Raw genomic sequence first — 72,089 nt, 5'->3', positions numbered from 1 at the left:
GCCCTAGATTTGTAACCAACTTTACCCCTAAACCTAGCTCCAAAACTAATAACATTTCCAGTGTCCTTCACATGAAAATCTGGAAATGAGCAAAACCCTTCAGGGGCGTGGTTTGTGTGTACCATAAAATCCATAGTTTTGAACCTAATTGTATAGAACCAAAGCTCAACAATCAAAAAAGCATGCTCCGAAGAGAATATATGTAATGTAAACAGAAAGTACACACTTCCTAAGAATATAGTGTGAACTGTATTAAAACAGAGTAGTACAAGGTTATTCCAAATGGGTTTTGGAGAGAGAGAGAGGGAGAGCTTACTCAGAGAGTGACTTTCATTTTTTTGAGGTGGGAGTGCCCGCAGGTTGCTTGCTTATCCGGTTTGTGTTTTTTTCTGGTTTGCTGCAAAATATGAGCAGGTGGCGTATAGTGTGTATAGGGAAGGGGATGTGGGACTTTGTCACTTTGGACTTTGGACTTGGGTGTTGAGAGGCTAAGGCTAAAACAAAGTGGACCCATTTATGTATGGATGGGCAGACCCAAGGCTCACTTTTGGGAAGCCTACAAAGGAGGTCCTTGGCCCATGATTTGGATAATTGAAATATTGGCATGAGCCAGACTTGGCCCATTAACTCTAATGTGGTTGTGGATGTGGGTTGTCTATTTTATGAATCAAAGTTGGAGTAAAATCAAATGTAAACCAAGAGCAAACTACACTTTTGGCCAACAATGGAAAATTGAAATTTCTCCTTATACATTTTTTTTTTTTTTTGGATAATTCCATAAATAAGGAATGAAAGATTTAAATTCTATCTCCATTGAAAATAACATAAGATGTCAGCTAAGTTACAAAACTTTTGACATTTCTCCTTATACATTTCATTGCTAACATGCCTCAAAATATTAAGTGTGTCAATCTTGTCTCACATATTTCAAAATCAAGTCAAATTTGTCCTTAATTAAGTCATGTTTAGAGTAAAATTAACCTGATTTTATAACCAGAGAGATAGATTTGATTTAATTTTGACAAAATTAAGGGGGGGGGGGGATGACGAAATTGACATAGTTAAATTAATATGGATGAAACTTGAAATGTGACAAATATATAGGGACCAAAATTATAGTTTCGCCTTAATCAAATGTTACAAGAATACTTCATAATTTTGCAATGTGGAATAATTCCCTATGCCATAATTGTGCTATTTAATATTTAAGAAAAAAGGCATAGTCATTGTAATTAAGTTTAAGTAGCTTGTAATCCATGCATACGCGTGGATTTATTTAAAATAAAAATATTTTTTAAGATAAAAAAATAATTAATCAAATTATTAGAAAAATAAATAAATGTAATTTATTAGGTGCATGTTAAAATTTATGCATAAGTTTAATATTACTTATAATCAATTTATTATAATTTTTTAAAAGATGGAACATGTGGTGATAATTTTTTTTTTTTTAGTTAATTAATATTAGACTCTTAACATTTTGCACTCATTAACTCACTTAGCATAAAGATTTAAAAAATTAAGTGGACATATGGCACAAAATTAGCCCACAATTAAAATCTAATTTAGAATTTAATTAAATTTTCTATCAGCCTTGACTATATATATATATATATATATATATACATATATATATATCCACCTCCTTGCACTCCATCATCACCAAAGTATTCAACAAACAAGAACATGAAATTTTAGTATAGTAAAATAAGAGCCCAAATATGTCCAATGACACCCCCCCCCCCACAAAAAAAGTACGACATCAACACGTGCACTCAGTCTCTCCAAAAAAAAAAAAACACACGTGCACTCAGGCAAAATTAAAATTTGCTATAGTGCTTCTCTAAAAATATATAATAATGTAGCTTGTCCAAATGGATATTTTATTAATTCTTTCTCTTGTCTTGGTCATTTCTCAAAAAATTCTCTCCCTCTCTCTCTCTCTCTCAGCCTCCTAACACAGTGTTGTTTCCCTCCTCTGAATCTCACACCGATGTATCTTCTCCTCCACGACAATTGATTCCTCCTCCTCGTCTTTGTGTCTATACCATGCGATATTCACCCCATCATCTCTATCGTTTCCCTTTCTCTTCTCTCATAACACTCTTGTTTTACTATATTTAATTAAAATAGCTCATCTAAAAAAATTCCGACTCAAAATAACCACGTGTTTATCATATAGAAAGACTTTCCAAATTTCAAGTAGATGGCACCCACTACTTCAAAATCAATTTGAAGAGAAATTATTTCAATCCATATTTGATTATTAAAATGACCATACAAATGCACCTTTAATCTCACCGCATATATATTAATGTTATGTGGCCCGTTTAAATAATTAAATGGGCTATATGATTCAAAACACATGTACGGTTTTATAGGATAGATACACATGATCTTAGCCAAGTGTGTGTATAAACAATAATCCATAGAAGAAACCAGTAACCATCGTGTGCCAATGAGAAAGAAGGAAAAAGTTGGTTCCCTGTGAGGTGAGAAGTGCATCTATCCAAATCAAAAGTCCACATGGGAAAAAAAATACTAAAAAACAAGATCAAGTACACGTGGATACACTTAGAGAGAGGACTAAAGGTTTGTTTAGATATCGTTTATTATTGAAAATACTGTAACAAAATAATTTTTAAATGTGTGAATAGTACTGTGAGACCCAATTTAAATGAAAATTTTGCTCAATTAGACAACTTGTAGTAGGTATTGTGAACAGTGTACGGGATCCACTGACAGAGATGTAAAGACGCTGAAATAAAGGTGCTGAAATTTCATTTCAGCGCAATCCAAACTCTCTCTAAGTACCTGTTTGGATACAACTGATAAAGGCAGCGTCTGCGTTTTGGCTTTTTTTTTTTTTTTTTTTGAGAAGAGCGTTTCACATGGGATTATGCTTTTTCAATAGGTCTCGTGCACTATTCACGAGACTCACAAGTACTTTACTCAAAAAAAATACTTTAAAACTGGGTCATACAATACTATTCACGTATTTAAAAATTATTTTACTACAGTGTTTTTAATTTTCAGTTTTTAATTTTTAGCAAAATAAACAACATCCAAACATTCCTAAGTTGTATTACGACATATATTACGATACAGAGTGATTTTTTTTTAAATTTCTCCTGGCCAGGTGACATTCTTATGTTTCCATTACCTTGATTTTATTGGTAGAACTTGATAGCAGCAAAACCATCTTTTTTACCTCGTTTAAATTGACTTCTTTTTCACCTAACATAAACATATATAGAATAACTCTAAGCACGTATGGGTAACAAATCTCCTGTTAAAATAAAGTGTTCTAGTTTTCATTCACTCTAAAATGTCTTGGGTACAACGGTCACTGTTGAAAACAAATATCTTCGTCCTTTTTATTATTTTTTAGTAAGGAATCATCGAAGTACATGACGTGGTACAGTAGATGATTAGAATCAAAGTCCAAATTATTCAAGGAAAATAATGAACACGACCCAAAAAATGACACGTATCAATGGCTGGTTACTTTTTAATAATTTTGTGTGACTTTAATTTTGTTCTTTTAGTTTAGAACTTTCTTTGTGCGATGCCTCTAGAAACGAATGGAAATGAGGCTGGTCTCTCATTTGAGAATTAACAATATTAAAAATGCTAGGTCGGCGCATAGGCTACGTGTTCAATTTGAATTTGATCATCATTGTGCCACGTTATAAAAACCTAATTGTGTGTGTGTGTGTTTTTTTAGAGAGTTTAAATTTATAGCGTCCGCTCCTGATAATAACTCTTTATTATCAAACCAAGACATCAATTAGTTTTTGGCGTAGGCAGGGATGGAACCCCAGATCTTTTATACAACCATCAGAAACTTTACCAACTGAGCTAACTAGAACACACTAATTATATGTGTGTTTAGATACCAATAAAAAATTAAAATTATTTTACTATTCAACTTATTTTTACTATTATTTATGAGTTTATTGTATTTTTTAATACTATTCATGGGTTTTACTATACTATTTCAACTAACTTTTACTTTTATCTACTGTATTTTCAGTAATAAATTTTCAGTTTTAATAAAATAAGCGGTATCCAAGCAGATGTTATATCTTAAAAAAAAAATAAAAATAAAAAAAACCTAATTATTTTGAGTGGCTTAGGCTAGTTTACATGCTCCTTCGTATGATCGACACATACTCTAGCGGATTTGCCAAAATATTTCACGTTTTTCGCAGTTGGTTCGCCTACCGCGTCAGCCACCCGATTTCCACACGGCGCAGCTGAGCAGAGATACCCACGGCTCAACTTAAAGCTGCTTGGCCATTTGACATGCGCATGCTATATTGCTTTGTATATATGTGTGTATGTATATATATATATATTTGTACTAGTTTTTTATTTTTTAAATCAAATAATAACGTGTTGCAAAGGGGCAAGGGCAAGAGTCATCTCCCCAATTAAAAGCCTTTGCCTTTTATAAATTAAAGTTAAATACCTCTTCTAGTTGAAATTGTCCAATGTTAACAATTTGGCTAAGGATAAGGTTTAACTTCAAATATATTTTGAGTTATTGTTTCAAATTTATTATTGTGATAAATTATAAGATTACTCATATATATTATGAGTAATAAGTTAAACAAATTTTTTTTTAAATGTGACTAAAACGACGGATAGTTGATCCATTCAATTACCACATAGTTGGTCAACACAAGATAGCTCAAAAAATATTTGGTGTCAAACTTTTTCCTTCCACTAAAGAGATTTAACAACAACTTAATGCTAAAGTTAAACTTGGAGCTTTAGGGAAAAAAATCCACAATTCACCTATCATATTGTATAAATCCATAAATTTCATTTCAGCGCAATCCAAACTCTCTCTAAGTACCTGTTTGGATACAACTGATAAAGGTGGCGTCTGCATATTGGCTTTTTTTTAGAATAGCGTTTCACGTGGGATTATGCTTTTTCTATGGGTCTCGTGCATTATTTACGAGATCCACAAGTATTTTATTCAGAAAAAAATACTTTAAAACTGGGTTATACAATACTATTCACACATTTAAAAATTATTTTATTACAGTGTTTTTAATTTCAGTTTTTAATTTTCAATTTTTAACAAAATAAACAACATCCAAACATTCCTAAGTTGTATTACGACATATATTACGATACAGAGTGATTTTTTTAAAAATTTCTCCTGGCCAGGTGACATTCTTATGTATCCATTACCTTGATTTTATTGGTAGAACTTGATAGCGACAAAACCATCTTTTTGACCTCGTTTAAATTGACTTCTTTTTCACCTAACATAAACATATAGAATAACTCTAAGCACGCATGGGTAACAAATATCCTGTTAAAATAAAGTGTTCTAGTTTTCATTCACTCTAAAATGTCTTGGTTACAACGGTCACTGTTGAAAACAAATATCTTCGTCCTTTTTATTATTTTTTAGTATAGGAATCATCGAAGTACATGACGTGGTACAGTAGATGATTAGAATCAAAGTCCAAATTATTCAAGGAAAATAATGAACACAACCCAGAAAATCGACACGTATCAATGGCTGGTTACTTTTGGGTACTTTTTAATAATTTTGTGTGACTTTAATTTTGTTCTTTTAGTTTAGAACTTTCTTTGTGTGATGCCTCTAGAAACGAATGGAAATGAGGTTGGTCTCTCGTTTGAGAATTAACAATATTAAAAATGCTAGGTCGGCGCATAGGCTACGTTTTCAATTTGAATTTGATCATCATTTTTTTTTGGTTAAAATTTTTGATCATCATTGTGCCACGTTATAAAAACCTAATTATGTGTATTTGGATGTCAATAAAAAATTAAAATTATTAAATAGTGTATTTAAATACCAATAAAAAATTAAAATTATTTTACTATTTAATTTATTTTTGCTACTATTTATAAGTTTATTGTACTTTTTAATACTATTCATGGGTCTTGTTATACTATTTTAACTAACTTTTATTTTTATCTACCGTATTTTCAGTAATAAATTTTCAATTTCAGCAAAATAAGCAGTATTCGAACAAATCTTATATCTTAAAAAAAAAAAACAGAAAAAAACCTAATTATTTTGAGTGGCTTAGGCTAGTTTACGTGCTCCTTCGTATGATCGACACGTTCTCTAGCGGATTTGCCAAAATATTTCACGTTTTTCGCAGTTGGTTCGCCTACCGTGTCAGCCTCACGGTTTCCACACGGCGCAGCTGAGCAAAGATACCCACGGCTCAACATAAAGCCGCTTGGCCATTTGACATCCGCGTGCTATATTGCTTTGTATTATATATTTGTAAAAGTTTTTTATTTTTTAAATCAAACAATAACGTGTTGCAAAGGGGCAAGGGCAAGACTCATCTCCCCAATTAAAAGCCTTCGCCTTTTATAAATTAAAGTTAAATACCTCTTCTAGTTGAAATTGTCCATCGTTAACAATTTGGCTAAGGATAAAGTTTAACTTCAAATATATTTTGAGCTATTGTTTCAAATTTATTATTGTGGTGAATTATAAGATTACTCATATATATTATTTAATAAGTGTAAGGACGCGATTCGTGGCGGACCGTAACAGTGTCGGGTTCGCACGTGAAAAGACCCCTAACAACATCATTTGTAGAGCGTGGGTTTGGAAGGCTAGGCCTTGATCGATAGGCGGTGGGTTTTTCGCGGTGTTCGTACCAGTTTAAGTTTTCCTACACCCCTGGAGTCTTTCTCCTGGAGGTGGGCTGGGAGGCTCTGGTTTTTTGCCATTTTTCCCAACCCCTTCTTTAGGTTACTTATTTTTTCTTTTATACTCGCCTGCGTCCACTGTCCTTCGCCCACGTATGGGGTCAACCTTTCCAAAATTTATACTTGTCCCATCAGCCCATATTCAAAGTCGTTGGGGGTGGTTGTAAAAGCCTAAGACTGCGGATCTGTCAGGTTCAGAGCATTGAATGGCAGTGAGAGCAGCTTTCCCTGGATATTTTAGATCTTTCGCCCTGATTTCGGTCCTATACCGTTTTTACCCTTCCTTCAGGGGGGGGACTTTGGGTCTGCCGAGGACTGAGCCGTCCTCGGCGATATCCACAGGCTATTTTGTCGAGCTTGGGCCATAACCCTCCTCGGCTTGGGCCTTCGGATTTTCCCCAGGTAGATGGGCCTGGCCCGTAAATCATTTGGGCCCCACAATAAGTTATATGGATTTTTTTTTTAAATGTGACTAAAACGACGGATAGTTGATCCATTCAATTACCACATAGTTGGTCAGCGCAAGATAGCTTAAAAATATTTGGTGCCAAACTTTTTCCTTCCATTAAAGAGCTTTAGCAACAACTTAATGGTAAAGCTAAACTTGGAGCTTTAGGGGAAAAAATCCACAATTCACCTATCATATTGTATAAACCCATAACTTTAAAGTACTGTTATTTATCGTAATTTGCTAAACATTTAAAACATTAAACATATTTTTACTTAGGTTCGTCTTGTTTGATTTAGTTTTATGTTTTAACTTTTCATGTTTTATTCAATTTTTTGTTTCACCCTTTGTGAAAATAACAAATTTTGAAACATAAAGAGTCAATATGAAAATTGAATCAAACATGAATGGTCAAAACAAACATTTTGAAATATAAAAAAGGCCAAAATAAAAACTATGGGGGGTAAAAGACTAATAGGCCCTTTCAATATCTATACTGGGCCAGGGGTCCAGCCCATGGAAAAACCCCTTCTCGGTCATGGAAAAATCCTCCTCGGATGGATATAGCCGAGGGTAAAAGAGGTAACAGACCACCGGTGGCGAAACTCCAGATTGTTCCACGGGGCAGGGAAAGCACGAAAGTAGAGAAAGACAACAGATAGAACGAAAGCATCTAAGGGAAGGCTACCTTTATTGCATTCAGTGCCTTATGCCTGACACAGCCATACTTCTCTGTCCTTACAACCACTCCCAACAACTGGAGGTAGGGGCTGATGGGACAAGTACCTACCCTAGGGACCCCAGTCAGGAGGAGGAAAACGACTATAAAAAGGGGAGTAAAGAGAAACAAAGGGGGGGAGGGGTGCGGAACCCCTAACGCACCAAAAGCACCAAGAAAAACTCCTCGGATTCTGCCGAGGACTAATTCTCTTTGTTAAACTTGGCCCATGGAGAATACCTTGATGGTCGTCATTCACATACCAAAACCTAGCTCTTTGGCCCACTCTCTACAAATTCATTGTATTAGGCTCACCGGTCTAAGGTTCCATGCATCTTGGACCTGGCCTGAAAAAACGTGACCCTACAAAAACAACTCTTAACTTTAAGAGTCAAAAGTGTAATTTAGCATTTATTAGTCATTAATTCCCTTTAATTAAAGATAATATTTTTAAGTGTCTAGGATTGAAAGATGTTAGTAAGAGATAATTTGTGATTTATGTGTTTTTAGTCAATACAAAATTGGACCACTCTCAAATTATGTAATAACTTTGGAGTGTGTGTGTAAAAGAAACATAATGATAGTACACGTGTAAAACTTCGAAAATTAATCTATTTCTAAAAACTTAAAACTTGCTTTTTTGAGAAACAAAAACTTTGAATAATACCTCAAACATTAATACTTATCCAGATACTTGAAAATATTACAAGAACAATATTTTATACTTACAAAAAACGATTTTGGGATATAAATTAGAGGTTTAGGGACTGAGATAGGTTGTATTTTGTGTAGCTATGTGTAAGGTTTACCTAATACAACTTATACAATTTTTTCATATAAGTTGACAAAAGTGAAATGAACAGCATGAACATTAAAAAGTGAAAAGTATTGGATAATAATGAATAATACAAAACCGTGATAGATGAACAATACCGAACAAAGGCTGTTGACAGTAATATTCTGATATGTCTAAAATACTTTTGATAAATTATAACTTGAATGTCTTCAATAATTAATGATACTGCCAAGATAGATCTTCAATAATTTTATTCCCCACTAATATATGTATTACTCTTACCTGCAAAGTTAAATATAAAATAAAATAAATACATTTTTTTTGTAGAAAAAAATAAAATACATTTGAAGTTAGAAACATTGTCTAAATCTTTTTTTTCCTGACAATGAAATGTAACGTTATTACATTAATAAAAACTAGCCTCTGAGCACGCTGTTCAGAGGCTTTTCTATTTATTGGATAAAAATTAATAATTTGTATTTATTATAATTTAAGATTTATACTTATTCGAATCACAAAAATAAAATAAAATAAATTCGTGGGGTGAGTTTTGTAGATTTGAGGAGTTTTAAAACTAACAAAAGAGTTATTTTATTTTGTAGGGAGTTAGAGAGTAGAAGTAGGAATTTAAATTAATGTAAAAGTAGAAGTTTATTAAAAGTAGGAAAGCATTTCAAACTTAAAAGTAGGAATTTATTATTTTTGTTAATTTACTATTTTAATCCCATTTTTAAGTTTTAGGTAGTGGTATTTTTGACAGAAAAAAAGTAATAACTAACTTTCTTTTGCCAATTTACTATTTTAACCCCATTTTTAAGTTTTAGATAGAGGTATTTTGTACTGTAAAAAGAGCAATAACTAAGGACACGTTTGGTAGACTGTAATAGACACTATAATATAATAGATATTCTTATGACATAATTATTCGGCTGTTTAGTTATTGTGGGGCCCAACAATTCGTGGACCAGGCCCATTTATCCTTAGAGTGTCCGAAGGCCCAATCCGAGGAGAGCTGTGGCCCAAGCTCTACAACGCAGAGCACAAAACAATTTTTGGGAAGCAGCCGAGGACAGTTTAGTCCTCGGCAGATCCATAATCCCACCAGAATAAAGGGGCAAAACTGGTATAGGGACGAATTAGTAAGGAAATCCAGAATATCTTGGGGAAGTTATCCATACTACCCTTCTAGATAAGGCCCGACGCCTGACAGAGCCGTACTCTGCAGCTTTATCAAACCATCCCCAACAATTCCGGGATTGAACTGATGGGACAAATGTCAGTGTTCGTAAAGATTGACCCTACACGTGGACGAAGGGTAATGAATGCAAGCTAGTATAAAATAAGGAAGTAAGTAGATCTGAGTGAGGCCCCCTTTTTCCACCTCCGAAAAAAGAGAGACGACATGGGAAAACATCTCAGGAACACCGAACTTCATGGAAGAAAGTCCGTCGTTGGGCAACCGAGAGAAGACCTCAACAGGTCCTCGGATCAACTCCGAGGAGCTCCATCCCACGGGGTACGACACCTCAGGGCTTAAATGTTCATACCCAATCCCCTTTTTCTACGTAGATTCCTCTAAAGCCATGACCGGACAACGCCACTCGGCCAACGGCTAGTTTTTCAAGTCCACTCTCTACAAATCATATTGTGAGGGATCTTTCGTACGCGAGCCCAACATCCTTATTGGGCCGCCAGAGAATTGTGTCCTTACAATTGGCGCCGTCTGTGGGAAAGCTTGGCGTTGGCGCAGGTGGCGGTGGAGTCAGCTCTCTAGCAAGCAGAAATTTCCGGAATTTCCCCCGTCTCCGGCGGCATATAGTTGTTGCTCCGACGTAAGCCTCTGCTAGGGGCTACGCCTCACAGTGCTAAGGGCGCGGGCGTCTCTAGGGGCTTCCGGCCTCAGGCCAACTATCCCCGCCTTGGTGAAGGGGCTGGTGGTTGAAAAATAAAACAAATAAAAGAAATCTTATAAGTTTTGGACAGAACCAAGGCCTTGCATGGTCCTCGGACTCAAGCCTATGGGGAAACCAAGTACATAAAAGAAATCTTACAAGTTTTGGACAGAACCAAGGCCTTGCATGGTCCACGGACTCAAGCCTATGGGGAAACCAAGTACATAAAAGAAATCTTACAAGTTTTGGACAGAACCAAGGCCTTGCATGGTCCTCGGACTCAAGCCTATGGGGAAACCAAGTACATAAAAGAAATCTTACAAGTTTTGGACAGAACCAAGGCCTTGCATGGTCCTCGGACTCAAGCCTATGGGGAAACCAAGTACATAAAAGAAATCTTACAAGTTTTGGACAGAACCAAGGCCTTGCATGGTCCTCGGACTCAAGCCTATGGGGAAACCAAGTACATAAAAGAAATCTTACAAGTTTTGGACAGAACCAAGGCCTTGCATGGTCCACGGACTCAAGCCTATGGGGAAACCAAGTACATAAAAGAAATCTTACAAGTTTTGGACAGAACCAAGGCCTTGCATGGTCCACGGACTCAAGCCTATGGGGAAACCAAGTACATAAAAGAAATCTTACAAGTTTTGGACAGAACCAAGGCCTTGCATGGTCCACGGACTCAAGCCTATGGGGAAACCAAGTACATAAAAGAAATCTTACAAGTTTTGGACAGAACCAAGGCCTTGCAGTTCAAGCCTATGGACAAGGCATGGTCCTCGGACTCAAGCCTATGGGGAAACCAAGTACACAAAATAAAAACTGTTACTAGAGCATTAAAATCCATCCGAAGAGGACTTCTCGTTAACAGTTGGGTCAGTCTTTAATTGCACGGGTTCCCCGGTCTACCCGCAGATCCCCAGTGCCAAAGGGGCTAATACGATACGGCACAGTATGTTGTCCCAAGGGCACGATCCAAGTCCATCGCTGCTCGGCTGCTCTCTCGGATATTCGTCTAGCGTGCATCACGCAGCGCTCAGCAGCTATCTCGGTTAGTTCCATAAATTCAATCTATTGAGGATTATCATTGTTATACTTGATAATATTTGCGAGTTTAAACTAATAAGGGTTTGTATTAAAGTGTTCTTCCGTCCAGAATATTGTTAAAGGCATGTTTAGACTTAATATTCAGACCCAAAGTGGTTGTTGCAAAAAAAATAACATATGCATAAAGAAATAAACACATCTTTTATTAAGACAAAAGAACAGTACAGTGTACAATAAAAGCTGAAACTAGCTTACATTAAAGTTAACTGCGTAAGCAAAAGAAAAGCACAAAAGAGTAAAGATGATGCCGAGGAGATATCTCAGAGGAGAGGTTGGCTACTGTTCCAAGATGTCGTCTAAGGAAACTATTCCTCGACGCTTCTACATGCCCATAACTCAGGCAGCCAAAGAACCTGACCTCAGGCTAACACCATCTACAGCAAAGATGCAGGGAGCCGGCAGTTGGGAAGCCCCCGTAGAAGTTTGCCTGCTACAAGGCAGACGGCACTGATGGCGGAAATTCCTTCTTCGGGCATGCCAAAAATCTGGCATGACCAGAACCTGCTTCGGATTTTGACTAAAAGAAGGAGAAACATCCTTTCCCCTCTCTCGAATTGAGATATTCTCTTGAGTCTACGCCTCCTTGGCCTGTACCTCACTATCTGGAGTCTCAGGAAGACACAGCGCTTTTGTGGCGGAGAGAGCTCCTTTGCCCCAATCCTCGCCTCAAACATGATGTACTAAGAGAGGAGACTGAAGAATTCGTGTGAAAGTAAAGCAACCTTCTCTCCTATTTATTTAAAAGAAGAGGTGATGGCATTTAATTCACGCAGCGTCCCAAGGAACGCTACAGACAAAATGTCTCCGGCTCGATTTCCAATGCCGTCTGCAACCCTGAGATTAAAAGGAGCCTCGTAAAGGCGCACCTCGAATACTGGGACGCCAAAAAGTACCGCGTGACCAAAGGCTACGGAAATGCCTCTAAAACTGTGGGCCTAATAAATTTGCGGCCCAGGCCCGTTCTGCATGGAAGCCTACGGACTATGGCCCAAACCAAGGAATAACCATTACCGAGGACAACTTCCTGCTCGGCAACCTATGAGACACCTGAGGAAAGACAGGTGCAAAAAGAAAAGGGGAGGGAATAAAGTTTTGGACAGAATCAAGACCTTGTATGGTCCTCGGACTCAAGCCTATGGGGAAACCAAGTACAAAACATTATTATTATTAAAGTTTTGGACAGAACCAAGGCCTTGTATGGTCCTCGGACTCAAGCCTATGGGGAAACCAAGTACAAAAAATTATTATTATTAAAGTTTTGGAAAGGACCAAGGCCTTGTATGGTCCTCGGACTCAAGCCTATGGGGAAACCAAGTACAAAACATTATTATTATTAAAGTTTTGGACAGTACCAAGGCCTTGTATGGTCCTCGGACTCAAGCCTATGGGGAAACCAAGTACAAAACATTATTATTATTAAAGTTTTGGACAGAACCAAGGCCTTGCATGGTCCTCGGACCCAAGCCAGGGGGGTAAGTATTACTTTTTATTGGTCTGCCTTATCATGCCAGGCACTTCCATTAAAGTTATGGCAACATCTTTTTATTATTAAGTATTTTGGTCTTAGTCGTCATTGATTTAGATGCTATATGATTGTGCCGAGCGGCGCTTACAAATTTATAAAAAACAAAGAGACCGAACATGCAAAGTGAAATAGAAACAAGTTTTATTAATATGAAAAATTATTACAATATACAAAGAGAGGCTTCAACCAGCCTATACAAAAGAGGGGCTGCCGAAGCAGTACTAACATCCACAGTACAGATAAGCAAACGGTCAAGCGCCTTTTTAAACTTGTCTTCAAGGTCCCTCCGATCTCTGCCTCATAGCTGCTCATACTAAGAGAAGAACTCACTTTAAAAAAAAAAACGAAGAAGAAGGAAATAGTAAGGAAGAAATCAATGAAGAAGATGGAGGAGATGGATGAAGAAGATGGAGGACATGAGTAAGGAAGGAGGAGAAGAAGAGAGAAGAGATAAAAAGAAAGAAAAGGAGCAAAAGAGGGAGAAGCAGAAGCACTTAGCCCCTGCCTCAGCCCTGACTCCTAACACGCTGGTGCCATATTAGGTACGCTCGTGAGGAGCCGGGTGGTGCTGGTCTTGGTTGTTCTCGACTCAGTCACGCCGAGAATTCGACATGACGAGCCCCTGCTTCGGATTTTGGCTAAAAGAGAGGCGGGACAGATCTTAAGTCTGCGCCACCCTTGCCCTGACCGAGCCATTTCAAGTTTTGTCAGGATATGGTGTTTTGAGGAGGAGTGTGTTTCCTTCATCATTCGTTATGGAGGACGTGTACGGATATGATGTATAACAAACAGGCTAAGCAGACGCTAAAAGAGGCTACGGGTTTCAGATCTCAGAAGGAAGGGGAGGAGTCTGTACGAAAGTGATTGCCTCCTGCTTGCCTTCTTATAGGAAGAACCAAACAGAGGGAATTAAACGCATTCAAAGTTTCCAAAAGAATCTGAAGAAAAAGAGGCGTCCATTCTGCTTCCCCACCTTATCAGATGAGCCGCCGGACATAAATGAGCCTCGTAAAGGGGATTTACTAAAGGCGTGTCTGGGATAGTCAATCGGCAGGAGCAGATCACGAGCAGATTAAACGGACTCCCTTGAAAAACGGCTAACTTCGTGGACAGGCGGAAAACCGCTCACATAAATGCGGGGTCAAATTAAATGGGCCATATTGAGGGCCCGGGTTTGCCAAAACCCTCCTTTCCAACCCGGAAGTCGGACAGAAGGGTTTTGAGGGGCTATTGTGGGGCCCAACAATTCGTGGACCAGGCCCATTTATCCTTAGAGCGTCCGAAGGCCCAATCCGAGGAGAGCTGTGGCCCAAGCTCTACAACGCAGAGCACAAAACAATTTTTGGGAAGCAGCCGAGGACAGTTTAGTCCTCGGCAGATCCATAATCCCACCAGAATAAAGGGGCAAAACTGGTATAGGGACGAATTAGTAAGGAAATCCAGAATATCTTGGGGAAGTTATCCATACTACCCTTCTAGATAAGGCCCGACGCCTGACAGAGCCGTACTCTGCAGCTTTATCAAACCATCCCCAACAATTCCGGGATTGGACTGATGGGACAAATGTCAGTGTTCGTAAAGATTGACCCTACACGTGGACGAAGGGCAATGAATGCAAGTTAGTATAAAATAAGGAAGTAAGTAGATCTGAGTGAGGCCCCCTTTTTCCACCTCCGAAAAAAGAGAGACGACATGGGAAAACATCTCAGGAACACCGAACTTCATGGAAGAAAGTCCGTCGTTGGGCAACCGAGAGAAGACCTCAACAGGTCCTCGGATCAACTCCGAGGAGCTCCATCCCACGGGGTACGACGCCTCAGGGCTTAAATGTTCATACCCAATCCCCTTTTTCTACGTAGATTCCTCTAAAGCCATGACCGGACAACGCCACTTGGCCAACGGCTAGCTTTTCAAGTCCACTCTCTACAAATCATATTGTGAGGGATCTTTCGTATGCGAGCCCAACATCCTTATTGGGCCGCCAGAGAATTGTGTCCTTACAGTTATATTTTTATTACAATGAATAGTTATTTATTATGAATAGCTATTCTTCAAAATAAGGAATAATGATTCTTTATCAAAAGTATTGAATATCTATTCATTCATCTTATATAATAATTTTTTTTTAAAATTTCCTAAAAAGCCATTAGTTGCCACATCTTCAAAAAGAAAGAAAATAAATTTTCCTTGTTGTTAATTATTAGCTCTGTTTTAAACACCCTAAAATAAGTGTATTTTATGAAACTTGACTTAAAAATGATTTAATTACACATTCTTTTTATATTCTACTAAATTATGGATGTATATTCAAGATTCTATTCCTAAATGGCCGCCAAACTAATGAATAGTAATACTTATTACATTCCTACTTAATGTATTCCTTGTAATACTTATTCCTATTCCCATGTAATAATCATTACAGTGTACCAAACGTGCTATAACTTTCTTTTGCCAATTTATTATTTTAACCCCATTTTTAAATTATTGTTTAATTAATTTAGAGGTATTTTTGACCCAAAAAAAAGTAATAACTAAATTCTGAATCTTTTAATATTTACAGGTAATAAAAAAAAAAAAAACCGTCTGATAATTTATTAGAACAAATCCAATATGAGAGCAACCATTCATAAGTCGAGGCTCAAGAGTGAAGCCGACTAACAAGATCAAATTGAATTGCTACTGCCACTCAAGTACTTATACCTATTTCGTTTTGTTGGAAAACGATCAAAATTTACTTGTTTGCTACGATGAAGCAGCATCGACCTGTCCCTACTTCCCAAACACAAATAGCATAACCGAATAAAACCAAAAGCAATCGAAAATTAAAAAAACCAAAAAAAAAACAAGAAAAGGACCCCCACGATTACGTATTAGATCTAGTGGGGGCATCCCCAGTTATTAGTCTCTGTATCTCTCTTCCCCACATTTCTTATTTAAATCCCTCTCTCTCCCAGATATTTTTTTCTCTCTCTTCACTTTCATCACATTCTCTCTATCTCTCTTTCTTTCTCTCTCAACTTTTCTCAGCTTTCTCACAGGTACGATTCGCTCTATAGCATATTCCTTTTCTAGGTTTCTCTTCGTCCACAGACTACTACTCCATTTCTCTGCCTCAATTTTCGATTTTTCTTCACCTAGTTTAGGGTTTCCGTTCCTGCTTTTTTGCCATGTCGTTCGCTTCAGCTGTTGGTTCACTTTGATTTGGTTTTTACATAATCTCAATTTTGCTATTGTTTTCTATTTTTGTACGTTGAGAACTAAAATGACTTCGTGACAGTTTCTCTTTTAGGATCCGTTTGGCTGCCGAGAAACCGTCGGAAAATGACAGCGTATAAAACACGTTGCTGGCCCTAGCTTATAGCGGTTTCGTAAGATTCCTTAATGTTTCAGCTAAACTCAGCAACACATATATTCCCCTGGAGTACTACATTTACATATGAATTTCGTTTTGGAACTTTTTTGTTTAGATACTGATTGGAAGAGAAGCGGAGTGTGTTGGAAAGGAAAGCAGATAAGTATATATCTTCAGCAACCAGGTTAGAACTACGAGTCTTTTTTTCTCTCTCTCGTGTTGGAGAGGTATCTTTATACATATTTTTTTGCTGGTTTCTATATGGTTGAACAGTACTTGTTGTCCATTGTTTTTATGGCTTTTTAAGTCTTTAACTTGAAAACTTTACCCTATTGGATGCACTCACTTTTTTGTTTTCCCTTTTCACCGAGATGTGAAATTTTATTTTACGGGATAAACGTTTTGCTCCTAGTTACTAAGGATAAATAGACTATAGTATTCTGTTGTAATTGTACGAATGCTATATTTTATGGTGTTAGGGAATCTTTTATAATCGTACGAATGATTCATGGTTAGTTCACTTAACTTTATAAAGTAAAACTGCATAAAATATTGTGAATACTGTATATATTTTTTTTACCCACCTTCTGGTTGTTTCAGTTAAACACACAAATGCTTGGTTACCATGTTGATTAGTTGCATTGTTTGGTAACTTTTTAAGTTATTAGATTTACTTGATTAATTTTGAACATAAAAAATGGCACAGTTGCACACTGTCCATCTTAGTAGTTGGTAATTATATATAGAATGTTTTTTTCCCATATTATCACGATTGTAGTGGTACCATATTTTTAGGAAAAAAGTAGTACTAGTACTACCATCATCAGTTTGTCTCTTTGTATTTAGGTGAGCTATGGGGTGTAAAATTTTTCATTTTGGTGTCTGTTTTTGGAAAGGGGGAGGGATTACAAAGTACAAACATTTATGAATAAAATAATACCATAACATTTGTAGAAATATAATAGCAAAACAAAGCGTAATGATAGTTATACACTGTGTGTATGAAACATAGCTGAAATCGTGTTTTAAAAACATGATTTCACCATTTCATAATTATAATTGAAATTGTGATTTCAATGCAATAACAAGAATATTTCTAATGGAATGTCTTTCACAATCCTTGGAGAGATGGTTCACTAATAGATTGAGGGATAAATAATTTGACTCATTAACATCTAAATCATGAATGTTTGGACTTTGGAATCCATATTATGCAAGGAGACATTGTTTTTGCTAATTCGAATAAGGGTGATATAAAATCGGTCAATTTCCGACATCATATCCATAGTTAGCGCATTTGTCAGAGTTAGAAGCTCCAGCTCCATATCAAGATCATGGTTGATATCGTTACTATCATCAATAAGAAAGCCTTCTGGCTTGTTATATAGGAACTTGTTCAAAAATACTGTAATGAAAGGAACATAGGAGTTTTCCGCTAGGTATTTGACCAAATAGGATTGTCTAGTAATGACAATGTCTAACTCAACTTGTTTAACAATAATTAGCGCAAAATAAAAATATTAAAGAAGAAATCAAATTTGTTTATTCTGGGTATGTGATCTAGTAAAATAGTTTGTCGTTTCAAAAAGAAAAATGTTTTATTTAAGATCGTATCTTTATTTTATTTTATTCTTTTGACATGTGTCTCTCCCAATCTCCCTTAACTTTTCGTTTACCCCCACCTCTCTCTCTCTCTCTCTCTCCAAATGTGTTTATATGAAGTCGTCACATACTTTCTAGCCGTTGTTCTTGAATCCAATCGATTTCAAGTCTATCGTATTTTACCTTGGTTCATCTCATTTGTGCTAGAATCAAAGTGCGTTGGTGGTTCATTTACAACTAGACTTTTGGTGGAACTTCCAGTGTATTCATCACTCACTGGCACCTAATGAAATCAACTTGCCTAACCATTAATCCAAAACCTCGCCGCCCATCGATTATCCAATGCATATCGATCGGCTGTTTTGAACCCAATCATGCTTGAGTCAAGTGATGGGTTTACCCTCAACGTGAACCATACCAACCTGTGAGCACCCTAAAGCCCTATATTGAGCATTTACTAGGTTGATATGAATATATAAGCGGACATGAAAAGTTATAGTTGTGACTGCTCATTTTAAGGTATTATGCAGATATAACTAACAAAAAACTAGTTCTCAACTATAACACCAAAAAATAATGTCATGTCTCATTCTTTAAATTGTTAAAACCATAAAACATACCATAGTTATTGGACTCCTTAACCCCATTGGAATAATGTTCTAGAACACACAACCCCAATTGTGGTAGATTAACATTCTCATTCTCCAAATTTAGTGACTTCGAATGCAAAGAATAAACAATTGAGTTGATTTTAACAAAAGAAAAAAGAAAGAAATATTTGATCCGTTTTCTATATTTTTTACAAAATTTTTTTAATAAAAAAATAGCAAGATATGAACCTATAATGTTTGCTCCATGATGATTGTGTTTTACCATTAGGCCAAGACACCTATTGGTTTTTGGTTTAGGTGAAATGCAGACCCATGTACCTTATTCAATGAGTAAGGCTAAAAGCGAGTAAGGCTAAAAGGATCGGTTGGGTAAAGTTATTTGGTTCGCATTGCTCACTATTCTCTATCCTAGATAAGAATAGTCGTAGTCGTTAAATCTTCTGTTTGTTTGCGGTTGTTTGGGTGTTGGGTTGGTCTTCCCAATTACTTGTGGGCATGCTTTATGTTTGTTTGTGGTTGTTTGGGTGTTGGGTTGGTCTTCCCAATTACTTGTGGGCCTGCTTTATTTGTTGATTGTCTTGCCCATATTAAGCTTGTTTGGTTGGTTCAAGTGGTTTTTTTTTTGGCCAAAATAGACCTTATTTAGGCCATTTTAGTGTTAGCCCCTTATTGCCGTGGAGGAAAAATAGGACTATTTGGGGGAGTTGGAGTGGGTAAAACAGTACTCATTATGGAATTGATCAACAACATTGCCAAAGCTCATGGGGGTGTATCTGTATTACATTCCGTACCTTCTAAAAACCGATCCTTGTTTACCAACCACACATTGTCTAACCAAATCCAATTCTCTCTCGATGTTTTCCTCAAAAAATCCGATTCCTGCGGATTCTTCCCCCGACATTCTTTGTTGTTTTTAGCTGGTTCAACTATTATTCATCTCATTCAAAGACTTTTAAGGCCATTTCTTAATCCTTTTTTACTTTCTTGCTTGCATTTTTGAATTTTCTACTTGTTTATTTGCACTATGACTACTAGACTTGAGCTTAACCGCTAAGAGTTCCCTTATGAGATCTATTAAGTTCGATGGAAAGAACTTCAACTATTAGGTCTGATCAGTAGAGATATTCTTGAAGAGGAAAGGGATTATTTGATCATCTATTATATGACAATCCATCATCTTTTAAGATTTGTGAGTGATGCTACTATTTTAGACGGCTTGAATATCTTTCTCACCTCCACTGCCCCATCAAGCATTTGAAATCAAGAGGACAATCTTATCATGTTTCTCATGCTATTTAGCATATAACCCAATAGTGGGGCAATTTGTTGCATCTTTGATCTTCAAAGGTCATTTAGGAGTGTTTGCAACACATCTATTATGTAACTGAGAATATCATTCATTTGTATGATGTCTTTAAGTAGTACTTCAATCTTGAGCAAGGCAATTAGTGATTTAGGGCAAGAAATGGGATTTAATTTTTTATCTTTGGTTAATTTTTGAATTTTTATGTGATTTTCGTTATTTTAGCATTTAGGATTTTATTTCCTTAATTGTAGTTGTTTTTAAGGTTTTTCTAGTCAAATTAGGGCCCTATTATGGTAGGTATCAAATAGAATCTCTTTTAGAAATTTTTACTTGGAAATCTGGAGCCTTTAAATAGGCGTGCAATATGTAGACCGAAAATTGAACTTCAAAAAATTTCATATAGAAAATTTCTAAGAAGTTTCTCTTTTTTTGGTGGATTCTAGGTTTTCCTTATGGATTCAAGTAATCCCTTACGGATATAAGGGTTTCGTTAAGCTATAATGATATCTAGCCCTATCACACCTTTCGTTTTGTGTCAATTGGTATCAAAGCTCATTAGTATCTTGATATGGCAAAAGGTGACGACCAAAATAACCACCTTAATTCATAGTGATCATGGGGTGAAAGCTCTCATGGTGGCTATTCAAGTTCATGATGAGAGGATGACTCGTGGATTCTGTGAGATTCTCAACATGCTCATTGATCTTGGTTTTGAAGGCAAAAGAGATCATGATGATGGTAGAGGAATACGCATCAAAGACCTTGCTTATAATCAATCTATCAACCGACATGTTTGCAATTTTAATGATGTTCCATACTTTTTTTTTTTTTGATAAATAACGTAAGAATATTATTAATAATAGAAAAATTGCCAAACCGAGTACATTGTGGATGTACTATGGGGGCACTAATTAGGAAACAAAACAACAACGATCAAGAAAAATAGAAAAGGAAGAACAAGAAAAGTGAGAAAAGACCACACTCCATTCAAAGAGAGCGTGTAAGAAAAAAGACTTAATCTCCAGCAAAGAATGTTCACAACCCTCAAAGCTCCTAGCATTCTTTTCACGCCAAATGCACCAAATCAAGCAATGAGGCACTAATTTCCAAACATCAATGTGACGATGTTGCACAAACTTTCCTTGCCAAGCCTTAAACAACTCAAGAACAGTATGAGGCATAACCCATTGAATACCAAACAAGTAGAATACCAAAGACCACAACTCCCAAGCTATGGAGCAATGAAGTAGAAGATGATCCACCGACTCCCCACACCTCTTACACATATAGCACTATTCAAGCACTATCACTCGTCTTTTATGAAAGTTGTCTGTTGTTAAGATCTTACCTAAGGAAACAGACCAAGAAAAGAAAGCCACCCTTGGTGGAACCTTTGATTGCCATATCATTCTCTATGGAAAGGAAACAAAAGTAGGAGGGTAGAAGGAGCTATTATAACCTCTAACCTCAAAACCTCTATTCCTTGTAGGCTTCCAACAAACCTTATCTGGGCCAAACCCCCGCATTGTCGAAGAATAGACCAACCCCATAACCGGTCAAAGGCTTCTTCTTCCCAATCCTGTGGTGGACGACAAAATTGCACATTCCAGTGAAACCTCCCCACAGACCAACTCATAACTTTAGCCACCAAGGAATCCTTTGATCTACTAAGGCAATAAAGCTCCGGAAAGGCCTCTTGGAGAGTACAATTCCCACATCACACATGCTTCCAAAATTTCACTCTAGTACCATCCCCCACATCATAAACAAGGAATTTAGAGAAGTTCAACCAGTCACTTCTAATTTATCTCCACAACCCCATAAGGACTTGTCACCTTTTTTGTACACCAACTACCCCAAATGTTCCCATATTTTGCCTCTATAACCCTCCTCCATAAAGCATCAGTCTCCATGCCATACCTCCACAACCATTTTCCTAGCAAGGCAGAATTAAAGTTTCCCAGCCGTCTTATACCCAACCCCCCATCCCGCAAAGGCCTACATACCTTGGCCCAATTAACTAAATGTATTTTAGGTTCATCATCAATCCCATTCCACAGAAAATCTTTCTGTAATTTCTCCATATGCTTTGCCACCTTACCCGATAAAGGAAGAAGGGAAAGAAAGTATGTAGGTAAAGACGAAAGTGAGCTTTTAATGAGTGTCGCCTTACCCCCTTTAGATAAATACATTCTCTTCCAACCTGCTAAGCTCCTCTCCATTCTCTCTAGAATAGGATTCCAAACAGATAAATCCTTAAATTTTGCACCTAATGGAAGGCCCAAATATTTCAAGGGCAAAGCAGACTGCCCACACCCCAATAGACCCACTGACGCCTCCAAATTGTGTACCCTACCAACAGGTACCAACTAAGATTTCCCCAAATTAATATGAAGCCTTGACACCTCCTCAAATCTAGCAAGAATTGCCCTCAAATTAGCAATCTGAGAAGGTTCAGCATCACAAAAAATCAGAGTGTCATCTGTAAATAAAAGATGAGACACCATCATTGATGGACCAGCCGTACTACCCACAAAAAAGCCTGAGCATTGCCCGGCGGAGGCAACCACATCCAACATACGACTTAATGCCTCCATCATAATATCAAACAACAAAGGGGATAAAGGATCCCCTTGCCGAAGCTCCCTAGAACTTCCAAAGAAATCAGATGGACTACCATTGATCAGAATAGAAAACCTTAAAGTTGAAATGCAATACCTTATCCATTTTCTCCATTTCTCTGAGAAACCACAATGGTGAAGCATATATATTAAAAAATCCCAACTCACATGATCATACGCCTTCTCCATATCCAATTTACACAAAACACCTAGAACTCCTGACTTCAATCTACTATCAATATATTTAGAAGCAATCAAGACGGAATCCAAAATCTATCTGCCCTTCACAAAAGCATTTTGTGAATCCGAAATAAGCTCATGCGCCACCCTACGAAGCCGATTAGCCAACACCTTAGAAATAATCTTATAAATCCCACCAACTAAGCTAATAGGCCGAAAGTCCTTGACCTCCACAGCATCCACTTTCTTGGGAATAAGAGCAAGGAACGAAGCATTAAGACACTTCTCAAAGACTGCCTGAGTATGAAAATTTTGGAATACAACCATAATTTCTGTTTTCAAAACACCCCAACAAGACTGAAAGAATGCCATGGAAAAGCCATTCGGGTTAGGTGCCTTATCACCATTAAAATTATTGATAACCCCAAACACCTCTTCTTCCTCAAAAGGCCTATCTAACCAACTTGAATCTTCCACCGACATACTAGAAAAATCCACATCATCTAAGACAGGTCTATGAGCCACATCCTCAAAATAAAGCTGCCTATAAAATTGAGAGATACAATTTGCTATGGCAGCCGGGTCCGAAGACAACACTCCATCCACCATAAGCCTATCAATAAAATTAACCTTCTTATAAGAGTTAGCTATACGGTGGAAAATTTTAGTATTCTTGTCTCCTTCCCTAACATAGAGAACTCTAGATTTTTGCCTCCAACATATTTCTTCCAATAGAGTAGCTTTTTCTAACTACTCACGAATTCTTTCCATTTCTACCCTTTCCTCCGCTGATAATCCCCTACTCTCCTCCATATTCTCTAGAACACTTAAGTCCTTCCACAAATTTTCAATCCGTTGTTAATTGATGTTGTAAATCAATTGAAGGCCAATCAAAAGAAATTTTATGCTACAATATCTCAAGGATACAATTTCCAAAGCTGGATCAAGTTATCAAAATATTCAAAATATCTATTCATTTGTAGCGAAAGATTTTAATTTCCAGAAAAAACCTTGAGTTCAGAGTTTCATTTAAGTGGAGGGGTCTGATGTAGGACAAGATATGAGATTTAATATTTTTATTGTTTGTTAAGCCTTGAAATTTTATGTAATTTTCGTTATTTTAGCATTAAAGATTTTATTTTCTTGATTTTAGATGTTTTAAGGTTGTTGTTTTTTTTTTTTTTTTTTTTTTGGTGTGTGTGTGTGTGGATTTAAGGAACTCCTTATAGATTCAAGTGTTTCGTTTCACTAGAACAATATCTAGCCCTATCATGCTTTCCATTTTGCTTCAAGTAGAGTTTAGCATGCTAGTATTCTCAAGTCATGGGACTGTATGGAGAAGGGTCGCCAGGATATGGATGTAGTTTGATTTCTTAGTGGACCGATATGAATTTGAGCTGATTCATGCTCAGATTCTATGTAGCTTTGACGTTCCGTCTATTCATGAAGTTTACTTCTGATGTCAGCATTCCATTATTTCTAAATTTGCCACCGTTTTTAGCGAGTGCCCTGTACTTGTTGCCTTTTGTGGTAGTTTTGATGGATCATTAGGAGGCCACACAGTGCGCATGGTGGATTAAAGGGAGGTGGATGTTCTAGAAATTGGGAACCTAAGAAGTGCATGCACTATGGGAGCTACAATCATACCATCGACTATGGTTGAGACCTCCATGGCAAGCCCTCTGAGTCTACCAATCAGGCATTCACTCAAGATGAATCCACTCCTGGATCAGGATCTTCATTACTGTCAAGCAGACATATTTGATCTCTATATATAAGGACGAGCATGCGCAATTCCTAGCTCATCATTATTGAAATGCTTCTTCATCTGGTTCCACTTTAGCCCAATCAGGTATGACATCCCATTGTCTTTTGTCTTCTACTTCCAATCCATGTATCATCAATTCCAGTATTACTAAGCAGTGAGTATAGGACCGGCATAGTTGTCCAAACTTGAATTGTATTGTAAATTGAATTTCATTTTTTCATATTGTGTATAGTAAGATACACAAACACCAAATAAAATTTATAAAAAAATTATAGATATACATATATGAAAGTTGTATTCATTAAATTCATAACACATTCAACTAATGACTAATTTAATATCACTTATGTAATAATATTTAGCCAAGCTAACTAAGTGTGTATTTAGGACTAGCTTATAAGTTTGATTTTTGCTTTTTAGCTTTTATGTACAACTTTTTAAAACCTCAATTTTTTTAAAACTTTTCCTTACTTTTTCAAAATACGAGTATATTTTAGCACACTTTCAGCAAAAAACTAAATAAGTTGTTTCTAAATAGACACTAAATAGATCAAATTAACATGTGTTTATATTGTCATTTTTTATTCATAGTATAGAAAAGAAATTTGTAATTATGAAAGTAAAGTGCAAAGTGTGTAGTACAAATTTTGTAGGAGAAAGAAAGGAAAAAAAAAAAAAAAACTCATTAACATGTTATTTTATTGGGCTCAAATCAGGTAGCCAAATCATCTTGTGTTAAAAATAAGCCTAATGACTTTTTAAACCTTTTGATTTTGGGTTGCAATTCTTTTGGAGCAGGCCAATAAATATTTTTTGTGTTTACTCTTATTTCTGCTCTTGAATAAAATTTATTTTACTTTTAAAAGATTTATGGGAAGAAATGCAAGAGGGTAAGAAGAGATGGACAATAGTGTGGTGTTCGGTTGGCTTTAATGTAGTAGCATTCCCATTAGTAAGCTGGGGTTGTGAGAGATTCTCTTGGACAATGCTTAATTTCTCAGATTTCATTAATGTGTCAGAATTATTGGATATTCTTCTTGAAAAGGGTTTTTTCACCTAGGGTAAGGTTAGGAGTTTACTTCCATTTCTTGTATTTTTCATTTTCAAGCTTCAATGTTGTGGAAAAGAATTTTTTCGCAGTTCATTGGTTGCTACCTGGGCTTGTTTCATATCATCATTATGTTTTTCTAGGCTGTGGCAGTTTGTGAAGGGGAAGAAGTTCATTTAAATTTGAGAACAGGTGTCTAAGGGAACCAAATTTTGTAGAGATTTCAAGGAGTGGTAGGCTTGGCTAGCTATGTACTTGCTAGGAAGCTCCAAGCTTTGGAAGGTGATTTAAAAAGCGAAATAAAGAGTTGATTGGGGATATAAGAGTGAAAAAAAAAAAAAAAATTTGCTTGAGTTAATTAGGTTGGATTTGAAGTAGGGGAAGAGTTGCCTTACCAATAAAAGAAGTTGATGGTGACAATATATTGTGGAGCCAACAACCTGGTGGTAATTTTAGCATTAATAGTGGCAATGATGAAAACCTGTCATGAAGGGGAATGTCAGTGAACATCTTTTGGTGTTGTTGGTTGCAATAATTTCAGTGGGAGTACTGGAAATGGTAGTGGTGATGGCGTGTGGCATGGTCTGTAATAGTTATGGTAGATAGTATGTGATAGTAGTAATGGAGATTTTAAAGATATTGTTGATAATTTTTGGTGTTGGCAGAGGAGCAATGGTTTCATTGTGTAGTACAAGTGTAAGTGGTTATGTTGGTGAAGGTGGTTATAATAATGGCGACATGGTAACCCCAAATTTTGTGATATTAATGATGTCGTAAAGGATGGTTATGAAGACGTGGTTCCTATGATAATTTAGGTGGTGGTGGCATTTTTCAATATCATTCTTAAAGAATGCATTATTTTAAAATTTTTAATTAACTTATCAAATAGAACTTTTTCTTAACTTATCTGCAAATATGAACTATTTACTTTACTACAAATTTAAAATGAAAAATAAAAAGAACCTGAGTTCTTTGGTTAATTGTTTACTGCTATAGTTAGCATTAATTTTGGTAATAGTAGAATAGTACTCTACTGTGCTAATAAATGGAGATCACCAGTTTGACTCTCCCTATACCCCTCCCTTGGGGCCACAACTTACAAAAAAGAAAGTACTATTTAGGAATTTAAGGATGTCCTTCTTTTTGGTTGTTGAAGATTTTAAAAGGTTAAATAAAATGAATTGCTTAATCAAGTTTAGTATATAGATGATAGCCTTCACATGTTTGTGTTTGTCTAAATTTTGACATTTAATTTCTTTTTTGAAAATAAAAAACCTAAGACATGGAAATACAGATTCTCAAATTGTTTCATGGCACTGCTTGCAGGCATCCAGATTCTAGTGAGCCATGTGAAATGAAACTCATGATTCTTGGGAATTGTAAAATATTTGATGAATAAAATGAAATATTAGCTTCCTGTAGGTACCCTTTATGACTGGATGGCTGCCTTAGGTGGCCATTCCTTTTCTAATTTACTGGAATTTTTGGACTTATTTACTCTTCGTTGAAATTTTAACAACCTCTCTATGTACAGTGGCTGTGTTGTTTTTTTTGTTTGAATAAAATGATTCATTTACTTATAAAAAAAGTAGCTTCTTGTAGGAAGATTCTACGATCTTTTCTTTGTCCTTGCATTGTAAAAAGCTTATTAAATCTCTACAAAATATCTTGTTGTCTTGACTTGGATCATAGATTATTGATAGATGCTTGGAGCACATCAAGTTGATGTATCTTGTTCTACCTCCATGACATTACCTATATTTGGAAAAAAGATTCTCCTATCGAAACCATTGTCATGCTTTTCTCACTTAATTTCTCTCTCTGTTTCTCTCTCTCATTATGGTAATGCAATTGATATGGTTTTGGTACTATTAATAGTGTGGAAACCTTCCTTTGAAGGACCTATTCCCTGATCTGTTTGAGCATTCAGCGGATAGGGAGGCTTTAGTCTCAGCCGTGTTGGATTATCATGTGGATGGGGTGGCTGGGAGTTGGAATTTACATTTCCACAGAGACTTTCATATTTAGGAGTTGGAGTATTGTGCATTCCTTTTTTGACCATATTTATTCTTAGGTGACTGGGGGGGGGGGGGGTTTGACAAGATGAGATGGCGTTTGAATGGGAGTGGTAATTTTGATGTTTGGTCTTACTATGAGACAATTAACGGTATCAATGCTCATTCCTTTTCTTGGATGAGGATTTAGTGTATTGAGGCCCCACAGAGTGTATTGTTCTTTTGTGTACAACTTCTTGGGTTAAGATTCTTACTATAGATAATCTTATCAAGAGGGGGTTCTATTTAGTTGATTGGTGTTATCTGTGCGGTGGACTGGGGGGAATCATCTATTGCTCTATTGTGATGTTGCATATGCTTTGTGGAGTGCATTTTCTAAAAATGTTTGAGATTTAGTGGGTGATGCCATTGATTGAGCAACTTTTTATTTGGTTTGAGAAACTGGTTTGGTAAATATGCCTCGGATGTATGGAATCTTGTGCCGGCCTGTTTGATATTGTTATTATGGAAGGAGTGGAATACTCGGGGTTTTGAGGGGGCTGAGAGCTCTTTAGATCAATCAGTCCTAGTTGATTGGTCTAGGGCTTTGGGTTTTACTCATTGTACTTCCATTCTTGAGTTTCAAAACTCCCTTAGATTTTCTGTAATTTTTTTAGATGCTTTGTGTTCGTCGTGAATATGAAGTTTTCAGTTCTTCAATAAATTTCATTATTACTTATAAAATAATGTAATGAATTCAAGATCTACTTGTATCTTCTTGTGCATAAATTTCCGTTGGTTAGGTAATTCAAAATTAATCACAAAGAAGGTTGTAGCCAACCTCTTGGGCTATTTTCTGGTAGAGACCAATGGCCTATACATGATCGCATACTTGGTTATGATTTTGAAGTTGTTTCCTTTTTTGATAAGAATTTTGAAGTTGTCTCCTTTGCATCCAAATTGTCTAGTACTTGAACTTGTGGTCCTTGTTTTCTCTCCATTTAATTTGGCTTGGGCAGAATTTAAGGGGCTGTGAAGTGAGTTAAAGTTATTTTAAATTGTTATGATTTCAAGGTTGGAATAACTTGAAAGTTATTTAGGTAAGTCTTCATTTGTTTAATGTTTGGATAAAGGTTACTTGTTTTAGACATGAACATTTTTTTCATAATGCTGGTTAAGGGTATCTTATTGCCTGTAGCTGGTTAGGCATAGGTCAAGTTTAGTATGTCTTGATTGGTCCAAGTCTTGGCCTTGGCTAACTAGTTTGCTTCAGTTTCAAGTTCATAAAATGAATGAAGCATCCATCTTCTCTTTTGAGTTAGTTTGACATCAATGTTTCTGTAGCAAGAAGACACATGAACAAGAAAACCTTTGGAGATTTGGAATCAGATAAGAAAGTCTTCACTTGAAGTAGGACATGATCTACAATTGAAAGGATCATTGACTGTTAACATCTCAATTCACCTCTTCTTTGTATGTGTGACTCCATGATGCCTAGTTGAATTAGATAGCTTTCAATCTCCTGAATGCTTAGATTCTATGAAATGTATTTGTACCACCTATCAAAAAAAAAAAGTATGTGTACCATTGTAGCCTTAAAAGTGGTAAATAAAAAGGGATGCTATGGGGCTTTTGATATACACCCTCTCAAAGCAAATTATGATCTTCAAACCCTTCTAGCCTAATGAGTCAGTCTTATCAGCTCCTAGTTCTGCTATGACAATACCATCACTAACACTTACATTATCCTCTTATCAAAAACGGAAAAAAAAAAAGGAAAGAAAAATAAAATACACTTAGCATCCATTTTACTCTAATTATGCAGCCCTGGAGAAATCTTCCTAGTTCATATGTGTATGTCTAGTGTCTTCTTAGGCTAGTACCTTGGTGCATATTTGTGGGAATCCTGCTATCTGATGAAGGTTCCTTTGAAAATCTTCCTTTCTTCTCATAGATAATCGTGGAATATGTTGCTGAGTTGAGGTTTTTTGCAGCTCTGATAGTATACTCTTCATGATATTTTTTTCATTCGTCCTAGCGGTATTTTAAAAGATATGAATTTTATGCCTATTCAAGGCAAACAACACAGTTTGTTCAAGCTGAATCTATAATTCAAATATGTGCAGAACAATTCCAAAATTTCTTGAGAGACCAATGAGCTCCAGCTCATATGGCACCTTCTCCCCTCCTAAGAGCTAGGTGGAGGAGGTGGTTGTGGGTTCAAAACCCACCCAGTGCATGTGTAGAAAAGATTTTCTTAAGAGTTTTTTAAATTGTCTTAAATGAACTGCAATGACAGCATATCCCTTAAATATAAAATGCGGTGTCATTCTCCTATCAATATTCTTTTTAAATTTTATTTCTTGTAATCTTTTTTAAAGTTCTTGCCAAGTTCTACTTTTATAGACTCTCTTTTCAAGGGAAGTTGAGTGCATATAATTTTCTTCTCTCTTTTTATTTTTATAAATTTTTTAGAAATAACTTTTCCCTTCTGCTTTAAATAATTCTTCTGGAGAAATGTTCAAAATTCTTGCCAAATTTGCCAGTCACTGGCCTTTTATCTCTTTATGTGGTTAGATATGGTTTTATTTTAAAGCTCAAGCTTGCATCATTTTTTTGTCAAGCATCTCAAGAACTGCTGCCAGAAACAGTACGAATGTTTGTAGGTGTTTGAACAATACATGTAAGTCTTTGCTTTTGAGGTTTTCCATAATGAAACTGTTGCGGACGATTTTTCACTACTTAAGCTAATGACTTTGACCTTTATGTTTTGGTTTATAAGTAAATTAACTTCTTCTTTAAGAAATTTAATATTGCAAATGGTTCGGAGGCATTTTGATATCCTTGTTTTTTAAAAAGATCTTTTTTATGCATGTATTCTTGGTTGACAGCTGTTGGGACCCTTATTGGGAAGCCATACCTGTGTAGGCCTTAGTAATTAAACTCAGCTCCTAGATTTTCCTTAATGCTGGGTTTTTTCTGTTCCCCGATTCATCTGAAGTTCCAAAAGTGTTTCTTAGGTGACCTTGCCTTGGTTGATGGGGAAACCTCTTTTCTGTTTTGCTAGAGAATTATGATACTGGATTGCATGCCATTGTCTTTATCCTTGACGAGTGGTTGCTTGTATCCTAGTGACGTATCTTGTTTTGTAACTTAAATCTTTTATGTGCAGTTTAAATTTGGTCCACCAAGCTATAGTTTGGACCCTGACATTTTGAACGAGTGGCCAATGATGACCAATAATGCTCTGTTGTTTTAAATAAACCAGCACTGATCACTGTTGGAATTAAAGCTCTGGATTCTCTTGTGATTTTTGGATTGCACTAACATTGAACTTCTGCCAGGTAAATGGAATATGATGTTAAAAACTGGTCCGTGCTTGTTTATTATGCCGGTAATTATTATTGAATATTACCAACTTTAATGTTAACGACTCTAGGGGTTTTTACTTCCTGATAGCTTAATGATTTTTTAGGGGGCTAAGTAGTTTAGTCAGGTTCTAGAGCTGCATTTGTATCATTAGACAGAGCAGTGTTGCATATTCTCAAGTATCTGTACCTTTTAACCCAATGTAATTCAAGTTTTCTTCCATGGAGCCAAAGTTTGTTCTGATTATCCCAGCCTCTATGTGCATATTGTTTTATCACTATTATTTTGAATTGCAGTATTCTCTGTCTGTTAATGAAAAGGAGACCATATCTCTATAATTTAATGATCTTGGTGTGCTATAACCTTCTTTATTGCAGTAGAGATCATGCAATCACTTTTTATAATTGTTTGTTTAAAATTTTCCAAGGGAACAAGAAGGTAGGTGCTACATTACCTCATTTTTGAACTTCTTAATTGAGTTGAAATATGCAGTTTTGTTTCAAGAGTATTTTGTTTGAGAAACTAATATAGTTACGCTTACTTGTCTCTAAGTTACATTCTTACTTTAGTACCTGCTAGTGTTGGTTCTTTTTGTTCATCCAGATGGCGATTTATTCATAGCCTCTTTATAAACTAGATAACTGGTATAAACCTTTTAGCTGGTGTGTTTTTTGAAGGAAAATGACTTGAAGATTGCTAAAAAAATGTGTCACACAAGCATTGCATTTCAACTACTCTTTATTACAGTTAATCTTATCGTTACATAAGTAGCTGGTTTAATTGCTCATCACACACATGCTAAATTTGGTGTCATTGATCATTTCAAAGTATCTTCTTACTGAATTGTTGGTGGCTCTAATACCTTACCTCACAGATAGAAACGTAAATCTATAGCCACAGGCCATTTTATTGGTAGAGACCAAGTAGCATCCAACTCGAGATGCATCTTCTTCGTTATTGCAGTTGTAGTCTGCTGCAGTTATTGAGGAAACAAGTTTGGGATCATGTTTTTGGAAAAGCACATTGGTATTTCATGATTGAAATATTTAATTTATAGGATAATATACCCCAGTTTTGTAGCTCTTGTTGGTGTCTCATAGTTTTGTTGCTGTGGCTGGCTAAGTTGGAGATGGACAGGTTCATGTGAGTCCTCTCCAATGCCAAGACCATCTAAGAGAAGGGAAGTTCTGTTTGCTCCATTTGCATCCCTTGTTCCATAGACCTGGGATCCGAAACTTTTCTGTTGAGGGTTACTATAAAAATCTCAAATTTGGCATAAGTTCAAGCATTGAATTAATTTCATATTATAAGATATATTTGAAGTTCATATTACTTTTATAATTGATACCTTCTTATATAATTCCATGTTTTCTTGACGGATTAAGTTTACCTTCTTATACAGTTCCATATTTTCTTGGTGAATTTGGTTTCCCTGCAACAAGGAGGATGAAATTTAGCCGTGTGAATAGTAACAAAAATGAAAATGAAAATAAGCAGCCATTGTTTTCAGTGTTGACCTTTCGATTTAATTCTTCTATTTCATCCATTAAGATTTGGTCCTACAAAAGTAAAAAATTATGGTGAGTAACATGCATGGGCTTTATATTCAAGTAGTGGAATTATAGAGAATGAGCTTTGCATATGGGAAGAGGCCTTCAAACCTTTTTCATACGAACACCCCGAAGACTCATTTCCAATTGATTCTCCAAATTTTGCAAATCTTTGACACTCATCCCAGAGAGTTCTTCACCCATCATTTGCCTGTTATTTTAATAGACGTTTAAGCCTTCAAATTTGCATCTTGAACATATCAAATTCATTTGTGAGGTGCACTTAATGATATCAAGAGACCATATCTTCCAATTATAACATTACTAGTACTGTTGATAAATACTATGCTTTGAGCTCTGATGATCCTATGATTTACCCTTAGATCACACTCTTGTCTTGTTATTGATGGCTTTTACTTGCACTTGCAGAAAAGCTTTTGTGAGCATCTAATTGGTCCATTCTTCATTCCCTGCAATGCAAGTTCTCTTGCTAATATGTATGAAAATTTGTTGCATTCTTTCTTGACTTTGTGTAATGATTATGTACCAAAAAAGACTATGTATGATGATGCCATGTAAAATCTATTTCCAAAATTGTCTATAGTACTTTCTGTATTGCAGAGTTACTGGATCTCAATTTTTGTCTCATGATATTCAGCTTGGTTGTAGCTTGAGATCATGGAACATGTCAACTAGGCCCAGCATATTGTATCCACTGGGGAGTAATGCAGTCCAGATGCCTGATCCATTAATCTTATAGAATCTAACTAATTATTAAAGTCCCTGGTGTTTTCAACTGCTGGGGCTTTTGATAAGGTGTGTATTGTTTAACCATGGTTTGGGAAAAGTCTTTGGGGCTTCTGTACTGAGCTAGCCTCAAGGCAAGACAACATAATATGGTCTTTTTCAGCAGACTTGTGTGCTAGAACGCCTTGAAACATCTTGATCTGAAAATTGAACTCTTTCTACAAACAATGCTAGGTAGAAATAAAATCATGTTACTTTAAAAATCATAATTTATCTTCTTCTCCTTGTTTGTAAAAGCTTATGAATATGACAAACATTTGGTCAGAAATTCCCAAAAACTTTGAATAAATAACATGGCTTTTATGCTAGTATCTGACTTTCTCCCTTTTCAGCAAACAAACCTTGAATTCACTTCTCTTTATAAAGTAGCATGTACATATGTTTAAGTCCAATTTAATGACAAGAAGATAATTCAGAATGTAAATCCCAGCTTGACCAATCTGATATTGACTTCTTCGGAAGATAGAACTAATGTTTACTATCTATTTATCTTTCTAACTTTGTATTGTTTTTAATTTTGCTTCTTTTATTGCTTATTCCACTACTCAGCTTGAAAAGAAATTTTATCAAGCTAAGTTAGAAATTGATACCTGGCGTTATGCGACTGACATAGTAACATTTTTTTAGTTCTAGTAAATGGCTATCTACAAAAAACTAGAGAAGGGGACATGAGAATAAAAGTGTCCTTTGCCAATGTACTATAAGGAATAGATGTATGTTTCAATCCAGGAAAAAGCAATATCATGTAGTAGATCTCCTATTTGTGGGTGATTCTACCTAGTTTGAGTCTGTAAAAGGCTTCACAAGCAAACAACAATGGACCATATAAGAGTCCACATGTTGGGTGAGCCTTAAGGTATCTGCGGCCATGTATTGACTCACCACACTATCATCAAATGGTTTATTAGGTTGGGTAATGATGAGGAAGTTTATTTTATTTACCAACCAGGGATATGTCTTTCAATTAGGTAGCAACTCCCTCTAATTCATATACAATTTGACATAAAGACCCATAGAAGTTCTTACAAGTTTTGAACGTAACAAGTTGATCTCTTCCAATATATCTAACACATTGATGCTGGAGCATCTAATCCCAAAGCAGAAAAGAACAAATAGTTTATTTTGTCTAGCCCATAGTTTTTATATTACTAGTCTCTTTTTTCTCTTTGTCATATATTTTTTTTTTCTTTAGTATTTTAAAAGGTCATGTGACTAGCATGTGTGAGGAGTGAGGACATATCTGGCTGCATGTGTGATAAACAACATAACTGGTTGTCAGGGTTGAAGACTTATAAGAGGCGAGGGAAAGCTGGTTTTAGTGCTCAAGCGTTAATTTGGGATGTTTTCTCCTGGGACTTTTCTTAGATAGTATAAGTTAAATTGAATCTTATTTTATTATTTATTTTCTATTGGATCAGTTTTAGTTAAATAAGGGCAGTTTGGTATTTCAGATTCTGTAATGGGCTGTTCTTGGCTGTACCAAAGGCCCAGGTCTCATTTTAAGTTTTGAGTCATTTTCCTATTTGGTTTAGAAGTTCTAAAGTATTTTTTGTTTGTTATTAGTAATCCTAGTAATTCTAGGAATAGATTATTTAGAGTCCTAGTCTTTTTAGGAAAGGATTTAACAATATCCTATATGAAGGCTTTATTCTAGTTAATATTCATAGAGAGATTGATTTTAATAAAATTCCAGAGACTTATTTTAAGTTTTGAAGGTGTGATTGCCTTCTCCTACCAATGTCTAATTGCTTAGGAAAGTTGAGGTGTGGTTGTCTAGGATTTGCCTTTCTTTATTTCTTGGTCTATTCTTTGTTATAACACCAACCACAGCTATCAACATATTCAAGATTCAATCTTTTCTTGACCTAAACCCTTAAACATCAATCCTATTTCAAGAACCCTTTAACATCTCAAGGAATCTAATTTAGTGCTGAATTCCTAAAAATCCTACATCAATGTGACTTTTAATGAAGCTGAATGGTTAGGTGTTATTGATATATGTAAGTTGGAGGGCTAGGATTCTAAGATTACTAAAGGCTATTGTAACTAGCCTCTTTTGAGTCATTATAAGCAGCATTTTCTTGTCTATTTATGAAATTTCATATTTGAATATTTCTTGAGCTTTTAGATCCTAGAAATTGATATTTGATTGTTCCAGCTTTAATCCTATTATCTTTTTCTTTGCTTTAATCTTCTTTGCTGTTGTAATTTCTTCTTAAACCCTTATTCTACACTATAACTAAGTACTCTCCACTGCATCAAGTGGTATGAAAGAAAAAGATTTTAGATCTAAGCCACAAAATTTAGATCTGAGTTTGTTCCAACTTTATGCTATCGTTGGTTGTGGGGGTAGAGCAAATCACGGTCAGCAGATAGAGATGGTTGAGATGAGTCATATGATTGAAGATTTGTCGTGAGCTATCCTAGTTCTTTATTGACATGAATCAATGGGAGCTTGAATGGTGATTTTAGAGGGCGACTACAAACCCTGGCACATATTGAAAGGTGGTCTGGAGGATGAGAATGATAAAATGGAAGAAAAAACCATCTTCCATGATGTTAGACCCATAGAACATGCGACACGAGGCAAATCAGAGGATCGGTTTGTGCATACTCTTGAATTGAATGGTGAGGGAATCAAGATAGTAGTTGCTGATTTTTTTGGAAAGATGCATGTGGAGGACTATTTAGACTAGGAAGCTAGTTTAGAGATGTACTTTGAGTGGAAGCCCATGAATGAAAATTGAAAGGTGTTATTACTGTGCTTCAATGGTTGAAGAGCAGCATACTTGACAAGGCAAGCCAAAAATCTGCACTTCCTGCACACAAAAGTGACGGAAGCAATTTTTGCAAGCTGATTATGCAATGAATTGTATGAAAGATTCTATTCATTGAGGCAAAGAGGGAATCATGTGGAGGAGCATTTCGGAGTTCAATAACTTTTTTGACATTTAGCTAAAACAACGGCCAACCAAGATTAGCAGCTAGCTATATTTAAATCTTTTCCAAGGAAATCTTTGCAACAAAGGATTTTTTTTTTGGAATAATTAACATCACAGGTTTGGTTATTTACTTGATGTATGAAGCAAAAGACTGAAAGAGAGAATTTATTCTAATTTAGTTCTATTTGTTTTTGGACATCAATTTTATTTTTTTATCAGGCCCTAGTATTTAATTAGGTTAATTGGTATTTTATTTATACTTATCAAAAAAAAGTTATTTATTTATTTATTTGAAGTAGAGGGTATTTTTGTCATTTAATAAGTTGGGTTTCCTATGCCAATTAGAATTAGGGTGTAGTATTCCTATATAAGCATGCTATGTACTCCTATCAAATGGGGATGATTTTGATGAATGAAAGTTGCTTTTAGATTTTTTGGTCTGGTGCGAACTCTAGCCAACCCTAGGTGCTGACTTCTATTGGTTTATCTTGCTTGGTGCTAACTCCTAAGTTCCTATCATTATTTCCTATCTTTTAATTTTATTGTCAATCGTATGGGTTGTCTTACGTCAATACACCCCTTTGCAACAAGCTACACTTTCAAGCGGTCAATTGATCTATTAGGTAAATAATTTATTATATACACCCATCAACAGCAGATCCATCACTTCTTCCTCTAATATGGATAACCCTTCTGCTTGCCTTCCTCAATTGACACCACTTACTTTACCAACCACAAATCCATTGACACCCTTTACGGGTAAAGGCGATGGCATTCTTCCTCATGAGTAGAGACACAAGGCAATGATACTCTTCCTCATGAGTAGAGACTACTCTGGTGGCTGAAGTAGATGTACAAGATTGTGAGATATTTTCTAATTCCTAGAAAATATTTGGTGTGGGGACCCCGAATCATCCCCATGGAGTGAGTTTGTGGAAGTCTATTAGTTGTGGTTGGCCTTCTTTTGTTCGTCACATCTAGTTTAAGGTTGGGATTGGTTTTATTGTTAGATGCTGGTAGGACATCTGGTGTGCGGACACCCCTTTGAGTTTGAGCTATCCAGAACTATATACTATTAGTCGAAATAAGGAGGCCTATGTGGCTGATGTGATGAAGTTCCCAAATGGTGTTCTTTTTTGGGACTTAATTTTTGTAAGAGCCCCCCAAGATTGGGAATTGGAATCTTACTACAATTTCATGGCTAGAATCTATGGGATCCCTTTGAGAGGAGTTGGGGACGATAAGATTTGTTGGAAACATGCTATGGGAAGAGGTTTTGCAGTTCGTTCTTATTATCAAGTTCAGAAAAAATGTATTGATTAGTCTTTCCCCTGGAAGTCTCTTTGGAAGCCTAAGGTCCCTTCCAAAGTTGCTTTTTTGTTTGGACAGCAGCTTTGGGGAATATTCTGACTATTGATAATTTTCGGAAACGGAAGATTTTGATTTTGAATTGATGTTGTATGTGTAAAAGGAATGGGGAATCAGTAGACCACCTCCTTATCCATTGCCCCTTTACTTTTGATTTGTGGTCTATGGTGTTTACTTTGTTTGGCATTCATTGGGTTATGCCGAAGATGGTGGTGGAGTTGTTGGCTTGCTAATAGGGAAAGTTTGGGCGACATTGGAATAGTGCTATTTGGATGGCTATCCCTCACTGTTTGATGTGGTGCATTTGGCAGGAGAGGAATAACCAGCATTTTGAGGACTTGGAGAAATCAGTTTCAGATCTCAAACTTTCCTTTTTCAAGACTCTACTGGACTGGGTTGCAGTGTTAGATTGTCATTCTTTCTCTTCTTTTCATGATTATTTATTTATTTTTCAGTTCATGGGTTTATGGACTTTTGTACTTTATGCTCTTGATTTGTTTCTTTGTCCCTGATGTATACTCAGGTGACTATTCTTCTCTTTATGATATAACTTGTGCCCTTCAGCATAAAAAGTTTACGAAGTATAAGATGGAGATCAAAAAGGTGTCATGATAGATCTCAAAAAAAGATTTCAATGCAAATGTTCTTCACTTGTTTTTTCAATTGAAAATGAAAATGGTGGACTTGTATATTTCTAAATAGGGTCAAATGCTAGGATGATGGCATCATGTTTACAAGTGTCAGATACATTAAATCTCAATAACGCAAAACTATGTATAAAGGACTTTTTGATTAAGAATTTCTTGCCTTGTTTCTGCATTAATATGTATTATAATAAATTCACGTGTTCGGGAAAAGGATTGTACCGATGGTTTTCTTGCAAGTTTTGCAATTGTTGCCTTAACATTGCTGCCTCCCTTTGCCAAAACTAGCAAGTAAAAAAAGGAAGAATTGATTAATATGACTGTACTATAATAAATAGTTATTTCTTCAAATATTACCATAAAAGCATATCTGAATGAATAGAAATAAATAAATCTTCATGGTAACTCTAGAATTAGCAATGCATTTAGAGAATGAATTTAATAAGCATGTTATATTACCATTCACTACATGATTGTAGCAGCTTTATATACAAATACGTAGTATATGTGTGTGTGTGTGTGAGAGAGAGAGAGAGAGAGAGAGAGTGTATATATGTATGATTATTTATCTACATATATTTATTTGATTCTGCATGTCTTTATGTATAAGTATGCTTCTGTTACTATGCATGCACAACACATACACAAATTTGTGGCTTTATTTATGTATTAAATTAGGATGCTTGATATCAGACTTTTGGGATCTTGGAAATGTTAACTTGTTTTTATTAATATAGTTGTGGGATGTGGTGCTAGTTCCTTAAGCTAGATGATAAATTTGTTTTTAGGTCCTTGGATTGATTGTCATTCTCTCAATGGGGGCAATTATATTTAACTTTTGGTGTGGTTGCTACTTATCAAAAAAAAAAAAAAAAAACTTTTGGTGTGGTTGCTTTGTCATTGAATCCCTGGAACGGTAATGAGAAGGAATTGGGAACTAGGGTGTGTGAGATTCTGGCTAGCAGCTAAAGATGGTTCTGTAGGACTGATTTGAAGGGTGGTTCAATGGCTATCGGTTAAGGGAAAATATGCGTGGTTGTAGGGTTTTGATAGGGTAAGGAGAAGGACTTGATTATTAAATTCTGAATTTGGGGACACAAAGAGAGGAGAAAAGAGAAATTTGTGGCTGTTTAGTACCCAGAAACAATACTAGCCAATGCAGAAGAGGAGAGAAAACTATAAGCAGACACCATTCAATAACAAAATACTCGTACTTCAAATCTGAATTTCTTAAGAGAAGCATAGATATACTGGCACACTAGGACTAGGGATCCTAATTTAACCAGTATACGAAACACTTAATACAACCCTATAAAACATGTTTAAATATATTAGGAATACTAGAAACTCTAGATCAAACAGAATCAGGAAAATAACCCTAGAATAAAGTTATGCTTTGGAATTTTATTAAATCCATTTGTGGCACAATTTTTTTAAAAACGTTCATGGTACTGTAGCAATACTGTTCATGGGACTGTAGGTATGGTTCTGTTCATGACACTGTAAGAGTTACTTTGAAGTATTGTTTGTGTTAGTACAGCTAGAATTTTAAAGGCTATTTTACTAGTTTTTTTTTTTTTTTTAAAAAAAAAAAATTTAAATTAAAGTTGATGTGTATAGTTATGATTAGATTTAACTAGGGGCTATATTTATAGTTAATAAGGCTTTGAGGTTTAATCCTCTTAAGGATAGAGGTTATGATAGCTTTGTGAAATGGCCATTCGTAATCAATAATGGTGCCTTTGGCTTGTTAGTTCCTTAAATAATTCTAGGGTTTTGCTTATTTCAGCACCCTAAAGAGGTCTCTCTGTAAGAAACTTTGATTTTGAAATTTATTGAAGTAAATCCCTGTGCCATTGCCCATGCATGTAAATATCTTAAGCTACCAAATCCAAAAATCAGTCGAAAGATGGCAAGTTCTCTCCTTGGACTCTCTAAGATATCCATCTATTTTTTATAAATAAGAAAACTTTATTAAAAATACGAACACCACCCGGCACACAAGAAAATACATTTCCTACACATTCTTTTTTGATTTTATTCCATTCCATTTTGTTTGTCCACTATTTCATTTTGAAACGTACCAAAATATTGTCCACTTATAAAAGTCAACTGTCACTTTTTTCATAGCTTTCCTAGCTTACCTGTACTTCATTTGAAAAATCAATTATCATTTTCTATTTGTTTTATTCAAATTTGAATTAAAGAGGGTGATTTGGAAACTTGTTACTTTTTATCTCAAAAGCAATGCATTAAATAATGTCTCCTTAAAAATATTTTCAAAATGGAAAAAAATTTTGGATTTGAGGGAGCATTTTCCTTTTGATTTGGTACACAGCATATATTGTGCAGCTATGTCGTAGTATGAAAAGAGTTCAGACCTATATCCTAATAATTCACTAAACTGCAAAAGAAGACTTCCTTAGGTTTGTATGAGCAAGGTGGAGGTTGAGGTCATGGGTTTAAGATCCACTGGGTGCATGTGTAATTACCGATTGAAAAAAAGAGCTAATATCTGTACCTGCTTAGTTATATTTTGTTATTAATATTTATGTAGCTCTTTAATTGTAATTAGATGTTAATTGCTGGAAAACTCTAATGACATCATGATTTGTACTGGAATTCAAGATAAGTATTTGAATTGGAGGCATATTATTGGTGATAGGAATCCAGATATAAATGTTGGTAGGAAATGTTTGCTTCCCCAACGAAACGAAGAAAAGAAAGAAAATGATTGCAGTTGTGAATCATTCTAGTGCGCACACACTTAAACTTTGGTAGGAATGACCTCCGATAGTTTAGAAATTCATGTTCTTGCCGACCCTAGTTCCACTTCCTTTTGGACTTCAATAATCCCTGTTATGCACTGCTTAAATGGAAGGAAAATTTTAACGAAAGTGATGATCCTTCTGAGAAAGTTTTGGTACTTCCCTTAGGCTGTCTCTTACCAGTGACTACAGTTTGAGCCTTATTCAGAGCTACATGCTTCCACTGAAAAACCTATTTTGCTCCTTTTCTTCATCAAGAAGGAACTCAGTTTCAGAAGCAATTGAAAGGGGAAGCAGATTTATACATTTTGGGATTAACTTCCATGCATATGGGAAGTGAATAATTTGACTGTTTGTTTTAGCCGTGTATTCTACTCCCTTAGTTTTTGAACTTGGGAGGTTACCCATATGTCTTGCTACTTCACTTTCATAATTCTCTTTTGTAGTTGTTCCTGAAATTGTGATATTCTTGCTCTACTGATCTGTCAAGATCTGTCAAGACAAACGAACTATCTTTTAATGGAATTATTTTGAAATACTGATGCAGCTATCAGGAGCTTCTTCATGTCAAATTTAGTGGTTTTTAGGCTGCTCTTCCTTCTGCAATTGTGAATATTAGCACCCTAGATCATGGCTTCAGCTAATGCAAACGATACTCTGACCTAGGTTACAAAAAATTGACTTCTTTTGGGCTGACTACTCTGTCCATTATGTTCCTATTATCCTAAATGGTTCTTACATGCTTATCCTTGAAGAAATGTGACAAATGAAAAGGGAAAAGTAAAGGGTAGAGATAAGTTCCTAACAGATTTCTGTCTGAACTGAGAGCAAACTCATTTTGATGTGAGTTCTCCACAATTATGGTTTCACCTATCATTTCATGTAGAAGACCTAGATATCACATTATTTATTATATCCTTGGATATCCTGTGTTACTGTAGTTTATCTTTCTTGAATCAACATAAAATTTATTTGGGTTTCTAAAGACTTTATTGCTCAAGGAAAGGGTGACATTAGCTCAATAAATTGGAAAGTACACATGACAGGGAAATGTTTATTTGAGACAATCAATCAGTGGTATCCTGTTGAGATCATTTTTTCTGGTTGAATAGCAGGAACTTTTGAGGGATGCTAGAGAAATAAACGGATATGCATAAGCATGGACCTGGCATACTAAAAGGAAAGATTTAATTTCTCTTGATATCTTACATGGCATCTCATCTTTTAGGATTCTTGAGCAAAGAGACTTTCGTAGGATTTACAAAGTTTATACTTTATGGAGTGAAAGCTGTTTGGTACTTTGAATTTGCAGTATATTTCCTTCTTCCTTCCTCATGTACTTTTCCTGTTATGTTTTGACAGAAAATCTATATACTTCTGTAAGCAATATGTCTATGTTTCTAGATATTGTCATAGTTAATGAATAGGTGGGGCACACCAATGTATAGACTTCAGTAAGCAATATATCTACATTTCTGTCAGGTGAGTAGCAGTGGATGATTTTATTTTAAAAATCATGAGTCAGTACTTCTGATTGGTCACATGTTTCCTGAATTTTGGAGAAATGCGTATTTGGTGATAATATTTAAAGCTGGAGGTTGGTGGTGTTTCACTCCAAACTTTTGTTTAAAATCAGAGCTGGACTTTCTACAACTGTAGTTTATTTTCATCGTTCAGTATTGAAACTTGTATTTCTCTGAACAACATTAGCAAGTGGTCTGTCTCATTATGCAACCTCTCCTGTTTAGTATGTTATTCCATCAACTATGTTTGTTTAGTTTAATATGTACATCTATGTTTTCTTTCATATTTTTTACTAAGGATGCATTTTCATTGAAATTCTAAATGATAATGTACAAGGGGCCTAAATGAAGAACTAATTTGACAATGACTGAACTGAGAGTGAAATTCATCAGTTGGTCCATATAAGAAAACCAAAAGGGATGACACGATGGAACCTTACTTTCTTGAAATACTCCGAGATATCTCTTTTCAACTTTGCCATAAGTTTCAGATGAATAGAGATGGAGGCAAGCAATAGTAACAAAGCAGGGGATCTTTACTTCCTCTTTGAATTTGTCTACTATCTTAATTTTGGAAGTGGGGTGTAAGGAACCCAGTTAGGGTTAGGGTTGCTGAGATGATTCAGGTAGCTTATTGGTAAGAAATGCTAGGGTTTGGGTGTTTAGGGTCACCTAGGATTTTGGGTATGTAGTGTTTTCAAGAGGGTTCCTGATGATGTGGATGTTAGGGTCTTTGGGAAGGATTTTGGTATGTGAGAGTTTTTGTATGAATGATTGATGATTGCATGGGATGTGACTTATTTTGAGGGAGCACCACCTCCAAGAAAATCAGAGTGAGCAAAAGAATGAGACTACTTCAAGGGAGTCTCCACCTCCAAGAGAAATAGAAAGAATAGATAGAATTAACAAGAAACAAATGCAACAATTGGATTCTTCTTCATTATCATTAGTGATGATTACATTGTCCTATTTAATACTACTAATGCCTTACTCTCATTGGTTACACATGGCTTATTCCTATTGGATCATTAATTGGGCATGTGCTTTTAAGAATATACATGTGTTCAATGTGTTACATGTGCATTAACTGTAACTAATTGTTACCATTTTCTTTAACAATCCAAGCATGTGATTCAATTATGACAGAGCTCATGTCTGGCTAGCCAAGGCTTCCCCACGTGCAGGACAGTTAGTAGGAGCTTCCCACAAGATTTGGGAACCAATGGACAAGCAAGTGCTGATCTGCATTTCAAGGCAGAACTAGACTGCCGATGGAAGCAGTCTGTTTCCCGATGTCAGTCCATTTTTGCTATGGAGTTTTTACTCATTTCAGCTTTTCTGGAGTTCCTAACATCGGGTTAGAGTGTAATTCCTAGAGTCAGACATGTGGATTAGGTAGCTTCTGAATGTGTCGCCAAAAAGAAGCCACTGTCACTTGTTTAAGAAGTGGCTGAATCTATTGATAGATCAATATCTATGCAACTTTGCTAGTTGAATTCTATTACTAGAAGGTAATGCTGGTGGTCTCCAGTCTGCAATCCATTCTTAAAACTTGTGCAAGACAGCTAGAGTCTCCTTTACTCCATTGTTTTCTGTATGCCACTGTTTTGTTCCATGCCCAACTATCATGTTTCTTGGTTTATCTACCATACTGTTTTCATTTATATAGTGTGAATTGTCCTATGGACCTATTTATTTTCCATTTTTTCCAGCATACTTGTTTATACATATCTAAAATGTTTCTTGCTGCCTAGTACAGAATGAATTATCTGAAAGATTTTTATTTTTATATTATTTTTTTGTCAATATCAAAGATTCATGATATTCTATATGAATTAGTGGTAACTCTGCCTGTGTCTAATGTCATATCTTTGCACAGCTGGTCCCAAGCCCAGATGAAGGAGGAGGGTTATTGTAGGTAGAATGTCAACAAAAGATTATCTCAATTCTGATCATACCTTATGAACATGGATCCTATTATGGGTAAGGCTATGTTTTTACATGCTTATGACATTGTATTGACTAGATGTTTCAGTAGCTACTGGGGTATATTAAGTGCTTGGTCTAAGTCTGTTTGGAGAGCCTGGTAGTATGATGTATATTTGACTTCTAGATGCATCTAGAGTGAATTTGATGCTAAGCATTCTTAAGAAAACTTGCACATAAGGTTCTTGATGTTGATAACAATGAAAAGAAAGTTAATAAGCTTTACGCTAAATGTTTTAGCTAATATTGTGGTGTGTTTGTTTTGGACTTTCTTTTTTTCCCCAAAGCTGAGATAGGGTTCAATTGTAATAAGCTTGACAATGAGTTCTTTTTTCTTTTTCCCCTCTGAAAGATATCATACACAGTTTTTTGTATAACCAATAAATAATGGGTTATAAGTTGATTGCTGCACATTTCTGTAGCTTGTTTTATTCTGTTTTCTTTAAGAAATCCTAGGTTTCTACACTGTGTATTCTTCATTTACTCTCTGTATTTTCAGAACTTCTTTATTTCAATTAACCTCATTAAGAAAGGGATAAATTTTGTTTATAATGGTTCTACTAATTCCAAGCTCTAGATAGCAAATAATATATTATCCTGAGGCTGATGACAGCATAGATACCGATTATATCAGCAGTAACACTGATTCCAAACTCTAGATTCTTTTCTACCATATTGATTAGAGTGTCAGCAATGCTACAAAGTATGGTGACAAGCAATTTGTAAAATTTGCTGTATTTAAAGTATACAAATGTATTAGAACGTAATCTGTATCCCTTGAATTTAAATTCACAGGGAAAAAAAATGAATACCTTGACTTCTGAGGTTGGGTTCCCTGGTTGAAGTTCCTCTTTTGTTTTGTTGTACCTTTCAATTACTGACTTCATGCTGGTAAAGCAGATTCCAATTTTATCAGACATGGCAGGTTTGTAACATATTTTTACAAAATGGTTGTTGCACATTTTCAAGAATCACACAGACACACACAATCTATAACTTTATCCTGCTCAATAGATGAAATTTAACTCTATTTGCTCTGAAGCGTGTGGTTAAATTAGGTTAAATAACATCTTACAAGGAAATTCAGCTACAAGCAGGGACATGTAATTGAGGCAGAAACCTGAGATGAGTCTTCTTCTATATGCTTCACTCATTTTTTGGACAGTTGAATCTAGATATGCCTAAGGCTTGTTGTTGTTTATATATTGGCCTAAATTTTAGATGTGATTCATTTTGCAGAAATAAAATATAATCTGAGAACTGCACTGGTTTAATTTTAGTATGGTTCACCACATTTTTAGTTATCTGCCTGCTCTCCCATCTTAAATTAGCCGTCTCATGATTCTATAATTTCCCTGGGAATTAAAGAAAACAAATCAAAGTAACTGATTAAAGTGATTCTTAAAAAGAATCTTTGTATCACCCTGTGTATTGCATGTAGATGCTGTTTAATGCAATTTGTAATGAAAGTTTCAATTCCATGATCAATAAAAAGAAATTCAGACAAAAATTATGCATCAATGAGAAAGTTTCCACTCTGGTGCTATACCAACACTCTTAAAAATTCTAGCATTGTGTATATGTTGCACATGCTTTTAGTGTGGGATGGTGGTTATTCTTACAATCATGCGCCAATTAGAGTAAAGCTAGATATCTGTATCACTTTTTTGTTCTCTACAAAAATATGGGGAATAGGGTTGTTAAAAATGTACTTTGAAAGTTTGTAATCTAATTGTGTAAAGGTTGAGCTTGAGTTAGGTGGGTGGATGCACCGCAGTTTAGAGTGCATGCATGAAAAGTAGCTCAACGTAATCAAGAAAAATTTCATCATTGGTAAACGAAGGAAATGTCTTAAAGCCAGATTGTTTTCTGTTAGAAATCTGCTGCTGATATCTGGTTGGTCTAATTTTATGACACTATCTAAAAGAATTCAAACTTTCGATAATGAAGGATTGATTACGGGAAAATACATAGATACGAAAATGCATCTTATGGACAAGTCAAGATCTGAAAATACATAGTTATGAAAATGCATCTTATGGACAAGTCAAGATCTGTCCTATAGGAGAATACATAGTTATGATTGTCACACCTTTCCTAATGGAACAGCTTCCACTAGTGTGTTAATCTATTTCCTGTCTAGAGTTTGACCCATTCATATTTGTACATGTGAGACGGCCAAATTATGAAAATCCTTGGTGGAGATCCATTTGGGGATGCAAGGATTGATTACAGGCTGTCTTCGCCAAGTATCGAGTCTACAGAGCTAATTCTCCCAGAGATAACTGTTGTGAAGTTCCATTTGTATGAGTGCTCAGGAATATATATGAGAAAATTGGAGAAATTTTCTGCCGCCCACAGGTGATTGACATTTCTTCCAGTTGTTGATGCAAATTTTACTCTCTTAAATATTTGTGTGCTTGACCAGTATCAGGTAGGCTTCAGTTATGTTTTTGTCACTGCCCATGTCAGATCTGTTAGCAGGACTAGATTCGATGCAAATTTAACTCTCTTAAATATTTGTGTGCTTGACCAGGATCAGGTAGGCTTCAGTTATGTTTTTGTCACTGACCATGTCAGATATGTTAGCAGGACTAGATTCATGTAGCTGATCCAAAAATATCCAGGATGTGGGTAGGATGATTATAGTGGCAATGATGTGGAAGGAACATTTTTTGGATATGCTTCAAATTGTCATGCAGTAACAATGACGACTGCAATAAAGAAGACATTTTATGGCCAAGTATGTCATTTATGCTGGCATTCAGTTGGAGAGCTTGGTACTATTCTTACGCATTATTCCTTATCTATTACTGTAGAAACATCCCGACAATATCTACATTGGTTCCACTGGAGCTTGTATGATTGAAGTGGATTGTTTATAATGATTTGCACCATGAATAGCAATGAAATATCAAGGTTTCATTTTGTCATTCACCTGACCTAAGGGATCTGACTTTCACTGGCTGTTTGTTCCTTGTGGTTAGCAAAGTCACTGTTCTAGTTCAGAGAACCCAAATCTGAGAGGCATTTCTTCTAGATGGAGTCAATACCCTTAGGATTGTTCTCTACCATAGTCATCCTAGGATTATTCAATACAATGTGATAGCAGGGGGGTAAGAAAACTTTGTTTAATGGAATTAAGTATAATCTAGGTCCTATGGATCTAATCATCTGAGCTGATACCCTCAGGTCAGCTGCCTTAGGGATGGGCTTTGTCTGTCATCTCATTCTTGGATTGCTCAAAAATCATTCTTGTTTTTTGTCTGTTTGAATTGAGGATTTGGGCTGTGCAGATTTGGATTTGAGGGTCTAAATCTAATTACTTTGTTCGGACAGTTTGATAGGGTTAGTACTTGGATTTAGGCCGAATACATCAGGGATTCTGAAACCCAAAATCCTCAAATTTGACATAACATCCAGCCCTTAAGAATTTTTGAAATCCCCAAAACCAAAGATGACCAAGATATCCCCAAATGTAAAAAATAACTAGAATATCCCCAAAACTTAGGAAATGGCTGAAAGGCCCATAAACTTTAAATGACAAATACCCTTAAATCTCTAAAATAATCAAAATACCTTTTAAAACTTCCAAAATGACCCAAAAAGTCTAGAAAGCTCCAAAGTGATTGAAATACTCTGAATACTCAACACCTTCAAAAGAGTAAAATACTCCCAAACGGCCAAAATGATCATAATACTCTCAAACCTCCAAAATGATATAAAAATACCTGATATCCTCCAAAATGAGAAAAAATATCCCCAAAGCCTCAAAAATGTTTGAAAATGCCCCCAAAAGATTCAACATGACCAAATTACCCCTAAACCTTTAAAATAACAAAAATACTCCCTCAAAACCTTCAAACAACTAAAAAACACCCAAAAAATTATTAAATGATAGATTATCCACCTAAACCTCCAAAATGACCCCCTAAACCTCCAAAATGATTGAAATACCCTTGAAATCTCTAAAATGACCAAAATATTTCTAAACCTCAAAAATGGCCAAAATACCCCATGAAACCTCAAAAATGATCTAAATACCCTTGAAAGCTCCAAAATGAATGAAATACTTCCTAACGTCTTGAACAAATTACATTTCCAAAATGACCTAAATGCTTCCTAAACCTCCAAAATAACCTTTAAAATGACATAAAGATGCCTAAATCTTCAATAAGAGTTGTAACTGTTATCATGTTTTTCAAATATAAAAAATGAGGAAGAAATTAGATTAAATGATCACCAATGAAATAAATCAAAGGAAAATGAGAGGAGTAGATGAAGGTTACATCATATAGACTTTGAAGAAGGAAAACCAAACCAACCAAATATCTTAAACTCTCTATTAAAATAAATACGCCTTTGGAATAATGAAGTTTCATTTATTACAGAAGAAACAATTGATATTTTTATGGAACCTTGTATTTTTTCTTTTCAAATTCAAGAATTCTGTTGAGAATGAGAATTAGCACAATTGATTAAAACTTTATGAAAAAATAGTTACAAGTAGACAACAATCAAAATTGCAAATAAATCAAATTTATCAAAGTGGCGGAATTGCCATTCAATTGTCCAAAAGTATAAAAATTAAATACTGTAGAAATAACATGATCCAACGTGTTGAGTACATTATAAGTGACATGCTTGGGTAAATCTCTGTTTCTTGTGTAATTTTTTGTTATATTTTTTTTAAAACTTTATTGCATTCACAACGATGGAATTAGATTAGTGGACTCTTCGTTTAGAATTGGGGTTATTTTCAGTTTCACTTTTGGGCTTTTTATTTTTTGTTTATTGAACACTTTCGGGTTCTTTAATTAAACAGCTTATTATTCCAATAACATTCAATTCTATTTGAGTTACAATTATTGGTTTAATTGGGTTTTTTGAGATGGCAGCAAGGCTAAAGAAATTTGACGAGATGAATGTTTTCAGATATAGTGTTGTATCCATAGTATACTCCATACTTGGGCTACCTTTTTCCATTAATAAAGTTATGTTATTTTTTAAAAATAAATAAAAATTGTTTCATTTATGGTGCATGTCAAGAAACGTGCTTTGTTAAGAATTATAGCTTGACCAATCCATTTGGTTGCCCTATTTTTTATGCTGTTTTTGTGATTGTCTTATTTAAAGCACTAAAGGGTAATGTACACTTCACCAGTAACATTGTAATGATGAGGAAAAAGACCACTTTGGAACATACCTAGTGCGACTCAGTTGTCTCTAACATATTGGGTTCTAAGAAAAGTTGTAAAAGAAATGTCAAGTGCAGGATTGTGACTTTGGTTGGAAAGTTGCTATATGATTGGAATCTCTCATTCTCATAATCCATTTGTACCTTAAGTACTGGCTACACTCTTCGGCTAAAAGAAGGAATACCTGTATCAAAACATTTTGATGAATTTGATAGAATTATTTTTGTTCTAAAAATTATTTATTGTAAAGTCAATGATAAGGGTTAGGTATCAACTTTCTTGTGCTTGTTACCTCCTCCTTTGAGCACTTTCTTTGTAAAAGATGTTAGGATTTAGTAAGAATATATGCTTTCATCTTTAGAAAAGAAAGGCTCTAGGAGACTGAATGTAAGATACTCAACATGAAAAAAGAAAAGAAAAGAAAATATTAGTGATACAACTAAGGTTGTCAAAATCAGAATCATATGATAGGATCGTGAGATCGTGGATTGTAGGATCAGATCGTGAATCGTAAAATTCTATATATTTTCAGATTTAAAACAAAAAACACATTAATAATGACTTTTTATTATAATCTCGTAAATTGTGAATTTATCCATTAAAAAACAAAGATTTGCATCATATGATGCAATTTGCAAGTCATATATCATTACGTATATACTAATGAAATAAATATATTGAAGTTTTGACTAAATATATCTAAAAAGTTCAATTAATGTTTAATTAGCAACCAAATACCAAAATCTTTTCTAAGTTCCAAGTTCAAAATCCAAAATAAGTTATCAAATACAAACTAGCTAACAAAAATATGAAATCCAAAAGCAAAATAAATATTAAGGTGAAGTGAACATTTAGTTATTCCCATTTTAGGGTTTTTATAACGACCGTTCTAATTATCATCATCCATTTCATCATCTATGTAGACATTGTATATTTGTATACTAGAGTTGTAAAAAAGATCAAGATACAACTTCACATTCAACTATTCAAGTTATATCATTCAGCAACAATTGTAGAGCATGCTCAAAAAAATCAATCAATCAATATACAAATACAAGCATACTAATAAAATTATATATAAGAAAAACATTTTAGTAATATTAAAACACAAATTAGTATAATGATCAAACAAATTTAACAATATTATAATTTAAAAGTTAACAAAGCCAATATAAATTCTTCATTTAGAAATGATGAAACATTTATTCATTTTGATTACAAGTGAACTAGAAACTAGAAAACATTTGCTTAGGTTAACATAATTATATATATATATATATTAATATATATAAAAGTCATACCATCACAACATAGAAAAATAAAAACCTTTTTTTTTTTGGTTTTAGAAAAATAAAAACCTTTAAAGCTTCATAAAAACCAAAAATTTATCTAAAAAAAAAAAAACAAAAACTGACGTTTTGGTAGGATTGATAGAATCGGTAAGATTCCATACGGTCCTACACGATTTTACGATCTTAATGCGATCCTGAAGGTTTTGGTGAAGTGGGATCGTAAAATCATGTGATCCTACGATCCAGATCGCGATTTTGACAACCATGGATACAACTAGTATTATATAGGATGGTTATGATATTGAGGAAATGTTCCTATTATCTTCTGGATATTCTAGCGAAACATGGATTAGCATATGTTGGTTGTATGTTGGTCTAGTATTAGGGCATTTACATCAGGCTAGGTGAGGTTCTAGTCAAATTTGGTTTAAAAAGCTATTTTAACCAACTCAATGATAGATACTCTTATATCAAACTCAATATTCAACATCTAAAAAGCTTAATTTAATTTATTTATAACTCTCTCTCTCTCTCTCTCTCTCTCTGAAAGGAAAAAAAATAAAAAAATAAAATCAAAACCCCTTTCTTCCTCGCAACAGCCACTGTACTCCCTGCTCTCTCTTCCTCCGTTGAAAAAGGGTCCCCCATAGCTATCATCGTACGACTCGATCTCCGGACCACCATAGACAATGCCTCTTCCATAGTTAGCTTTGTAGTCCTCTTAATCTCCAAACCATCATCAATTGTCATACTCTACCTGACCTACTTCGATCTATGGTTGATGATGACATAGTGATGGTGAACGAGAGAAAGGTATTATAGAGGGAGAGAGAGGAAAGATGTGAGAGAGAGTCGGAAAACAAATAAAAAAAATATTTTCTTTTTGTTGTTCATTGTTAAATTTTTTTTTGCTAGTTTGTTTAGCCTGATATAGGGTGTTTTATGCTTAATTATGTAAATTTTTTTTGCTAAATGTAGCATCTAGCAAGTAGATGCGAATGCTCTTACATGGGTTATTGATTTAGCTTACTCTTGACTCCCAAAAGTAAAATTATATATTTGCTACTTGTCGATTATGTAATGGTAGGAAAACATGACTTATATTGAAAAATAATTGTGTGAATGTGAACAATTTAAATTAAGTGATACGTGAGTTTCAGTTAACTCAACTGGTAAAGTCTTTGATGGTTGAATAAGAGATCTGAGGTTCAATTCTCACCTATACCCAAAATCGATTGGTATCTTGATCTGATGATAAAAAGTTATTATCAAGAGCGGATGCCATAGGTTGTGAAACTCTCAAGAAAAAAAATTAAGTGACATGATGGTATTATTACTCATATTCGACACTGGTTAGATTTAAGGATAAATATTGTGTCTTTGGGTACCTTTTACTTGGATGTGTGAAAAAAAAAAAAAAAAAAAAATTTCTTTAGTGATGGCATCCTCCTACATTTAGGATCTATACGTGTCAAATTGGTCAAAAAGGGGACAATGCTCAAAATGGTGTTCTTCTTTCAAAGTTACATAGATATTGTAGGGTTACGATCTGGAGCCCAAATCGAAGAGTTATGGGATCTTGGTCCAATAAGTCCAAAACAATGAATTTGTAGAGAATGAGTCAAAGAATTAGGTTCTAGCGAATTGGACAACGGTTAATATTGAGCTAAACGACGATTAAGTACAAATAAAACATATTGATGTCCATAGACTTTCGGTCCAAGGAGGCTAAATGATAGTATATTGATCACCGTTGGATATTATGACAGTTTAAATTGCTACAATGTTTTTCTCTCTCTCTTTTCTACCCCCCATCTCATGGAGATCTCTCCCATTATATAGCCCTCTTTTGGCCATTTTGATCCTATACTTGTTGATCATCTGAACTCCCACTTGAGTGTCTGTCCCATCAGACGCCCTCTTTCAGCCTTCTGTGAGTTGTGGTAGCCAAGGTAGTACTGTTTAGAGGTCCTCTCCACATAAATGCGGCCAGAAAAGTAGTTGCAATGCATTTAATGTGGTGGTGACAGCTTTTATTTAGATATTTTTCCTTTCCTTCCTCCCCGTATGTTTATGTGGCACATTCCGGTCACTAGGGCCTTTCGGAGGGGCCCTTTAATTGCCAGAGTAATGCATCTGAGCTACACCCATCGCACCCGAGGAGGTGTTCCTCCTTGGAACATCCTTCTCGGGTTCCTTCTTTATGAGACCTTAATTGGGAGTTCCTTTAACAACCTTTTTCCTCTTCTTGGACTTGTCAATTGTCTCGGGTGAAACCCAAAGCTTAATACATGATTTTGGGCCCTTATCCCCACAGATATATTTTAACTTTCCTAAATGGAAAAAGTAGAACAACTTAGAAGGAAAATTTACAACCAATCCCTTCATGGAGTCTTAACATTGTGGTAAAATAACAACCATTACTAATAGGGTTCTCTTATATATCTATAAAGAAATAGGATAAGATCCTTTCTCATTGAATCTTCCAATTTTCTCCAATCGTTATTTAGATGCAAAACGTGTGAGAATTAAAAATCAAACAAATATTAGCTAATATTAGCTAGCTCTTTGTTTTCTCCCTAAGTTGTAAACTTTTAGAGAGAAAGAGGGGGAGAGAGTGTGTCTGTGTTATTTCAAACATATTTAAGGTTTGGGTTTTGTAAGAGAGCCTTGTGCTATCTTTGTAATCTCTTTATTTTCTTAGTGAAATTTTCTCTTCAATGCCGCTTGTGAATGTAGGTTTAAGTTGAACCACGTAATTGTTTATGTTCCCTATTTTACTCTGTTCTATTTTTCTTTTTCTATTTCTATTTTGCATGAACCCACCATAATTATAGGAAGAATAGCATCAATTTGTGGCATGTAAAGATGCATGCTTTGTTAGTAGAATAAGGATTATTAAGAACACTGAAAGGTAAGGAAGCTTTGCCAGCAATGTTATTAGATGAGGGAAAAAAAGATCTCTTGGAGTGGATAGAGTGCAATTTAGTTGTCTCTAGCAAATAATGTTCTAAGAGTGCTTGTAGAGGAAATGTCAGTCGTAGGATTGCAGGTTTAGGTATGTCAGTATATGACTAAGGGCACATTTGATAGACTATAAAAGAAATTATCTAGAAATAGGAATATGTATTATAGGAAATACAAGATGTTGTAATGTAATATTTATTACTATTCATTTGTTTGGTGGTAACACAGTAATAGAATCCTAAAAACAATGGAATGAAAACATTTTAAATCAAACTTAAGGTATATTTTAGGAAATATCTTACTAATATAATTATATTTCATAAAAAATAATATTTTTAAATTTGAAAGAGAGATTAGTTATTTTTTATGATTTTTTATTTTCATAATTGTTATATGCATATGAGAAGTTTGTTTATTTGGAAATATATTAACTTTAGAAATTAATACATCTACTAAGGAATAGCTATTACAACTCTTTTAGAAATGAATAGTTATTCCTCATTTTAAAGAAAAGTTATTCATAAGGAATATATATTCTTTGTAATAAAAACGTAACCAAACTACTGAATAGCTAAACCATAGGAATAATTATTACATTACAGTGCTTATTACAGTCTACCAAATGTACCCTAAGTTTTCCACAAACCGTTTGTGCATGAAACAATAATTATACACCATTCGAATGAAAGAAGGTACACACACATTTGACCATTTAGATGGTACTGAGTTTTTCTTTAAAAAAATATTGGTTGTAAAGTTTATGATGAGGATCAAGATGTAATTTTGTTACTTTTTTTTCCTCATTCTTTTGGTTTTTTTTTTTTTTTTTTTTTTGGTTGCAAATTCTATGTTGTATGGATCTAGAAGAGAGAATCTCTATTGATTATGTAAAAGATGTTTTGAACTTTTAAGACCTTCTCCCCTTTTCCCGTGTGTGTGTATGTTAAAAATATTAAGTATTCTAAAAAAAAAAAAAACTTTTAAGAAATTAATGGATGAACATTGGGTCAAAGGTCTTGTTCTTAGAGTTATAGCCAATGAAAAGGGTCTAATAGGAATAGGAATAGGAATAAATTAAGATCAAAGTTTTGAACTAAAAAGAATTTATATTTTTTCCTTTAAAAAAAAAAAATTAGGTAAGTTACACGTGCACCTAATGGGTCTTGAATTCCCAACCTCACTCTCTACCTAACACTTGCAATAGAAAAGGAGGAGTCAGTAGAGTAAGAGCTCATTAGCAATAAAGGTAAATGTCATTGGTAGTGGCTCTTGAACTAAAAAGGGTAAATGTCATTATTGCAAAAAAGAACACGAGGGCACAATGAATGTAACTGACTTAAAAGCGAAAAAGGCAAAAGAAAAGGACTCTTGATACTAATGATATAACTAATCTATTAGTATATTGATTGCTTTGGTGCTTTGTTTCTTGATTTGATTTTCTCATATCATTCGACTCTTAAAATTAAGATATTGGTTTGGTACCTAATGATCAACTAATAATTGTGAATTTTGATTGAAAATAATATGACCTGTAAGGTTGTGGGGATAGGAACTATGTGAACTAAGATGTGGAATGGTATTCTTAGGATTTACATTTGTCATGTACTCGATTGAATAATAACCTTCTGTCCATAGTTTTAAAAATTAGATTGGACTAGCTGGTTCAATTGGGTACCAAACCCCAATTGGGTTCAGTAAAAACCATAAAAATTGCTGATTTAATTGGTAAAAATCAAGAATAATATCATTTTTTTGGTTCTTTAACCGTTTCGGTTTTTAAAATCATGCTTTTGTCCTCAGGTATAATTCACTATCAAGAAAACAAGTACACTAGTAAATGGGGGAATTTTGAGATTTTGCGAAAGTGCATCAGAGGTCATCAAGGGAAAATTTTTGAATGACCTCTATTTGCTTCAGGAAAGCAAAATTGTTTGTGTTGCAATAGTATTGCAAATCCATATTTGATAATATTTGTTTGTGGAAAATGTTAATAGAGCATAAAAATGAGATTAACATGTCAAGAAACCAAATAAGGTTTGTTAGATGGTTAAAAAATTGGAAAACAAGACTTTTGTGAATCTTGTGCTTGTGGTAAGCAATGTAAAGTTAAGTTCAGCACAATGAAACTTAGGACTAAGGGCATATTGGATTATATCTATTCAAATCTTTAGCCTTCGTTTGGGAATCCATAAGAGAATGGAATGGAATGGAAAAAAATAATTATAAAGGAATGAAATGGAATGTATTTAAGTAAAAAAAAGGAATGGAAAAGAAAGGAGTAGAATGGAATTAAGTAACCTTATTTGGATGTTTTAAAATAAAGGAATGAAAATGAATGGAATGTAAGTAATTTTGTTTGGGAGTAACATAGAGGGAAATGAATTGAATAATTTTATGACAATATTATTATTAGACCCATATTTTAAAATAAAATGCTGAATATGTAGGGGTATTTTGGAAATTTTAGTAAAAAATTTATTAAATCTAATTTCATTCCCTTAAATTCCTTCTAATTTGGGGGGAATGAAAATTTAAGATTTTAAGGGAATAGAGAGGAATGAGTGTTTCCTTTTACCCATTCCATTCCCTCCCACTTAAACTTCTAAATAAGGTAATGAATTTTCTATTCTCTTCATTAAAACTCCTAAACGAGGGAAGATAAGAATATTCTAAAATTATTCTTTTTATACTTTTCCATTCTATTCCATTTCCTCCTCCCAAATAAGGGCTTAAGGTATTTCTCTTGTATATTCAAAGTGCGGTTATCGGTACTTTTTGGCGTTCATCGATGACTATTTAAGAAAAGTTTGAGTGTCTTGGTAAAACTTCTGATGGTTGAATAAGAGATTTAAGATTCAATCTCCGCCTACACCAAAAATCGATTGGTGTCTTGGTTTGATAATAAATAACTATTATCAGAAGCGGACGCCATAGGTTAAAACTCTCTCCAAAAAAGAAGTTTGAGTGCATTTTCCTAAATATAAGAGTAATGTGTTTTGAAGGTTCTTAATTAGAAGCAGAATGGTAAAACATTTCAAGCATTTTAGAATCGAAAATGGTTTGGAATATTGTTCAGGTGAATCTAATAATTTTTGTGACAATGAAGGCATAGTGAGTCTTGATATTGTTAGAAGAATACCACAATAGAATGAGGTTGTAGGATGTATGAAGATAACTCTTTTGGAAAGAACTCCTTGTATGCATTCCAATGTCGGCTTGTCAAAAGATTTTTTGGTTGAAGCAATTAATATGACCTACTATTTGGTGGATATGTCTTCATTAACCATAGCTATGGATTTTGTTCTGTTCTAGTCGGAATGGCCAAAAAATAATGTACTGGTATGCAAACCGGAACGAGAAACCCTCTCTTTCCACCTTGAGTTGAAATTCGGTCAATTCTAGATCATTTCAGCCAATTTTGATTGGTCATTTCGTTTTTTTTTTTTTTTTCCTTTTTCTTTTTCCTTTTTAACTAAAGAACTAAATCTTTTAATTTGATTCTTATTATTTCATTGACGATGAGTAAATGTGAATATTAAACATGTCACTTAGTCATTTCGAGCCATTTCAGCCAATCTTGAAATGGTATGCTAGAATTGACCAATACCAAAATATTATATTTCAATAGACAAACTAGAAAGGAAACTAAAATCGAATTCACCAATATTTCCATTAATTGTCATTGAATGTAAGACTCATTTTAAGTATAGCCTAGTACTCCTATTGATTACTCTAGTTTTAGAGTACTTCATTGCTTTTAACATGATGGTAAACTCGAGCCAAGGGTAAAAATAAGTACTTATTTTTATACTTGGAATCGAGAGTAAAAGATTTAGGTTATGGTGTACATATCCAAACTTCCTAGGAGCAATTATTAATAGAGATGTGAAATTCAATGAATCTACTATTTTTTTATCAATGAAAAAGAGATCATCGAGACCTTAAAAGACTATGGTGTTAGTAAGCAGGTGAAACTTGAAGTTAAAGTTTCATATAAAGTTCATGAAAGAACTACAGTTTAACATATTCCAGATAAGGTGTAGGAATATAAAGATGAGATAGTATTGCTACTAGTAGGGAGAGGAGATAGACTGGGCCATCGTAGAGATATAGCTCTTATAGATTTGGTAGTTTTTGCTTTGGCTATCGCTAAGAATATTAAGGATCAAGAATTTTCTAATTATGACATTGTCTCTGGTAAGGATTTGCTTAGTGGATTGTCACTATAAGTGAGGAGTTTGAATCTCTTTACAAGAAGATTGTTGATTGTAAATGGGTCTTCAAGAAAAAGGAAGTAACTCCAAGTATTGAATCAAATTCAAGACACTATTGGTTGCCAAGGACTATTGTCAAAGAGAAGGTAAAGACTTCAACAAAGCGTTCTCTCATGTTGTGAAACATAGCTCTATTAATGTGTTGTTTGCTATGGTTCTTTTGCTTGACTTAGAGCTACTTTCCTTAGTTGTAAGCCAATCATTGGTATATATGCCAAGGGTGTAGTTTATCCCATACTATTTAGTACTTAACTTCTATTTTGATTTTATGCAAACATTTTTACCAACCACCCCCCCCCCCCAACCCAAAAAAAAAAAAAAAAAAAAATCTAGAAATTATTGATTTTCCCATCAGAAGGGTAACAGCTTTCATCTTTCAATTGTTAGCTCAAGCATTAATAAGCTTAAGCTAAGAGCTGATCTTGGACTTTTTTTAATCATGTCAGTTAAAGTTGAGGCCACGTAATATGGTTCCATTTTTTTTTTAGTTTTTATAAACACAAGAAGGCATCTAGCGGAATCATCAAATATTATCAAGTTTATAAGTGATTTGAAACCACCATCCTTTCAAATTTCAGTTTCATTATGAGTTTTACTAAAGTGATTTGAAACCATAATCTTTTCAAATTTCAATTTCATTATGGGTTTTACTAGTTTTTATAAATACAAGAAGGCATCTAGCGGAATCATTAATCATTATCAAGTCTATAAGTGATTTGAAACCACCATCCTTTCAAATTTCAATTTCTTTATGGGTTTTACTAAAGTGATTTGAAACTACAATCTTTTCAAATTTCAATTTCATTATGAGTTTTACTAAAGTATGCATTTAAGGCATACATTAGTAAACTATTTAAAAAAAAAATTTACCCTTTTTTTTTTTTTTTTTTGTAAATTCAGTAATTTGTAAACTGGTGGTGGTCCGTTTAAAACGTTTGAATAAAAGTGAGAAAGTAACTTAATTTTGTTTTAAAATTTACAGCATCACACCGAGGCACAGGGATGATACCTTACCCATCATTTTAGAAACTGATGAACCTTTTAAACACATTTACCCAAAAATTCCTCGTCATCCAAAGTATTTAACATAATCAAACGCAGACCAAAACAGAACAATAAATAATCAATGTTTCAAACTTGTCCTATTATCCTAGATATACTTATCTATCGCCACTTCATTCGATTAACATTTCTTAAGTAGTGGTAATCATGTTTAACGGTTTTAATAGATCATCACTTTAGGTTCACGCAAAAGACTTTTTTGGATAGCTATAGAAGATTTATTTACAACTTTTGATAAAGTGTTATAAAAAGTAAGGCGACGACACTATAAGGATATAGATGTTAGATCTTAAACCTGTCAATGTCAGCTCCAAATATCTAAGGGTTGGCCCTATATATATAATTTAGAACTCGAGCATGCATGCATGATTATTGGATGGAATTCTTTTAGGTAGATATACACCGTGGTCTAAAAACAATCCTATCGCTTCATCCACGCAGCCAATGAGCCAAAGATACATGCACTTGACTGGTTTAGTTGCTTACAAGTTTTGTCAACTTTCATTGATTAACTTCACCGAAGCAACCTTAACCTTCCTTCCAAACTTTGCCCATCTCTTCAACTTTTTAGGTAGCTATACTAGATACTTACTATTTTTCTAAAAGGTTATATCAATCACCCTTTGATAAACTACCACTCTCAAAAGGAACGTATTGGAGGCTTTGATCTATTCCACCACACTACCCGCTCAAAGGGAAATGCCTTCATTGTCTAAAGGTGGCAGAGAATATTGCCTAATCTACTGTTTGAAAGGAATCCATATTGCCTATAATATTATTTATAAAATCGATTAGAAAGAAGATTATTCTGTTTTAGTTTTGCTTTATGGAAATCATTAAAAAAAGAAAAAAAATAAAAGCAACAAACTAGTTATAGAATAAGCTTTATTTCAAATGATGCAAGCATATTCTTTATAGAATTAGGTAAATGGTGAGGTTATGAGTTTAATATCTACCAGATATATTTATATTTTACCGATAGAAAGAAAAAAAAAATCATATAGATACAATTTTTATAATTTTTTTGTTAGTAAATTAATTTATTAGTATGCACATGTATTTTATCACTCAAAGGAAATTAAGTAAAAAGTTAAAAACCCTAAATTTAAAACAAGAAAAATAAGAAAAAGAAAGAAAATTTTAAAATCCTAAATTTAGCAAGCATTTCCATCGCAATTCCAACTGCTCAAACATTAACCGTTTATATCTCTAATTAAACTCAATACCTAATAAAAGGGAAAAGGAAAAGCATCTTGTACATGCATGCAAAGTATCATTCACGTTCGTGGGCTAGACTAACTACAAAGCAATTCACTTAACAACCCGTGAATTAATCCAGAAGAATGCAATTACTTAAGAGTGCCGATAAGTACGAATTTCGACACATATGGCCTCTATCCAAACTCCAATCCTCCAACAGTCCATTGTACTGCTACCATTTTCATCGTTTCTCCAACCTTACCAGTCACCAATGATCATCACCGTTCGGCAAACCTATGTTGGTATCTTCAACTGCTTCTCCTATGAAGTGATCAATACACGGCCATATATATAATCCATGCCATTACCACCACTTGCCATGTCTTACATTGTATGGTAACCCTATCATCATCATCATCATTTTCTTACCACTTGCCGCCAAGTGATACCACTTAAATGTTCACTAAGCTCTCACTAGGTTGAGCCACCAAAGAGAACATATTTATCAACTTTGAACAATGAAACGAAGTTGATTTTTTTGTCCCTTATCAAAATATTAACAAAGTTGTCAACTTTGCATTAGTTGACAACTAGCATAAATGTTAACCCGATTCCTAATTAATCAAAATAACATTTGTATAATATTGACCATTCTAAAGGCTTTAAAAAAATGGAATTCATAGTCACTTGGATGATTTCCAATATTTTCTAGAAAATTTACGAATATCATGCAACAATTAAATACAAGGGTTTCATAATATATAGAGAGAGTATTCCTATTGATATGTAGTTGCGTGCTGCTGGCAAAGCAAAAGTAGTACTGATTTTCTTTTGATATCTTCTAACAAAAGAAAACCACATTCCTTAAGAGCTCAAATTTGAGCTTATACTTGAAGGTAAAGAGCATCAATGCATCACTCTAAGTAGCATAACTGGCATGACTAAACCATAATTGATCCATTTTAGACAGAACACTTCTAATGAAGTTCCTTGTTCACGAAATTCCAAACCGTAGGTCACCAAACACTGTAGCACTCAACTTATATTACCCAAAACACTTGCAATGAAGTTCCTTGTTCCTCAAACCCAACATCTCTCTTGATCAAAGTCGTAGAGCATACCATACATTTTTCCAATTATGACACTTAATGAATCGGTCATGCAATTGAAGTTTGTGGCTTTTCCATGCGAACATTAGCATTTGATTTTTTCTACATTACTATCCCCCCCCCCCCCCCCCAAAAAAAAAAAGCTCTCCTAATTAGCTAATAAAGCTATTGATGTGATAAAGAATTCCTAGAGATTGGACCCCGTCTATCTCAATGAACAAAAAAGTAAATGACCATGTTGCATTATTAATATATATATATATTTTAAGCATTTTAGTACGTTAGCAAATAAATATATTAAGCATTTTAGTACGTTAACAAATAAATAAATGACATTAGATCTCAATGATGGAAAAAAGAAAAGGAGACTAAGTGAAAGTGTACTATCTTACTTTTTTGGTTAAGTAAAACAATCAATAATAATTTCAAGCATTTTAATACATGCATGATCATGCGCTAGTTCTCCATCATAAAATCACAATCCAGCTTTAAACTTAGCTCACTTGCAAACCATTTAAAACGTCTCTAATCTTATAATAAATCAAATTTCCCGTATCCTTTTAAAATTACTAGCTACACAACATGTTTGTATTATAATTACCAATTATCGAAAATCGAATTATAATTACCAATTATCGACACATTCAAGTAAAAAATTCAAGAAATAGACAAAGATCAAGCTATGGTACTAATGCCATTATCAACAACGATAACAATAATAATAAATAAAAGAATCAAACATATAATTTAAATAAAAAAATTTTAATAAACGAAAATAAAAATAAAAAAGAAGAAGAAGATCTTAAGAAGAGCTAGGACCTGGTGCTGGAGAATTCATAGAGCTTGCCAGTGCTTGAGAAGATCATGACTCCAACCTCGGCGTCGCAAAGAATCGCCAGCTCCTTCGCCTTCTTCAACAACCCGTTCCTCCGCTTCGAAAACGTCACTTGCCTGCTCGTCGAATTGTCGATCCTCCTTATCACAATCTTCCCCCTCCCCATCCCTCTCTCTCTCTCTAACCCTAGCTTTTCCTCCTCCTTCTTCTTTTTTTTTTTTTTTTTTTTTTCTTCTCTATAAAAACAAAAACAAAAACATAAATATGTAAGTAAGAAATTCAAATTACTAGTCAAGCACTCAGCTAGAGAGAGAGAGAGAGAGAGAGAGAGAGTTATATATTCTTTTCTCTCTATTCTTAGTTGTGGTTCTAGATCGGATGACAAGTTAAAAAATGAACAAAAAATGGTTCTAGATCGGATGACAAGTTAAAAAATGAACAAAAAACACACCAAAAACAAGCAGAGAAATTTTCCGAGAAAGTGTGAGAATCTAAAATACAAAGAAAGAAAGAAACAAAAAATTTTCCGAGAAAAGAATGAGAACAAAAAAAGAAATAAAGAAAGAGAAAGAGAGAGATAATAAAGGAAAGAATAATAGTAATAACAACAAGAGCTTACTTGGTGAAGGTATGAACTAGTGGAGACAAACCGAGGTTTTCAAATAACGTTTGAGAGTTTTGGCCGTACTGAGAATAACATCATCGGCAGCAAGCTATATAAGGAAAGTGTATGCCTCTATGCAGGGGAGCGAAACCACTGGTTTTTTATTTGCGGTGTACAAAACCACTAGTGGTTTTTGTCTGATTGGGACACGTGGACCAATCATGTGGTTCGGTGATGGAATTTATTAATTTAATTGTGTCCAATTAAAATTAGCCGCCCATCTTGTAGATCACTGACGCGTGGGTCTTTGGATACGTAGACTGTAGTTCCTATTTTTGGGAACTTTTTGCTTTTGAAATTTTTGTTCAGACAACATTGCCCCTTTTTGTGTTTTGAGAATGACTAGTGTGTCCGTGAAGTGGGGCTATAGTGACAGGAGGCTGTCATTTTCAGGAAACGACGACCAAATCAAATTCTTGATTCTTTTGCCTGCTTTTCATGTCCGATTTCCTGGCGACCATGGATTTGTGGTCCATACCATTTTTGGTTTTCCCATAAAATTACCATCGTAAACAAAAATTGCCAAAGATGGGTTTGTTTTTAGGCAGAAATAATGGCAATGCCTAATCTTTTTTTGTGAAATAATCTATATATATATATATATATATATAAAACCGAGCTTCTAAAGCTCCCACAATTTTCCACGTCATCATTGTTTTCTTTTTCTTTTTTATTTTAAGTTTTTTACTTTAATGTATTTCCTTCTTCATTTTGGACTCTATAAAATAATAAATTTGAATTATTTCTCCACGGCACTAACCCTAAACCTAATACAGCTTCTTTTTATTTGACTTATAATCCTACGGTACTCCCAACCAGTTGCAGCAATCTTCGCCAACCCAGGAGGAAAGAGTTTTTGAAGGATCATCATGACCTTCTTTAAATTTAAGAAGGGCTTCCCTTTCCATGTCAATGCAACCCACAGTGGAGTTGCTAGCACTAGAATTGGACCATATAGCTTCAAGTGAAATAAACTCAGTTTGCAAAAGAAGGAGAAGGTGGTTTTCATGCTAGCCATCGTTGCTTGGCAATTTACAATGTTGAAGCTTTTTAATCGGTTTTCCCTGCTCTCTTGCATATTGGAGTTTATTGCATTGATTAGCAATGTTTATGATTTTTTTTTAAGGGAATGCCTCAATGAAGGACTGGTAAGTATATATATAATACTAATATGTAGAGAGAGAGATTAAAGATTGGGGAGCTGTAGTTTTATTTTTCCCGGAAAGAAAATCTTTTGAATATTTTTTGTAAGTTTATTTATTTTTCATGATTTCAAATCCTATGAGAATCACTTTTGCTATGGAATACCAGATATATTTCACCATTAATCTGTTACGAATATATTTGTATTTTAGCGTTCATATACAATGATGCTAGGTGTAATCAAGAAACTATAATAATTTATAATAAAAAAAAACTAACACGTAAAATAATTGTATACTTGATTTATAACTTTTTTATTTTTTTTTATTTTTTATTGTTGGTATGTAATGAAAATTTTCATGATTTCAAATCCTATGAGAATCACTTTTGCTATGGAATACTAGATATATTTCACCATTAATCTGTTACGAATATATTTGCATTTTAGCGTTCATATACAATGATGCTAGGTGTAATCAAGAAACTATAATAATTTATAATAAAAAAAAACTAACACATAAAATAATTGTATACTTTGATTTATAATTTTGTTTTATTTTTTTATTTATTGTTGGTATGTAAAGAAAAGGTCGGCTAAGAGGCATGAAATACATCTTTATAGATTTGAATTTATTTTTAAATTATGAAATATGTTATTAGTAGCCCATCTTCTGTTGGAATTTAATGCCTCACCCTTTATTTATTTTTTCATATATTTGATCAATTTGCATTTTTACTCGATTAATACTCTTTTTTTCCTTTCAATTGGTACCTCTTCTTATTTTTTACATTAATATATTTCAACATCTATTCTTTCCAAATTTCTCACGTTTGTGTGTGTGATAAGGGTTTGTTTTGTTTATTGGTTTAAAAGTGTCCAAATGATTTTTTTTTTTTTAAGAGTTTTACTATTTAAGCCAGATGAATAAAGCAATCTTTACTCAATATTTGATACATTTATTGGTCTTCACTCCCTAACAATGTCATTTGATTCATCTGAAGGTTGAGACCATACAACATTATTGGTGTTAGAGTTTCACTTTTGGTCTTAAATTTTATTTTTCCTCTTAAGTTGTAACTTTTATAAGTGAAAATTTATAACTTTTGTTTGACTCTTCCGTGCATTGCACGGGTTAGCGACTAGTTACAATATACTACTGATCTCGCAGCTTGAATTCCTTTTTTCCTAAGCCCCCAAACACTTTGTATATGGGGAGGTGTCAATTCAGTTACAAGGCCTTTGGCCCTAATCCAACTTGGGTTAGTTTATACTTTTGAGTAGTCAGAGCATTTACATTCACAACTTCCATTTCATTCTATTTTACTATTTTAAAAAAAGTTATTTTATCAATTATGCCTTACTATTTTATAATACAATCAACATCTCAACTTTTTTATTTTCCTATTCTACTCATTAAAATAATATAAATTACCAACAAAAATAATATAATATATTCCAATACAACTCTCTCTCTTTCTTCTCCACCATCTTTCTTCCACTTTATCAATTAAAATATATTATAATTTTTACTAAAGTGCTACAGTGCCATCCTACATTTAGGATGGTATTGTAGCACAATTGCAAAAAAATTTGCGATTGTAAGATTTTATAGGTTTAGCTGCTGGGCTATTTTTGTGCCTTTATGTTAAATTTTCCCTACATATACCATTTACAATTGCCAATGGAAATGCTCTTACCTTGTGGACTGGACTGGTCAATATAACCAATTTACGAATTAATTCCTTACCATCTTTGGGTGTAGGATTCAACACGCTTGTTGTACTTATTATCAATACGGAGGTTTTAACTTTTAAGTTTCATTTAATGTAGTTAGCTTCATTGGTATAGTTTTTAATGGTTGAATAAGAAATTTGGGATTCAATCCCCACCTACACCAGAAACCGATTGGTATCTTGGTTTATAGGATTTTTAGGATGCCTTATGAATAATGAATAGAAAAGTCCAACCAAAAGGTAGAACACCATTTTCTTATATATATAAAGTCTAAAGATAATATTTTTCATAATTGTTGAGGTAATAGGTTGTGACTGATTAATTTACATTAGAAGTGTTGGTGATGGTTTTAATGAAAAGAATGTTTCACTAATTGATTGGTGTCTTGGTCTATAGGATTGTGGGATGCCATATGAATAATGAATAGAAAAGTTTGACCAAAAGGTGGAACGCCATTTTCTTATATATATATATATATATATATATAAAGTCTAAAGATAATATTTTTCATAATTGTTGAAGTGACAAGTTGTGACTGATTAATTTACATTAGAAGTGATGGTGATAGTTTTAATGAAAAGAATGTTTCACTAATCGTAATCTATCACCTCAACAAGTTGTAAAATTTGTTGCATTTTATAAAAAAAAAAAATAAATAGAAAGAAGTGGAGTAAGTACCTCATTACTCCAAGAGTCTTCTTTAAATTTCCTCATTTGGAAAAAATTTATTTTCATTGGTTTATTGGGCTTAATAAATACGCCCAACAAAAATAAAATTGTACATTTTTAAAAAGTATATATTTTTAAAGTTGTATATAGGTCAAATAAGTTGAATAAAGTATTAAAAAAAAACTATGGGCAAACTAGCTTTAATGATAATCACATGAATTTAGTTTAATATTAACAAAAAAAGTGTGAGATCAGTTGTTCTTTAATTATTATAGCTTTTGTTAATTAGCTAATTTAGGATCTGTTTGGAATCTACTTATTTTGTTTAAATTGAAATTTTTTTGCTAAAAGTACTGTAAATAAAGGTAAATATTAGTTGAAATAGTACAGTAGGACCTATGAATAGTATCAAAAAGTGTAATGAGATCCATAAATAGTAGCAAAAATAAGCTGAATAGTAAAATAAGTTGGCAAAAATAATATTTACCAAATGGACACTTAGTGCACATGTTAAGGAAGAAAGATGTGGTGTCTCAGTCTATGGTTAGACTATTCCATTCTTTACTCATGAGATACCTTGAAAATCTCATTGGCCAATAGTATGGTGAATCAAACCTAGAACCTTCAGGATTATGGGATAAATATGTTCTTCCCCTTTTCAAAAAGTGCGCATATTAACTCATAATTGGGTATTTGTTATAATTTAACATGTGCCATAAGAGTCTCGTTAACCAAACCTATTATTATATATCAAAGTTACGATCATTTTGGTTTGGTTTAAGTAAAGGCTTTAGTCCATTATAAGAAATAATGACTTTGATGTGGATTCATCCGCTTGTCAGCTTTACTATTTTAAAATAATGTGAAATTTTTATGGGGTTGGTCATTTGGAGCTGGTATTTTATGCGCTAGGCGCATGAGAGATTTTTCCGGTTATTTGATGGCTAGTACACCCTTTAATACATTTGGCATACTTTCAGTTAATGGTAATGTCAAGAGTTCACATATTTTATTGTGTTTCTTGTATATTATAATGGTGAATTTTCTTGCTTAATAACAATATTAAATTTGTAATTTATCAAGATTATTTCCCTTATTTTAAAATGTAAAATACTTGAGTAAAAATATATATTTTTTAAACTCTTGATGTGATTTCTCAAAATGATTCTTAATATATATATTGTTACAAACTTAAAATCATGTGCTAAAAAAGAATAGATTAATTTTATCAACATCTTACTTAAAATTATATTTCTAAAAAAAAGAATAAAGTTTAGTTATAAAATTGGTTGTAGCTTTATGTTACAATCTTACTCAATATTTTTTTATTGGAGGTAAATTTTGAAAAATCCACCATTGGATTACATCTTCTTCTTATATCCTTCATGCTTGTAAAAGTTCTAGAAAATTAAAGATTAAAAGCCATGTCATCAATAAATTATTTAAATTGTAAGTTTTTATAATTTAAAATTATGCATAGAATATAAATTTATAGATCAGATAGTAAATAATATATCCAATTGACACATAATTTAACATATGTATTAAGAAAGTAAAGAACATATAATTTAATGATTAGATTTTCAAAATATATAATAATGTTTATTTTATTAAGTAAGGCTGTAGTCTAATGCTACAACCAATTTTATAGCTAAGTTTTGTCCAAAAGATAAATACTTAAGATTAATATGTTGATAAAATTTAGCTACAAAATTAGTTGTAGTCTAAAACTACAACCTTACTAAAAAAAAAACATTATTATATATTTTAAAAATCTATCTATTAAATTGCATGTTTTTTATGCCCTTAATACACATGTTAAATTTTGTGTCAATCAAATATTATTTTCTATATGATCTATAAGTTTTTATTTTACACATAATTTTAAACTACAAAACTTTCAATTTAAATAATTTATCAATGACATAGCTATTAATTTTTTCTAGAAATTTTGTAAGCAGCGAGGATATAAGAATATGATATAATCTAATGGTAGATTTGTCAAAATTTACTTTTAAAAAAATATATTGAGTATGGTTGTTGCCGAAAGTGACAACAAATTTTGTAAATAAATTTTATACGTTCATATATAGTAATAGTAGTATATGACAAATTTATAATCTCTATACATAATATATATATATATATATATAGAATGTTTTACTGAAGATAATAACATGATTCCATGTTCATAAATTTTTTTTTAAAAAAAAAGATGATTCCACGAGTCGTAAATCGCAATATAAAACTGTATTAATCAATCTTATCCTTTGTTTCATGTTGATAACATAAATTAAGGAAAGAAGATCAGATTAACGGTGAAGACTAGAGTCTAGAGGCGAAGAAAGCAATGGCGAGTAAGTACAAAATCAATACAAGTGGCTACATACACTAGGCTTCGCATTTTATCTTTAATCTCGTTCAGTCAAATTAGGCTAATCTTTTTTCTTTTTTTTTTAATTTAAGAAACACACACATATATAGTATCTACGATTATAATTAACCTTCATGGTCTCTGTCATATCCAACTATGATTAAAAAAAACAACTAAGTACTATGTTAACAAAAGTAGGAGTACTATGTTGTCTCAAAAAAAAAAAAAGTAGGAGTACTATGTTATCAAGGATATTCTAGTCATTTCGAACGTTACAACAACTACAAAAGGGCATATTTGGTACTTTGATTGTCTGACCAATAAGAATGGCACGTGCCTCACTCGAGCCAAGTTCTTGTATTGCGATTGCCCACCCACTAAGCTTAGGGACTGTGCCACGTGTCAATACAAAGGAAGAGAAAATGGAAAAGTGAGAGCTTGGTTCCTTAATCCTTTCCCGTTCCCTAAGGTTTCCAAATTAGGAAACCTGATGACCGTGCCTGCAAAAATAATATCCACAGACCAAAAATAGTACCTGAACTTTTTTTTCTTCTTCTTTTTTTTAGCATTAAGAACCACATATGAAGCACCTGATTCTCTCTGACTCCTTTGTGTGTGTGTGTGACTGTGTGTGCGCTTCTTCTGACAAAAACAAGTTATGTTGGCACAGTGACTCAGACATATATACACAATAGCTCTATATCTCAATTCTTTAAACCCACCATGACAATCAACTAGTAGTACTATATTATTTTGCATAATTTTTCTGTTCTAAATTCAGTGAAAAGGATTACCAACCAAAAGAACCTTTAGGTGGTGGCTGGCATGACTTTGTGTTCCAAAAAAAAAGATGATGCAAGACAGAATATGATCAATGTTTATCTATTGTTTTTTTAATTTTTTAATGTAATTTTTAGAAAATTGAATCTAAGGGACTTATTTCTTTATTTATGTTAGTCAAAATATATAGCATCCTTATATAGGAGTCCTCTATATTTCATTTTAGAAAAGATCATTTAAAAAAAAATTAATGAATACAATATTTTATATACTGTATTTTTAAAAATTATTGTTTATTTTATTTACAAATTCTATACTCATTTTTCATTTTATTTTATTCTTTTAAGAATCCTTATTCAGTTTTTCATTAGAGTTCTAATTACGATTGCCAATTTTCAAAATTTTTATTTTTATTTATTTGAAAGACAATATATATTAAATAATGTTCACTTTAAAATTTCAATTTCTTAGACAAGACCAACCTTGTTTTGACCAGAAAACAAGACCAACTTAATAAGGGTATGTTTTCTTCTTCTTTGGAATTAAGTTTTATAGAGCCTATAAATTTATTCATATGTCAACAATAAATTTTCAATACGTTTTTATTTTTTTCTTTCATATAGTTTATTCAAAATTCTTTATCATGGATTCAAGGAACTCATTCCTTATAAATTTAAAGGTTTGTATCTAATTCGAATGAGTCTAGACACTTCTTGATTTCACAAATACTAAAAGCAGAAAACCAAAGGAAAAGCCTCTCACACCGATGCATCTCTGCAAAAAGGCTAATGTCTTATGCTGTCATTTTTACAGTACTCTTAATTTTTTTTTTTGATACAAGATAGAATTTCTACTCTAGTCTAATCTAAGTGTATATGTGTGTGAAGTTCCTTCCTGGAGACTTGAATCTCAACTCTTACCCCCCGCACCTCACAAACACTTATACTTGTAGAGTGACCATCGCATCAAGAGTGTGCGGTGGTAATACTCTTAAAAATTAAAATGAAGGAAACGGTTGAAAGCAAATATTGAATATAATGCTTTTATTATCGATTCACATATAGGCTTGGTATGGATGATAAAATTCCTAGAACTCAAAAGTATAGCATACTACCATATATCACATCCTAATGAAGCTTAATTATATGCAATATCTTCGCCATATTCTTTATTTAATTATTTTCGCTTATTATTATTATTATTTAAAAAAAATATTTTCGAAGCTCGAGCATACATTTTTTTAATTAACATACATATAAAATAGATTTCTACTTTGAGTGGTGCGAAGTGACAAGGTTTATTGATCCAAGTTTCCTGTGTCGAATTGCAACTTGAATCTCACATTATGACAAAATAGCAAGTGATCCATCACAATCTGCTTACCAACTTGTTAAAAAGCCAATAATTCTTTATAGCCATATAATTCTTTTCTTTTTTATTTTTGGTCCACCATTATGATAATTGATCCTAAATGATACTTTTAAAGCATACTTTAGCTTACTTATAATTCACTAAAAGGCTGAATATTGGAAGGAGGGCCAATGGTATGGTGAATTCAAATTAAATGAATAAAAAAATATACCAGTAACAGAGAACTCATGATAATCATACTTACTTATTTCAGGCATTCAATCTTTTATAAACAACTTTAATTAACTATTCTTTTGATTGGCAAATAAGCCTGCACCGGCATACTTTGCAGATGAACTTGCACTAGATATTTACTAAACGATATATAAGATATGATATATTCCACTCATTGACCTAACAAGATTAAATTCTAGTCACAACTTGCTGAGAGGTCCAATGGATTTTTTAATTGTTTATAAGCTCTTCCACTATTTTATAATTTATATAATCAAAATAATTACCAATTAGGCAATTATCTTAGAACTTTTTTTTTTTGGTAGTCTCAAAAATAAAAAAAGAAAGCTACTGTTTACGGATCATTATCTAGTTAAGACAGAAAGGGATGTTCCACCCCCACAAGTAGTTAATTAGCCCAACGCCCTATGGCCTGAAAGGCAACCTAGGTTGCGTTGGATCACATAAACCTTAATAAAAAGGGGTAATTAATATAATAATTAACCATATAATTTAATCTAGGTTTAACTAAAATCTTGAAGGTTCATTAAT

At 34.0% G+C, this 72,089-nt stretch overlaps 2 protein-coding genes and 1 long non-coding RNA gene across 17 annotated transcripts in view; 1 reads left to right on the top strand and 2 right to left on the bottom strand.

Moving 5' to 3' along the window:
- The window catches only part of LOC115971781 (pentatricopeptide repeat-containing protein At1g09900), a 2,465-nt gene extending 2,040 nt beyond the window's left edge, over positions 1-425 (bottom strand). The window contains exons 1-2 of the mRNA XM_031091815.1: positions 317-425; positions 1-144 (exon numbers count right to left, since the gene is read on the bottom strand). The exon at positions 1-144 is cut by the window's left edge and continues 2,040 nt beyond it. Coding sequence (XP_030947675.1) covers positions 1-134 — 134 coding nt within the window. The 5' untranslated portion in view covers positions 135-144; positions 317-425. The remainder of the gene's footprint in view (positions 145-316) is intronic.
- Positions 426-16,067: 15,642 nt separating this feature from the next.
- Positions 16,068-47,588, top strand: LOC115972032. 14 transcript variants are annotated; one of them, XR_004087385.1, is made up of 8 exons: positions 16,072-16,250; positions 16,490-16,580; positions 16,680-16,748; positions 24,419-24,736; positions 30,867-31,038; positions 43,812-44,176; positions 44,545-44,648; positions 45,447-47,588. It is a non-coding gene; the product is annotated as an uncharacterized LOC115972032 (long non-coding RNA). The 14 variants fall into 14 exon arrangements; XR_004087397.1 differs by lacking the exon at positions 24,419-24,736 and having other exon boundaries at positions 16,081-16,250; positions 45,447-45,576; positions 45,694-47,588; XR_004087389.1 differs by lacking the exon at positions 30,867-31,038 and having other exon boundaries at positions 16,074-16,250.
- LOC115972031 (agamous-like MADS-box protein AGL16) lies at positions 31,049-45,630 on the bottom strand. 2 transcript variants are annotated; one of them, XM_031092167.1, is made up of 6 exons: positions 45,464-45,630; positions 38,597-38,658; positions 32,725-32,824; positions 32,581-32,622; positions 32,412-32,495; positions 31,049-32,285 (listed from the first exon to the last, which is right to left on the bottom strand). In XM_031092167.1, the coding sequence occupies exons 1-6, from the start codon at positions 45,611-45,613 to the stop codon at positions 32,115-32,117; spliced, it is 609 nt and encodes a 202-aa protein (XP_030948027.1). In that variant the 5' UTR covers positions 45,614-45,630; the 3' UTR covers positions 31,049-32,114. The 2 variants fall into 2 exon arrangements, 1 of the variants encoding a protein (XP_030948027.1); XR_004087383.1 differs by lacking the exons at positions 38,597-38,658; positions 45,464-45,630 and having other exon boundaries at positions 32,454-33,034.
- Positions 47,589-72,089: the final 24,501 nt, after the last annotated feature.

The sequence above is a fragment of the Quercus lobata genome, chromosome 12 (genome assembly GCF_001633185.2).
Source record: "Quercus lobata isolate SW786 chromosome 12, ValleyOak3.0 Primary Assembly, whole genome shotgun sequence".
NCBI lineage: Eukaryota > Viridiplantae > Streptophyta > Magnoliopsida > Fagales > Fagaceae > Quercus > Quercus lobata.
This window is presented reverse-complemented; position numbering and strand designations above follow the sequence as displayed.

What these genes read in the sequence shown, in the direction of transcription:
- LOC115972031 (XM_031092167.1), bottom strand. Translation starts at nt 45,613, where the DNA reads ATGTGCAACAACCATTTTGTAAAAATATGTTACAAACCTGCCATGTCT. An exon ending in GGGGTGTTCGTATGAAAAAG is followed by an intron (nt 32,623 to 32,724) that starts GTTTGAAGGCCT and finishes TTACTTTTGTAG; the next exon opens with GACCAAATCTTAATGGATGA. An exon ending in ACATGGAATTATATAAGAAG is followed by an intron (nt 32,286 to 32,411) that starts GTATCAATTATA and finishes TTCGGATCCCAG; the next exon opens with GTCTATGGAACAAGGGATGC.